Source organism: Emydura macquarii, unplaced genomic scaffold (genome assembly GCF_026122565.2).
Source record: "Emydura macquarii macquarii isolate MOO-44397 ecotype Brisbane River unplaced genomic scaffold, CSIRO-AGI_Emac_v2 contig_2696, whole genome shotgun sequence".
Classification (NCBI taxonomy): Eukaryota; Metazoa; Chordata; order Testudines; family Chelidae; genus Emydura; species Emydura macquarii.
The window spans coordinates 336,611-406,188 of record NW_027132833.1 but is presented as its reverse complement, the minus strand read 5'-3'; the positions used below and the strand labels follow the sequence as shown (position 1 = coordinate 406,188).

Genomic DNA, 69,578 nt, shown 5'->3' with positions numbered 1-69,578 from the left:
TCTCTGGGAAATGACTCTAGGGGAGAAACCCGCCCTAGGCAAAGACTGTAACTTGCATAAGTTAAGCTTTAGACTGAGAAACGCATTTTTTCTCTTTGTTAGTTGCCCTTTCTGGCTTTACTCCATATACGTGGTGTTACTTAGCACTATGGGCCTTTCTTTTTTCTAAATAAAAAGCCAGGACTGTGACTGGAAACCGAGTGTTTGTCAAACCCCAGTTAAATCGATAAATGGCAGCGTATTGTCTCTCTAAAGAAGTAACAAACTGAATACAGTAGAACCTCAGAGTTACGAACACCAGAATTACAAACTGACCAGTTAACCACACACCTCATTGGTAACCAGAAGTACACAATTAGGCATCTGCAGAGAGAGAAAAAAAGTGAATACAGTACAGTACTGTGTTAAATGTAAAATACTTTTAAAAAAAAAAAAGAGAAAGCAGCATTATTCTTCTGCATAGTAGTGTTTCAAAACTGTATTAAGTTAATGTTCAGTTCTAAACTTTTGAAAGAACAACCATAATGTTTTGTTCAAAGTTACGAACATTTCAGAGTTACGAACAACCTCCATTCCTGAGGTGTTCATAACTCTGAGGTTCTACTGTAGTTGCTGGGTGCATTGAGGAGAGAGCTGGGCACTGCAGGGAGACGTCTCTAGGGAGCCCAGGAGTTGGGGTTCAGTGTTTGTTCCCCCCAAGATCAGGACTGAATTGGCTGAGTCCAGAAAGGTTTGCTGGCAGGGCAGACAAACCATACGTCAGGGATGCTGAAATGGGTGACCTGTAAGCCACAGCTCTGGGAAGCCCAGCATATTGTCACATTGGCAGATGGTTTGGGGACAAATTGAGACTGGGCGGGTGTTGGGGTCCCTCTGCAAAAAACAACAGGATGGTAAGAGCCCGAGTGCAGCCTGGAGGCTTGTTGTGTCTGGACACCATCGTAGCATTGTAGGTACCCAGAGCTGTAAGCCAGCGGTGACACCACCCTTCCCTGCTCTGGGTTGAACTCCAAATCTTCACAAGGGGCTAATTGTACTAGCACTGGGAGGGATGAGAAAACATGGTGACGGGTGTGCTTGGAAACTGATAGACAGACGGACTCACTAGGGGCCAGACAAATAGACAGACACACTACTTTCAGACAGACAGGCAGATGGACATGCTACATTCCAGATAGACAGATAGATACATTAGGGTCCAGGCCAGGGTTACCAACTGTCCATAAATTTATGGACAGTCAGTAAAAAATATACAATTTTAACACTGTCAGTAAATCCGTAAATAAATGAGAATGTCCATAAAATTGGGTAGAAATAAAACATTGTATTTTGACATTGATTGTCATCGTTCAGAATCATTTCTTGTATCAAAAAACTATACTGATCATGACTTTATCAATTTCCTATTTTCTATTATTGCACACACTCAAAGAACCTGATTGATCAATTAACAGCAGCTAAAACAATTGCGTAATTCCAAATTCCTGTGTACAGAATATCGCAAGTGAGTACACACTTTTGTGACATTATTGTATTGCTTATGGTATTTTTAGTGATGTCAGTAAAAAGTTTACCGTGTCAGTAAAAATAATCAACGTCAGATCTTCATGTCAGTAAAAACTAAAATGCAAGGTTAGCAACCCTGGTCCATACAGACAAGAAGACAGACATGCTACAGTACTGCCATGTCTCCAGCTAACTGGACATGTTGGCAGGGGACTTGCTCACAGACGTGTGCAGCTCTGAGCCCTCCAGCAGAGGGTGGGATAGGGCCACTCATACCCATGGCTCACTCCTGCTCACATTTATATTCATCAGGCTCCAGAGCCAGCGCAACAGGCAGTTCAGCAGGAAGGATTTGCCCCAACACTGCTCCCCAATAATGGACACCAGGCAGACAGGGGCATCCCCCACCCCACTTTGCTCCAAGCAGTAGCTATGGGCCTCCTCATCCAGGATCAGGCCCCCTTCCTCATCCAGACACACCAGCTGCACCGGGCACCCCAGATCCACCTGAGCTCCCAGACTTTGCTGCAAGGACAGAGTATGGTCAGATCTGGGACCCCACCCAGCCAGGATCCTCTACCCCAAACCAGAGTCCCAGGTCCTATTCCCCACCCCATGAGCCAGCCAGTCCCCCACCCTGCTGCCAGATCAGAGCTGGTGTCCCCTAGAGGGGAAAGGCCCATGACCCAGTCCCACCCCCCAAGCCAGCCAGACCCTGGCCCCCCAGATCAGAACTCGGGCCCTTAGAGGGGAAAGACCCTGTGTCTCATTTCCAGCATCCCCTGGTCTCACCCTCTCTGTCTCTCTCCCCTCCTGTGGTGTGTTTCTGATCTTTTCCACCAGGTTTTTGACGTGTGTCCGGGATAATCCTGTGCTTAGAGCAGGGACAATGGCACTTGGAGCATCGATACATCTGTGATGAGACTTGCCTCAACTGAGCTGTGAGGCAGCCCCAGCAGAAGTTTAAGCAGTGCAATATGAAGGAGAGTTGTATGGTGTTCTCACCATTTTGGTTTTATTTTGTGTGTTTGTTGTGCTATGCTGGTGTGAACGGGATAGATGGTGCAATTTTAGAAAAATGTTGCGGGATGGTACCCCTGCCCACTATCGTGTGGCTGGAGAAAGATGCTTTGGAGTTTAAAATAATGGCTTTCTGTAATTTTGAGGAGCAATTCACAATTAATGTCACCAAAATGAGTACTCTCCGAGAGGAAGCCGGCCCAGACTATTTGATTTATCTACACAGAATTAATTGGACCAGAGAGAAATGGAACACGACACTATTACGGTGTCAAAATCGGTCTGAAGTAATTTACAACAAAGCTGATTTTAGTTACTATTACATGGGGATATTTCATCTGATGAAGGAAAAGACACCTGTTACTGAGCTAAAGGTGTACTATTCAAAATAGGTTTTAGTGAATCCCTCTGCCAGTGTAGTGATGTACATAAACACCTATCAGAGTAATTGTACATTGTGCGCCTAAACCCAAAGAATACAATCTCGGGGACTTGGTGTTAAAAGAAAATTATAGAAGCTAAGTGCTGGAAACCCCAAAGGTACACCTTGTGAAAATACATGTAGGCATACAAAATATTAACATATCTCGCCTACATCACTGTTGTGCACCAGTTGTAACACCCGTAGTACGAGAATGGCTACAGTGGATGGACACCTGGGTAGCACACAATGCTAACACACATGCACGTCCCAAGCGAGATATTGGAGGAGGTATTTTGGGAGGTATAGGAGCATCAGCAGGGGAGCTGAATGCAATTAATGAAGAAGATTTGGTAAATAAGTTAAGCGCCCTAGGCAAGAGCCTTGGAGCCTTATCAGATCCCATAGTACACACACATTCAGACATGGGATATGGAGAAATATTACTTGGAGATATATTGGTACCCTGGGAAATGAATAATGAGAAAGCACTCCTGAGCCTATTGCACCTCACAAAAACCGTAATAAATGCTACCTCCAAAGCTTTAAGTTGCATACAAGCACAGCTTTGGGCTCAAGGAATAGGTCCAGGTATTATTTGACAAGGACTTACAGGAGTCCTACCTGATAAAATAAAGAAATTGATTTGGGATGATGCCACTACCCAAGAAAGGGCCTTAAGCCATTGGTGGAAGATATGAAATTTTACAGTAGATGCCGAAGCTCAAGTGATTATAGCGTATGTAACGATATTGTCTAATGTTTGCGTCATAGACATACACAGAGTAGTCCCCCTAAGCCTCAATGCAAAAACTGGAGTGTTATGGCCTACTGAACACCTGACATGGGGATTGAAAAAAGAAATGAAATTTGATTGGTTAGTTTACAAAGTTGCACACGTGAAGCCATGTTGGGATCAGAATTGGACTATACTTATGAAGACCACTGAGACAATTTACATACCCCTGTAAGAAAGATGAACTGGATGCATGGAATTATCAATATGCCTTGTTACCAAATAGTAGCATTAATTCTACCATTCTGTATATTGAACGAAGTTGTGTTTGTGTACACATGCAATGTACTCAAATTGTAATTAATGGAATTTACAAAAAAAGATGTTAATCCTGCCCAAAATAAATGTAATTGTACTGTTGCTGTATTGGAATTGTGTGATGCAGTTTATGAAGTACCAAAACATATATTTTAGTTATTAGTAGCAGATATTAATGTAGTAGAGCAGGTTCAACCTGTGATATTGGGAGGCAACACTGATTTGGTACAACACATACTAACACACTCAGATATGATAGCCTATTGCTTACCCACATTCAGGGACAATTGAGAATCATAAATTTGATGGTCAAAAATGATGGGACTAAAGCAACCGAAGTCCTAGATGCTGCAAAAGCTGCCACAAGGCACAGTTGGAGAGAAACCCTACTAGGATGATCCCCCACTGCCACTGGGATCTTAAATCTAGCACTGCATCCCATTGTGCTCATGTGTGTGTTTCAGGTAGTCTCTATAATGGCTGCAGCAGGACTCTTTTGGTGGACTAAAAGATCCCTAGAGTGACTCAAGGGACTAAAAGATCCCCCCATACGAATGATATGATGCTCTACGATACCCTGCTGGCAAGAAGACCCTAATCGCTTGGACCCCAGCTGAAGTATCTTGAACGACACTCGGTGTGTGTCAAGGAGTTGTCGTGATAGCCTATTAAGTTATGGCAGCCACCAAGGAGGGGATTGTTGGAGGCCCAGTGCAATTTGAGTTGCTTGACCATTTTGGCTTCAGCAGCCTGAAATCCTCCAGTTGGCAGAGACAAACAGGAATACTGAGTAACTTTGCACATGTCTGTTTCTGCATACCATGGCACATAATAAGATGAAATACAAAACGTGTATGCTTGCAGCTGCACATAGATAATGGTTATGGAAATAATAAGTTATCCTTGAATGGCTGGGGATACATTTTTCCACTACCAAGGGGCATTTCTTTTACCACCCCTCCTATTATCAGATGTTGTTTTGATGACCCCAATTATCATGGTGAGAATGGAATTTTCTCAAGGGTGAGAACCCGATGTAGGTGATAGAATATCTAATAATTCATAGATAAGTAATTAGGTGAAAGTAGGGAATAGAGAGAGATAAAAAGTCATCACCCAAACAAAGAGGCACACTCCATCAATGCCTAATTCCACAGGAGGTGCTGCTGGTCAGACCAGAGGATCCACTGACTCCCAGGTGGGGCCTCTATAGAAAGCTGATCCTGTATACAACCTTCTAAGTGACTTATTATTTCTCCAGGTTTAGTAAGCATGCTATATTGTAGTTAATTTTAGGCTTTGTATTTAACCAGGATATCTATAGAAAACCTTGCACATTAAACCTTATTGATCTCGAAACAGTGCTGTGTCTCACTAGTATCCACACTGATCACTAAGCATCCCGTATCAACACTGCCTCCTGATTCTAGCCCAATGCTGCCTCCTATCTCCAGTCTCTGACCGCAGCCTAACCCTGATCCTGACTCTTGTTTACAGGACCGGCCTTGTGATTCCTCCAACTGCCTCCCGGCGAGTCCTGTCCCTGGTGGGCAGACCTCAGCCCCGCTCTGACTGTGTGACCAAGCCGCCTACGCCCCAGCCCCTTACAGGTTTATAGTCAAACCACACTGAAATTCATTTAACAGAGCCTGAGATAGAGATTCAAATAAAAAGCAAGTGAAAGGATTTGGAAACATGAGGCTACAGGTAAAAGAAAAACAGATGCCGTCTAGAGCAGCGTTTCTCACATGTGGCCACCATGGACGCATGCAGCCACCAGGGGCTTTTCTTGCAGCCGCAGCCTCCTGGGCAGTGATTGGGATGGAGCAAAGCAGCGACCTCTCCCCTGGGGCCTCCAGCAAAAAAAGACAAGAACATGCAAAGCAGCTTGTGTTTCTTTTCCGTTTAGGTCCAGTAAAGAATAGAGACAACTGTACATTGTTTTTATTAATGAGTCTTCAGAAAAATAAATACATAAATAAATTACATGGATTTGGGCATATTTATTTATTTTTCCTAAAATTAATTAAGTATTTTAAGAAAAAGCATCAGAACATCCACCAGCAAGAGTTGGTGGCTGCATTGAGAGGCCACCAAAAAATTTGTTGTGAGAACCCCTGGTCTACAGCCTGTCCTTGCTAACAGGTTCCTTTCCTGTCTGCTGAGGTGTTTCTCACCTACTGGTTGGTTCTCACAGTGCTTGTCCAGTCCAGAGAGTTGAGATCCACTATCCATGAGACCTGCCCTCCACTGGCAGAGTCACTCCTCTGTAATGAGCCGTTTCTTCTCATCTTATCCAATCACAAGCTCTTGTCTCTTAACCCAGGGGGTCCCCACTTCTGGGCACTCCTTTGGGGTTGGTTTGTCTCTGTAAATGGCAAGCCTGCATCTCGTCCAGCCAGCAAACAGAGGCTGACTCCACAGATGATCATTGTTCTGATGTTGATTGGGTCAGCTCCCAGCCTCCCCCTGCCTCAGGTTTCACTCCCAAAAGGTTTGGAATACAACATCCTACCTGGCATCTGGCTCTAACACTGTTTCCCGTACAAACCTCTGACAATAACTGTGATAATCGGCTGGTTCCCAGCTGTGACGCTGGCTGGATGAGGGGGACCATTTATGATATTATTTAACAGCAGTATTTCAAGATTCACTACAATTCATATGAGATAAGCCATGTCAGGTACAGTCAGAGAGGTTATAATTTGCTAAGTAAGGTGATATTATTTATGTGTGTGTGTCATATTTGCATTGGAAGTTATGGATATGTTTGATGTATCTGTATTTCATCTTGCGCTGTGTTTCTGTGCGACACCCCAGACAGGTTGGCAGCAGCACTAAGTCTGCTTAACGGCCCATTAAGGAAAGTACAATGGGCCAGGGAGAGAAGTCCCGGGCTATACCTGATGAGTCACCAGGACATGTAAGAACATGCTCTAGGTCTAGGCTATGGACAGGGGACTTTCTGACTCTGAGGCTTTTCCAAACCATGTGCTGAGAGTTGGTGTTTGCAACAAGCCACACGGCAATCCACTATAAAAAGCTGCTGCACCACCTCCATAGTATCTTCAGTCAGTCTTCATGAATCATGCCTGCTTCCCTACCTCTGGATCAACTCATCTACAACTGAAGCTGTGAAAGAAAGGACTGAGACCCATCCCAGTACTGGATGTACACCCAGAGGGACTGTACAAGCCTGCAAACTCCACAATTCTAATGAAAACCGGATATGTAAAATCATTTGTATGTATTTGATCGCTTTAATCATTTAACATTTCTCTTATAGTTTGTTTCTTTCCTTTTATAATAAACCTTTAGTTTTAGTTACTAAAGGATTGGTGGGCAGCGTGGTATTTTGGGTAAGTTCCAAACTCCTATTTTGGTTATGTGGTAAATCTGGTAATGTGGCTGACCCTTTGGGGTCAGGAGAACCTTTTGATAAAGAGCACAGAGTTTTAAATAACTTATCTCTTTACTGGACCTAGTGGATGATTGGGAACCTGAGATTGAAATGCAATAAGGAGGCTGTGTAGCTTTTGTTTTAGCTTCTTGATAACTAGTGTGGGGAATCAGAAGCAGTGTTTGTGACTGGTTGGGAAGTCTAACTTAAGTGTCACCCACCCATGCTGGGAGAATCTGCTCTCCTTTTGCAGCTTGCCCTGCCCTTGGCATTTTCAGTTGGCTACCCTAGGCAAGGACAGGTCACACCACCATTCGGCAAAGCCCCCACACAACCCCCTTTGGTGAAATATTGAGAAGACGGTCAGACACAAAGATAATATGCCCGTCTGGTCACGTCTGTGCTACCATATTGAATCAAGTTGCACACGGTGTCTAAAATAGCTGAGAGATCCAGGATGCAGGCCATCGTTGACTTGCTGGGCCAATGGATCTCTTTACAATAAGGGTGAAGCTCATCTGAGCATGAGACAGACATTTCTCCAAAGGCTAGTCCCAGGTAGTCGAATGATCTTCCCCAGTATCTAAGGATCATCCCAAACCTCCCCACCTTCCACTCCAAGTGCCACACCCATTTTTAGAGGTTTAAGGTAAAGGCAAGCGTTAGCTGCTAGACAAGGGTTAGTGGTAGGGAGGGAGGTTGGGATGGAGTTAGGGTTAAGGTAGGGATAGAGGGTAGGATTAGAATTAACATTAGCATTTAGGGCTAGTTGAGTTAGGTGGCATTAGGGTTAATGGCCAGATGGGACCACCAGACTGTCTAGTCTGACCTGTATATCACAGGCTCCCAACACCACCCAGTCAACAACCAAAATGAGACCCAAGCATTACAGGCCTCAGGAGACTGAGCTGCCATGTGCCAAGGGGAAAAAACAGGAGGGACTGAGCTGCGCCAATGCCCAAGGCTCAGCAATGGCAGGGAATTGGCCTAAGTGATACATACCCAGTTGGAGGTTAGGGTTTAGGCTTTCCACTGCTGCTGAGATTTGGGCACTCTCATGCCAGGCACCAAGCAGATCCCATTGAGAACCAAAGAGTTAATGTAGGGGAAACTAATGGGTCTTTCCTAAGTGGGTTGGCTGGTACCAAGCAAAGATTCCCTATGGTTCTGGCCTAAGTTGCTGATGGAAAGAAAAAATGACCCGTGTGCTTTCTATCCAGTTTATTACAAGTTAAACAAACAACCAGCAATACAACTCAAGAAAACAGATCACTAAGACCAAACTAGTTCAAACTCTACCCATCTGACTCAGCCATTCTCAAACTGAGGTGAAAATGAGATCAAAGTAGACTAATTAACAGCACCAATATTAAAATCAAGTCATCACTGCAGTCAAATCCCCAAAGACCAGACTGTGAGGCAGTTGCCTACGATCCCCAAGCCCTCTTTGGTTGGAAATCCCCAGGCTCAACTCTTGGCCTTTCACCAGCACCGCAGTGTGGGAGCTGAGCCTTCCCGCAGATTTGGACAGACGGCATCCCAAGCTCAGCATGTATTCACAGGTGTGGAATGGTTTCCTTTTAGGTTCAGACAGTTTTAGAGCCCTCCCTCAGAATAAATAGTGACGCCTATTTCTTATATAGTGCTTCTTCCTCAGTAGATCTCAAAGCCCGTCCCCAGCTATTAATGCATTATTATCCTCATTATATAAATGGGAAACTGAGGCATGGAGAAGGTAAGCAACTTGACCAAGGTCACAGAGGCAGTCCATCGTAGAGCAGGGAACCCAATCCACGTCTTCCTGTGCCCTCACCCCTGGACCAGCCTTCCCATTAAGAGGTGCAGCTAGAGATCCATACCCAAGATGGGAACTCAGGACTGCCATCATAGGAAATAATCCAGGCACCCGCCTGCACCCCCAGGAGATGACCCTGAGACATAACCATTGGCGGGGCATTTCCAAGCGCTTCACGCTGCAGCCGGAATGGCCCTATAATGTCAGAGGAAGGTAGGATGACCAGATAGCAAGTGTGAAACATCGGGACAGGAGATTGGGGGTAATAAGAAAAAGCTCTGAACATCGGGACTGTTCCTAAAAAATCGGGACATCTGGTCACCCTAGAAGAAGGCAGAGAGAGAACTGATGGCTGGAAATTAAAGGCAGACAAATCGGGAATGAGGCACCAGATTTTTCACAGCATGGGTGACTGACCAGTGGGAGAAGCTCCCCGGAAAAGCCGTGGGTTCTCCATCTCTTCTGACTTCTGATGCAAATTGGCTGCCTTTTTGGGAGATGATTTAGTTAGTGCAACACGCGATATTGGGCCCAAAGCAGGGGAAGTGGGTGACATTCTCCAGGCTGGGTGGCACAGCAGGTTGGATGAGATGATCCAAATGTCCCTTCTTAGAACCCTTTGTGGATGACGTGTCTGGGCCTGCTGCAGCCCCATCACCCCATTAGTCACCCCCAAAGCCGGGAAGCGGTTCAAATCAGGGGCTTATCGTCAGACAGATCCTCCATGCCATCCCCCTCCTCCCTTTGGCCGACGGCAGCCTTGGCTCTCTCTGCATCCTTCTGGGCGATGTTCCCACCAACTCCCCCGCCCACCCCTCCACCCACACACACCCCGGCCACAGTGCCTGCCCCAACCCCCACGGCCAGACCAAGTGCCACGGCAGCTTCAGCAGCGATGGCAGCGACAGCAATCCCGGCACCAGCAGCTCCGCCTACTGGTCCCAGCGCAAGTGCCCCCACGCCAACGCCTGCCAAAATGGCAAATTTCTTGAAGCGTTTCCCGTAGATCTCGAGGAATTTCTCAGCCTCCCCCATCAGCTCTGCCTCCAGCTCTGTCAGCAGGGCTTCTTTCTCCGGCGCTGGCTCCCGCATGTCGGTCCGGCACCGCCATAGCAAGTGCTCGCGCCGATCCATGAACTGCTCCACCATCTTGCTTGGCCGCACCTTCAGACAGTCGATCATGTGCCGGGAGTCACCGTCCTGCACTCGCCGGGAGAGGAGACGGCCAAATGTGTTACAAGGGGCCAGCACTACATAGACCCCACCTGGGATAAGGGCCCCCACACACGCCGGGTGCTGCAGAGACCTGGACTGAGATCAGGCCCCCCATCGTGCCAGCCGCTGCACACAAAACTGGCCCAAAAATCTCAGTCTAAACACCCAAAGCCAGGATCATTCTCCCCATTTTATAGATGGGGAAACTGAGGTCCAGAGAGAGACTCAGTAACTTGCACAAGGTCACACCAGGAACTCTGCAGCAGCACTGTGGACAACACCCAGGAGTTCTGACTCCCAGTCCAGCCCATTAACCATCTGGTCCATGATGCCACCACTACTGCAGCTGCCCAGAAGGGGGGGACCAAGAACAACTTCCCCCTGGTGCAGAAGTTTGAGTCCCACATCTCTGCAGCCATCCTGGGAGCCAGAAGTACGAGGTCCCGTTCCCTGTGGTTTACCTGCCTGGGGGCTCAGACCCCATGCCCCAACTCACCTTCTCCTTCAGATAGAGAGCGTGGTCCGTGCGGGCTCTGTCTATGACTCTCTGGTTGTGGAAGGTGATGGCCATCTGCGCAGGGAGGATAAGGCTGGGGTGAGTCACAGTTTGTGGGACCCTGTCTCCACCTAGGGCTGCAGCTTCCATCACAGCAGCCACACGTAATGGAGTGATGCCGTTAGTTGGCATGGAACTACAACTCCCATGAGTCAGCACGGCAGCTCAGTCTAAAGCCAGACACCCAAACTACAAGCCCCATGATGCTCCACAATCATGAACTTCCATGATGCACCACCTCACTTCTCTGTGGTGCACCATGGGATCTCCCATCTGACCAGAGAACTGGCTTATGGGGAGAAAAGGGAGCATGTGGAGCCCAAACTACAATTCCCATGAGACACCGTGGTGGCATTTCCAAATCAAAGTGTTTCAGCTTTTGATATTTCATCAGAAACTCAAATTTCTTTGCATGGGGAAAAAACCCAAACATTTTCAAGTAAGTTGTAACACACGCCTGAGATGCAGCCACCTCTGGGGCGGGTCAACCCCAATAAGACAAAAGTATGATGCAGTTTTGCATAGGATGTGAATTCAGGAGGTAGGACACGCCCCGTGATCAGGTCAGAGGCAGAGAGAGGCAGTACCTGACAGGGAGAGGAGAAGCCGAAGGATTGTTTCTTCATCAGCTCAGAGAATTTCTACAAACAAACCACAAGAAAGCATGATGCAGACTCCACAGGGTTTTAAAAAAACTGTGAATGTGGGGATGGCTCGCTCGCCACTGAGATGCAGCTATCTCTGGGGCGGGGCAGCTGGGGAACAGCCATAAGACATTGGTGTGAAGCAGTTTGGCAGTGGAAACGAAGAACTTCCCTGGATGATTTATGAAGGCTGAGTACAATCATCCAAGCTGGGATTCTGCTAGGATTTAAATACAGCCCTCATTAAAACAAAGATGGCCGAGCTCCCCGCCCTGCTCCCTGCTGCACAGCACCCCCTAGAGCCATTCTGGGGTATCGGGACCACCCTGATGGCCAGGGGAGAGCACCCCCTGCTGACTCCGGATACCAGCTGGCCAGTCCCCACCTTTATCCTGGCAGCGAGCTGTGTCCCGGTGAGCAGCTCCCCACACTGGTCCCTCTGGACGTGCTGACCGGCCGAACCCACCAGGGTGGCAACGTAGTCCCTCAGGCTCTCCCGGAAATCCTCATCCATGTCTGCAAAAGGGAGGAGAGATGGAAATGAATCCGGGGCCAGAATACCCCTCCCCCCCCATCCCATGGCCAGTTCCCTGGCAGAGATGGAGACGCCCCGTTGTGCGGGCTCGGAACCATTGGTCCAGATGTGTTACCTCTCAGGCTTCCTTGGCTCCCTGTCATGATCCGCTTGCCAGGGAAGGGCATCAGGTAACAGCGGGTGCTGCTTCTGCTCAGCTCTTCCAAGGCCTTGGGGTGTTTGCAAGGGGACATCACCGCCAGCATCTGCCGGAGCCAGGGGGAATCAGCAAAGTGAGACATCAATGGTGGGAAAGGACCCGTGTCCTATTCCCCAGCCCTCGAGCCAGCCAGTCCCCCACCCCGGGGCCAGATTGGAGCCAGCGCCCCCTAGAGGGGAACAGCCTCGTGTCCCAATCCCCAGCCCCATCATCACCTGTCGGACGTCTCTCAGATACTCCTTCCCACCGTCAGCTCCAAGGTCCTGGGAGCTGCTCCAATCCCGCACCAGCAGGTCTAGGTGCTGCAGGGAAGACAGGAGGGGAATGGGAGTCACTGGGGGTGGGGGGAGGCTGGGATGGGGAAGCCTAGGGAATGGGTCAGGGGATGCATGGGGCAGGAGCATGTTGTGGAGTGAGAGAGGAGTGTAATGTGGGGAGATGGGGCAGGGCGGGTGATGGGGGTGACGCCGTCTCACCTGAATGGGCTTCAGTCCATAGGCCTCTCCCACCACTTCAGCCACCTGCAGAAACATCTGTGGAGCAAAGAGTGTGGGGCTGAGTCTGGGGCTGGGATTTGTGGGGTGGGGAGGCAGCGTTTGCACAGTAGGGGGTGGAAATCCTGCCTATGAAACAACTTCCCTCCATCCCCCCCACCCCAGCTCCAACCTGGTCTGGGTTTGGTACCTGAGTCCCACTCGACTCCTTTCCTCCCTGTGGTGCAGAGACACCTAGTGGCCAAAGGGCAGAAATGCAAGCCAGAGTTCCCCACTCTGCCCTGCCCTATGCCGGGGGCTCTGTTCCCTCCAGATCCCCCAATGGTAGGAATAGACTAGACAAAGGTGCCAAATACTGAGATGCTACCAGAGTCCTGGCAACACCAGTGTTCCCAGCAAGCGGGGACCCAGTGCAGGGGTGAATTCCGGACCCTACAGCTGCCAGGGGAGCAGCAGTGGAGCTGCAGGAAAGCTGGGCCCTGCTGAGAACGGCCCCAGGACTCCTGGGTTCCATCCCCAGTTTTGGGAGGGGAGTGGGGGCTGGTGTATTAGATCAGGGGGGCTGGGAGCCAGGACTCCTGGGTTCTCTTGCTGACTATGCCTCCGATTCCTCATGTGACCTCAGGCAAGTCACTGAGTCTCTCTGGGCCTCAGTTTCCACAGCAGTAGAATGGGAAGACTACCACACTGGGGCTGTCTGAGCGTGGCGCCGTGTTCTCCCCTCCTCCCCCTTCACCTCCAGATATTCTAGGTCAGGGTCCTTTAGCTGGCTGGAAATATTCAGGATCTGCAAGTAATCAGAAGGATGGGGTTAGACACAGAAACCAGTGCAACCCACTTCCTGCCACGCACCGTCCCCTAGCTCCACCCTGGGACATCGGGACCAGCCCACCTGCCAGGGGAGAATGCCCCCTGATGAGCACTGCCCCAAACCCTGCAGCACAGCCCCCACTAGCGCCCACCTGGTAGGAGCCCAGCAGCATGGAGAGGGCGGAGAGTTTGACGCTGGTCTCCGTGTCTCTGGCGAGGTCCATGGAGCCCTCGGTGTCAACCAGCAGCATGGCCACCTGGGGATGAGCCATAGGCCAGGGTCACGCACCAGCTCCCCGCTCTGTCCCCTGTGTGCCCCAGCACTGAGTGAGACCCAGCCCTGGAGGGGAACCGTGTTCCCTGCCTCCCCGGCCCCCAGTCACAGATCCCCCCAGCCTCTGTCTGCTCTGCTCTGCTCCCCCATTCTGCTGGGGTCACTCATCCCCCGACTCCCATTTCCCCACTTCCTCCTATTCCCTCCCCCCACTCACCTGCCCTCCCTCAGCGGGGACCCAGAAGGGCTGACTCCATGCCCACAGCCCCTTGGTGACACTGTGGGTGCCAACTCGCCATGCAAACCCCTCCAGGGACTCGTCCTCCCGGCCCATCCAGGATCCGTCCTGCACATCCTGCAGGGGGAGGGAGGGAGACACGGGGGAGGGGCAGTTAGTGCAGGGGGCTGGGAGAAGGACGGGGGGCTGTGGGTATTTTATTAGCAGGCAGGCAACATAGGAAGGGGCTTGCTGGAAATGTGATGAACAGACAGACTCAGACTGAGACGGACACAGAGACAAGAGTCAGATGGACACACGGATGAGCTCAGTGAGGTCTAGATAGACAGACTTGGGCTGAGACAGACACACAGACGAGGGTCTAGACGGACACACAGATGAGCTCAATGAGGTCTAGACAGACAGACTTGGGCTGAGACAGACACACAGAGGAGGAGGGGACCAGGGCCACACTCACCAGGTTCCGGAGCCGGCGCAGCAGGTAGTTCAGCAGGAAGGATTTGCCCCGGCGCTGCTCCCCAATGATGGACACCAGGCAGACGGGGGCGTCCCCCACACCACCTTGCTCCAGACAGCGGCTCAGGACCTCCTCGTCCAGGATCAGGCCTCCTTCCTTGTCCAGACGCACCAGCTGCACCGGGCGTCCCGGTTCTGCCTTAGCCCCCGGCCCCTGCTGCAGGGACACAGCAGGGTCAGAGCTGGGATCCCACCCCTGAGCCAGCCAGTCCCTTCTCCCACAGACCAGAGCCCTGTGCACCATTCCTCACCCCCCAAGCTAGCCAGTCCCCGCCCAGGGGCCCCAGTATGGAGTCACCGGCTGTTTGCTCTGTGACTAGTTTCTTATCAGCAGGTCTGAGCCGTGTGTGCCCAGCCCTCCCTTATCAGCTCATGGACCTGACCCTGACTGGGTGCTAAAGGGACACAGGGATCCCATTAGCCAGCCTTCCCTCCCACCCCAGTGCCCCAGCATTGCCCAGCAGCTGTTCCCCAACCACCCTGCCCCAGAAGTGGCTAATCTCAGTGCTGGGCAAGCCATCTCCCTGTGGTGTTATGTGCGGCTGCTCCCCAGCTGCCCCACCCCAGAGGTAGCCGAATCTCTGGACCAGCCACCATTGCACCCACCTCAGGGCTAGCTCTCCATGTTGCTTTTGGTGTCTCTTCATGTGGCAGGTCTCTGATATTCTCCACCAGGCTTTTGATGCGTGTGTCCGGAGTCATCTTGTTCCTGGAGCAGGGAGCCCGGCACTCGGGGCATTGGTACCCCCTGGCCGAGATCTCACTCCAGTGAGCTGAGAGGCAGCCCCGGCAGAAGTTGTGGCCACACTCGATGGAGATGGGGTCATCCAAGACGTCCAGGCAGATGGAGCAGGTGATGTCCTCCCGGAGTCGTTCCACCACCCCCTCTGCAGTCAGCTTTGAGGCAAGCGGTGGGGTCGGCCTGGGAAACACACAGCAGGGGGGCTGGGAGCCAGGACTGCTGGGTTCTAACCCAGTTCTTGGAAAGTGGGGTCCAGTGGTTAGAGCGGGGGGCTGGGAGCCAGGCTGCCTGGGTTCTATCCCCAGCTCTGGGAGAGGAGTGGGGTTGAGTGGTTAGGGCTGGGAACCAGGATGGCTGGGGTCTATCCCCAGCACTGCATCTGAAGTGGGTGGACTTGCACACTTACTGTTTATTATTTGCATTTCCCATGATGCAGCAGGACACGAGCTGGACGCCAGGTGGCTGATCTCCCCGTCCCCTCCTCCTGGGCTAGGGCTAAAGCCAAACTCTGTTGGAGAACTGAGACAACAGGGCATGAATGGATTAAACATCTCCCTGCCATGCTCCAATAGGAGGCTCAGCAGAGGGGGAAACTGAGGCACAGAGCAGGGCTGGGACATGCCTTGTCCTAACCCCACTTCCTCAGCTCCAAATTCCCCAGAGCTCTGCATGTGCACTGGGGAATCCCCTGTCCCCTATCAGCACCCCCGGAAATAAGCCAGCTCTCTCTGACCAGCACCGGCTGCCATAGAGTGCACCACACCCAGAGCCCGGGAGAGAACTCAGAAGTCCCAGCTCCCAGCCCTCCTTACCCCCCCCCCCCCCCATCTAACCACTAGACCCCATTCCCCTCCCAGAGCCAGGGAGAGAACCCAGGAGTCCTGGCTCCCAGCCCCCCTGCTCTAACCACTAGCAAGAAGAGAACCCAGGAGTCCTGGCTCCCAGCCCCCCTGGTTCTAACCCACTAGACCCACTCCTCTTCCTGGACCTGGGAATAGAACCCAGAAGTCCGGGCTTCCTGGGATTACTGCCTTCCAGACACTAGATACCAATAACTTCAGCTTCTGTTTAAAGAGCAATCCCAGTCTCCCACCGTCACACCTGGGGCAAACCATCTGGAAAGGGTGACCCCCTGCAAAGTCCGTCTGCCGGGATGCAAATTCCCCCAGGTTAGTGGGGGATTTTTCAACTCTCGTGATTTTTAAGCCAGATCTCATAATTGGTAGCTGGACCCTGCTCGCTGCCTGACGATCCCCTGGGCAGCCGGGGCAGAGAGGGGCTGAGGCTGCGTTGATATGGCTGGGACCTGGCCACTTCCTGACACCAGCTAGACTGTCAGGAAAGCAAATTAGGAGGTTCCCCGCAGCCGCAACTGGTTTGACTGGTTTTAAGCCAAGCCGGGAGAAACAATGTAAATATCCTGTGGGTTGTCAAAGTGAGGTAACCTAAGCCCCCACCAGCCAAACTGCCCCAGAGGGAGGAATAGACTGGAAGGGGAGATCCTGCCCCCCTGGCGGGGAATAGACTGAAGAAGATGATCTTACCCCCAGGGGGTGGTAAATTACCCTCCACACACCATCCCCATCTGTTACCTGCCCCACAGCTCGCTCTGTCTAAAGGGAATTTTCTCCTGGAGAAACGAAAGTAAAACAGTCGGTGGCTTTTACTTCCTCATGACCAGCAGCTGGGCTCTGACACCGAAGGAGATTGGCTACCAGGGCATGGGAGGGGAAATTGGCTACCACAGGAGAAGCTAGTAATAACTACTGCTAGGAAGCCAGGACTCCTGGGTTCTCTCCCCAGCTCTGAGAGAGGAGTGGGGTCTAGAGGGTAAGCAGCATCAGAGCTCACTGTACACATAAAACCCTCTTATGCACGTTCCCTTCTCCCATGTCCGAGGGGACAAACCCATTCATCTCACATGGAGGAATTAAAGGCTGCAGGCACTGCACGTCTTCAGTATGGAGAAGGGGAGTGAGAACAAAGGTCGCTCTGAAGATGCCAGGGATCAATTGCTCTCCATGTCCACCGAAGGGCAGCCTGGCCCTAGACAGAAGCAGCTTAGTTTGCAGCAAACAGTTGGATATTAGGAAAAGCTTTTCTGACTCACAGGGTCCGTCAGCTCTGAACCAGGCTTCCAAGGGAAGTCGTGGGATCCCCATCATTGGAGGTTGGACAAACACCTGTCCGGGATGGTCGAGGTTTCCTTGGCCCTGCCTCCATGCCAGAGGCTGGACTAGATGCCCTCTCGTGGTCTCTTCCAGCCCGATATTTCTATGCTGCTTTTTGAGATGCTAAAAAGCTCCGTCTCCCACAGCAACTTTTCACTCCAGCGCACAGTTCATTTATGTGGCTCTTCTTCCTTCTTCCCACCCCGCTGGTTCCCTGCAAGCCCCAGTTCACAGCAAAAACCCAATTCCCCAGTGAAAAGCCAGGCCTGATGAGTATTCGTCCTGCTATGGGAAGCATTTGGCCAACTCCCCCGCATTCCACACACAGCACAGCTCCTCCATTCTCCCTGGCATTCACCCCACGCAGCCTGGAGCCCAGGAGCAGAGTTTGCTGTAAAACTGGTTTATGTCTGATCACGAGTCGTGGGGTTCAGCATCTCCCTTCATAATTGCATGTAGAGGGCGCTGTGGAGCTGTAGGACAGGCTAGCTGGAAACCACACCCCCTCAGAGACTGCCCTCCTCCCAGCGATCCAACCCAGTGTCCTGGGGTCTGGACACCCCAGTCCTGCCCCCTAGAGGCATGTTCGGAGCAGCTCCCTGCTCTACGAGTGATGGGATCAGGCTTTCTGCAGACTCAGGCACACGGGCAGTCACTGGTTGATCTCCATCCCTCTCACTTCTGCCTTTCTTACATCCCCAGGCAGAGGGAACGATGGAGGGAGGGAGCAAGGAGGCCCTGATGGAAAGTGGGGAAGGCAGGTCCCAAAGACACCAAGACAGTGCCGAAGAGGCATAAGAAGGGGCTGCTGGCAGAGGGGCTGGTGCTGTGAGTTGTGGGGACAGAGGGACTAGGGTTGGGCGATGAGGCAGATGGTGCTCTTGCCCCCCCACCACAAAGCCCATGTGGCTACCTCCTGGCTTGGGCTGGCTACCACCAGCCCCCCAGCTCACAACCTTGGCCAGAAGCCAGATCCCATACCAGGTCACCTTAGAAGATTCCCCAGCTGTCCCTCCCCAGAGGCAGCTGCATCTCAGTGCTGAGAGAGGGGATCGAGGAGAGCCCCTCTCAGTCCTTCCCATTGACCCCTCAGCATCCATTAACCAACCCCCTATAGCCCTACGCACATGGCCCTACCCACATGCTTTGGCCCCACCCATGGTCTGTAGCCCCACCCTCAGACACACCCATTCCCAGGCCGGTATAATATTATCCCTGTGGCCGACCATCTCTGGCCCCTGCAGTAGTTCCCCAAAGATGGATGTGGGGGGAAGGGGTCTCTGCCAGAAGCCTGGAGCTAGCTACTGTCACGGCTGTTGCAGGATGTTTGGGCCAGGGTTGGTTTTCGAGCCATGTCCTGCGGCAAATGTTGGGTCCAGAACCATTCACACTGAGCACAATCGACAACTGTCAGCCCAGCCCGGCCCGGCCGTCCTGTTCCCAGATGCGTGGCTGACCTGAACCACCCGCCCATCTAAGTGACAGGTGCTATGAAGAGGGTTGAAATAAGGTAAAACAAGTGAAGTTGGATGCCATTTCCATGGAGGCGGCAGATCGGCGAGCATTGCAGCCTGCCCAGAAGACGAGGAACTGGGCACTGGAGTGTACCAAGGTGGGGTGGGCATATCACCAGCCTGCACTGGGAAATAGCCCACAGCAAAGTGGTTCCTGATATGTGTCCCGGGCCAGACCAAACTGGGACACCAGCACTAACATGGCATAATCACAGTGGCTGTGTGGATGTGGGTAATCACAGAGTCATACCGTGTCGCAAGCAAGTACACGTGTCCGTTCTCAAGTATGATGAAAGGTCTAGAAAACATGGCTGATGAAAAAAGACTGAAAAAACTGGGTTTGTTTAGTCTGCAGATGAGACAACTGAGTGGGGATATGGTAACAGTCGTCAAGTATGTAAAAGGTTGTAAGCAGAAGGTGATAAATTATTTTCCTTAGCCACAGAGGGCAGGACAAGAAATAAAGGGCTTAAATTGCAGCTACAGAAATTTAGTTAGACATTAGGTTAGATCAAAAGCAGCCCTTTGTGTGCGACGTGTGCACATAATTCAACCTTCTATTCGCTGGCCCGTCTGAAACATCACATGTGGGGGCGTTATCATTCGGGGTTGATCTGAAATAAACACTTTAAAAAAAAATAAAGTCTGGGGAAAAAATTGTTTCTGATCGAATGAAACTTCTCTTTTAGACAAAAGCTGAATCAGAAAAATCAAAACATTTTGTGCTTTGTGGGGGATTATTTCCCCTCACCCGAACCAATTCGACACCAGCTCCTGAAAGGTTTCCATCAAGCCAAAGCTACATTTAGCAGCCTTCAAACTTTAACCCCGCGCTGTGCTGCGGCTCAGTGGGGAAGGGCTCTCTGCTGCCATCTACTGGGGAAGTGGCGGAAGAGCCGAACTGGACCAGGCCTCATTTGCATCTTGGTTACCCAGCATTCCAAGGGGAACGTTTTAGTCATTTGGGTAAAAAAATCATTGATGTTTTGGGTGCGTGGGAAATGAAATGTGGTTATTCTTGTTGTGGGATGAAAGGGCAACAGGACTGTGCTTCATATGCCTGAGTGAGGGAGATCACTCTAACTGGACCTCAGCCACAGAGCAGTGTGTAGTGGAGGTTGACTAGGCCCTAGAAAGATGACACTAGAGTTTCCCTACATGGGTGGGGTAAGAACCTTTGTATGTAGTTTATTCTAGGATGGAAAAATACAAGTGAATAAGATCACCTTTCTTTACTAAGCACTTACAGGGCTGAAGTTTTTTTAGATGGGGTAGGTAGTCCGTTCGGAAATCGAAGAGACTTAGGACTGGGTCAACTATATTCTCATCTAGAGGGGGTGGAAATGGACCCCCTGGGAGCACCCCCAGATGCTGAAAGTCCACCATCCAAAACCGTGAGTGGGGTGCAACAAAGTGGGGTGCAACAAAGGGGGGAAGCGGTGAGTGGGAAGAGTCTTTGGTGGTGGGTATCATACTTCACAGCAATTGTTGAGGAAACTGAGGCACAGGACTGTTCCTCAAGATCCAGTGGGGTAAGGTGTTTTAATTACTGGTAGTACGTATACATTGTGGACTGATCATTGCAGTGTGTTCCTAAATGAATGCTGCATCCTTTTCCCTCGTAGTCCTCCTTGTTTCAGACATGGGGCTCAGCACTTGTCAGAAGGGAGGTGATCATTAATCGCACTCAGGGAAGATTTTTAGGATTCTCCAAGATTTCTGGGTGGGGTCTCGTTCTGGTGTGTGTGTGTTAATTTCAAGAGGAACCCTCCTAGATAGTCAAACACAGCCCTTTGCACTGCCACAAACCCCCGGCAGGATTCTAGTATCACCACACCACAGTCAAAGCTTCCTACTCACTGTGGAAAATCTGGGGATTGACAGACTGTGCACATGATGAGAACAGGGATCAACTAGTTGTACCAGGGACACTGAAAAAGCAGGTTCCAGGATTATGTGAAAACTCAGGTGATGTTGCCAGATAGTTAGCCAAGCCGAGAGAGAATTTCCATGGGGTGGATGTAAAAATTTGGTGTTAGGAATGTGATGTTTGCCTGAAAAAGGAGGATCCCCTAAAGACAGGCAGAGCCCCGCTGTTTTGTGAGGGCACCGATGGGGTGCATTGCTGCTGACATGCTTCAGACTTTGCCTGAGACTGTATCTGGCAACCAATTCACAAAATGGCCAGAGGGGAAGCCACATAGGAAATCGTGAAGCTACGGCAGTACCTGAGGTCCCAGGGAATGAATCCTTCACCAGATTTGGGCTCCTGGGTGAGCTACTCGCAGATCAAGGGAGAAATGTTTCTACCAGTTGGTGAGATTCTGGGCCTCCACAAAACCCACCCCATCCCAGCGCAGCCCCAATCTGACGGGGTGGCGGAAAGGATCCAAAGGACTTTTGGAGGCTCTGTGACACTCCTGCAGCCTTTTCATTTCTCAGAGGCTATCCAGAGGTAATTGTCCCACTCTCCTCAGCACTGGAGTCCTGGGTCCAGTTCTGGGTGCCGCACTTCAGGAAAGATGTGGACAAATCGGAAAGACTCCAGAGGAGAGCAACAAAGAATGATCAAACATTTAGGAAACTTGGCCTATGAGTAAAGGCTAAAAAAGCAGGTGTCTAGAGAAGACTGAGGGGTGACCTGAGAACAGTCTTCAAATATGGTCAGGACTGTTATAACGAGGACGGGGATCAATTGTTCTTTATGTCCACTGAAGGCAGGATAAGAAGTGATGGGCTTAGCTGACAGCAAGGGCGATATCGGTTAGATATTAGGAAAAACTTTCCAACACTCAGGGTCGTTCGTCTCCGGATCAGGCATCCCAGGGAGGCGGTGGAATCTCCGTCACTGGAGGCTTTTAAGAGCAGGTTGGACAAGAAAGCTTTTGATACGGTCTCCCATGGTATTCTTACCAGCAAGTTACAGAAGAATGAGTTGGATGAATGGAATATAAAATGGACAGAGAGCTGGCTAGATCATCGGGCTCAAGGGATAGTGATCAACAGCTCGATGTCTAGCTGGCAGCCGATCACAAGCGGCGGTCCCAGGGGTCGGTGCTGGGGCCAGTTTTGTTCAACATCTTCATTAATGATCTGGAGGATGGGGTGGATGCACCCTCAGCAAATTTGCAGATGACACTAAGCTGTGGGAGTGGTAGATATGCTGGATGGCAGGGATAGGATACAGAGGGACCTAGACAAATTAGAGGATTTGGCCAAAAGAAATCTGATGAGGTTCAACAAGGACAAATGCAGAGTCCTCCACTTAGGACGGAAGAATCCCATGCACAGCTATAGACTGGGAACCAACAAGCTAGGCAGCAGTTGTGCAGAAAAGGACCTGGGGGTTACAGTGGACAAGAAGCTGGATATGAGTCAACAGTGTGCTCTTGTTGCCAAGAAGGCTAATAACATATTGGGCTGCATTAGCAGGAGCATCGCCAGCAAATCGAGGGAAGTAATAATTCCCCTCTATTCAGCACTGGTGAGGCCACATCTGGAGTATTGTGTCCAGTTTTGGGCCCCCCACTGTAGGAAGGATGTGGACAAATTGGAGAGAGTCCAGTAGAGGGCAACAAAAATATTAGTGGTCTGGAGCACAAGACTTATGAGGAGAGGCTGAGGGAATTGGGCTTGTTTAGTCTGCAGAAGAGAAGAGTGAGGGGGGATTTGATAGCAGCCTTTAACTACCTGAAAGGGGGTTCCAGGGAGGATGGGGCTATGCTGTTCTCAATGACAGCAGATGACAGAACTGGGAGCAATGGTCTCAAGTTGCAGTGGGGGAGGTCTAGGTTAGATATTAGGAAAATGATTTCCCCTAGGAGGGTGGTGAAGCACTGGAATGGGTTTCCTAGGGAGGTGGTGGAATCTTCATCTTTAGAGGTTTTTAAGCTGTGGCTTGACAAAGCCCTGGCTGGGATGATTTAGTTGGGGTAAATCCTGCTTTGAGCAGGGGGTGGGACTAGATACCTCCTGAGGTCCCTTCCAACCTGCATCTTCTATGATTCTCTGTGCTTTTTTCAATTCTAATACATCTTTTTTGAGATAGGGCCATGGCCACCATATATGCAGGCGGTATTCAAGGTACCATGGATTTATATAGTGGCATTATGATATTTTACTGTCTTATCTATCCTTTTCCTTATGGTTCCTAATATTCTTTTAGCTTTTTTGACTGCTGCTGCACATTGAGCAGATGTTTCCAGAGAACTATCCATGATGACGCCAAGATCTCTTGCTAACTTATACCCCATCATTTATATGGGATTACATTTTCCAATGTCCATTTGTTTGCATTTATCAACACTGAATTTCATCTGCCATTTTGTTGCCCAGTCACCCACTTTTGTGAGATCCCTTTATAACTTCTTGATTTATAACTTTATAACTTCTTGATTTAACTGTCTTGAGTCACTTTGTGTCATCTGCAGATTTTGCCACCTCACTGTTTGCCCCTTTTTCCAGTTCATTTATGAACCTGTTGAACAGCAATGGTCACAGTACAGATTCTTGGGGGATCCCACTATTTACCTCTCTCCATTGTGAAAACTGACCGTTGATTCCTACCCTTTGTCTCCTACCTTTTAACCAGTTACTGATCCATGAGAGGACCTTCCCTCTTATCCCGCTTGCTTAAAAGATGGGAAAGAGAGACACTGCTCCCTGCACAGGACTGGCTGGAAAGGCAGGCTTGGGGATTTCTGCCTACTGTTGTTTGCTTCAGGGACAAAGAACTTGTAAATAAACAAGCTGGCACCAAAGGGACCAGACTCATAGCATCAAATTCTCCCCCTAATGGAAGGAAGGACCTGGAATATCAGCTAAGCCGCATAGGCCAAAAAAGGGAGGCAAAGGGAATTTGAAGATCTGCAGCAATTGCTACAGCAAACTGGTAGCAAATTCATCCCTGAGGCTGGAGCAGCTCCAGGGTGACATGGTCCGTGCCGGGAAGGTGGACGAGGAGAGGGCTCTAGCAGAGTGTCCAGGGGTAGGTCCAATCTGAGAGGTGCACAGATCATGTCCGATTTGATGGGGTCCCTGCTGATCCCTGGGTCAGGGGGGCTGTTGTAGGTGGCGCTGCAGACTGCAGTGTCAATCAGCTGGACCTGAACCTCCTGCATGGGGGCAGCAGAGAAATCGGGGGAGGGGGGGGAGGAGAACCGAGTTCCTGGATCCACCCCCCACACACCTGCCATACTCCCTCTGTGCCATCCATTCCTCAGCCCCCCACACCCTCATCCTCTGATCCAGTCCCCCACCCCTACTGCCTCGCCCCCACTCCTTTTCCTCCCACATCCGCCCCTTTCCCAGCTGCCCCTAGCCACGTCTGAATTAAGGAATCGCTCCTCCACCTGCAGCCCTGCTGACTGACACCGGGGGGCAGCATTGACTCACAGCTCCCTAGGGCCGGGCAGCCCGGGAAATCATCGGCTCTGCCTGGGCCAGGTGGTTAAATGCCAGCCGCTTGCCTCTCTGGTGAGCCTGAGAACTTGTGTTTGGCGAAAGTGTCTTGCAGAACGGTCTCCGTCAAGCAATGGAGAATTTGCCGATCTGCCGGGGAGTTGGTGCCACGTTGTCCAGAGTGGCTCCCAACCAGGAGTGCCAACCTCAGGGCAGGCCGGGCAGATCCCCCAAATGGGTGGTGTGTCTGTAATTAGATTTCACCAAATCAGGAACTCCCAGATCACTATCACAGGCTCACCACAGGGTCACGGACAGTCCCCTTTGACTCTTCAGTCTTTCTGGCCACCCAGGCAAACTGGCCATAGTGATAAATGGTCACTGACCCCAAAAATCACACCACAGTCTGGTTGTTCCCACTACCCGGAGACCAGTAACTTACCCCAGATCAGTTGGTGCCCTACATTCTACGCCAAAGACAACACCTGTAGCCAATACTGTAATAAACAACCTAAGGGTTTAGTAACTGGGAAAGAGAAATGAGAGTTATTGACTGGTTAAAGTAAGCAAATATATACACACCAGTGAGTTACCATCTAATCCTAAAAGTGACAGTTCAATTCAAAGTGCCTTTCAGGGCAGACCCACAAGTAAACCCCAGGGGATTTCTGGCTTCAGTTTGGTGTCTCAGGCCCAAGCTGTGAGAATTCAAACAGCAAAGAGACTGAAAATTTTCCTGTGGCTTTGTTTTATTTCCTTCATTGAGCCTCCAAGTCCCAGGGTCATTAACCAATCCTTTGTATTGTGATATTCCTTGATGGCCCATCTGATTGTAATAGTCCTTCTGGGTTCGGGTGGGGATGGGGGTGGGGGAGGGAACACACTCTTCCCATCTGAGTTCACATGTTTTGAACAAACATTTCCAAAGTTATAAAGCAAAACTTTTATACAGAAGAACCTCAGAGTTATGAATGCCTCAGGAATGGAGGTTGTTTGTAACTGAAATTTTCATAACTGAACAAACCATTATGGTTGTTCTTTCAAAAGTTTACTACTGAACATTAACTTAACACAGCTTTGAAATACTATGCAGAAGAAAAATGCTGCTTTTTCTTTATATTTTTAGTAGTTTACATTTAATACAGCACTGTGCTATGTTTGGTTTTTTTCACTCTCTCTCTGCAGCTGCCTGATTGTGTGCTTCTGGTTCCAGAAGAGGTGTGTGGTTGACTGGTCAATTTGTAACGCTGGCGTTCATAACTCTGAGGTTCTGCTGTATTTCCTTATAGCCTGGAAAACAGATGTTAAAACTAAGATTAATTCAGACAGCAGCGTACAAGCACTTCATAGCATCTAAACACTAAATACATTCTTACAGGACTAAAACCCACTGTGGGCAACACTATCCCGTAAGTGACCTGGTCTGATCTCCAGATATGAGTTTGTCAGTTCTTAACTAATGCCTGCAGCGTGGGCAAGTGCTGGCATCTGGCCTGCCAGTGTCACAGTTTGCTCCATTGCTGTTAAAACTGTTAAAACTGGAATTTGTCTGGCTTCCATTTCCAATCGTCGGTTCTTGTTCTGCTTCCTCTGCTGGGTTTTTTCCATATGAACGTTCTTTCATAGTGTCCTGGATTTCCAAAGCCAGAATGCGCCGCAGTGATCATCTGTTTTGTACAACACAGGCCACAGAACGTCCCCACAATAATTCCTTTTGAGCCAGAGCTTGGAACGTCTACACTGGAACACAGCACCTCTCAGTTAGGCAGCTCCCAGGAGAATTTTTGAGATTTCCAACATTTTCCCATCCCAAATCAAGCCCCAAAGTCAAAACCTCAAAAACAGTGGCAAACCGACAAAAATTTTGGTTCGTCTTGATCGCAGTGTCATTTCAAAATGTTGAATGGTTGGGGCTTTTTTAACCATTTTCTGGTTGAAATTAACTAGACTCAAAACAAAATCTTGGTTGGACTCAAAATAAAACAAACCCAAAACTTTGTGGTACAAAAATATCAAAACGAGGACATTTCCACCATTTTGAATCTTGTTTTCCCAAAATATTGCCAAGTCAGACTGGTGGAAATCCGTCCTGTCTCACAACCAGTTTTGGTTTCAATGAAGGCATATGTTTCTGGGGAAAAAAAGAAAATTCCCAACCAGGTCTCCTGGTCAGACCCTTTTTCAAGAAGCTAAATAAATCAAATCCTTTAAATCTCTCTATGTCAAGTGTCTTCTCCAGCCTTTGGTTAATTTTTGCTGCTCTTTTCTACATCCCTCTGCAATTTTCCATCCTCCTTTTACAATGAGCAGCCCAGAATGGGAGGTAGAATCTCAGTTTCCTTCTCACCCATGCTGTCTATCAAAGTAATATTCCCCCTCTGCTCCTCCTCCTGCTTCCCTATTTATCCATCTCAGGATCATAGAATCATAGAATATTAGAGTTGGAAGGGACCTCAGGAGGTTATCTAGTCCAACCCCCTGCTCAAAGCAGGACTAACCTCAGCTATATCATCCCAGCCAGGGCTTTGTCAAGCCTCAGCTTAAAAACCTCTAAGGATGGAGATTCCACCACCTCCCTAGGTAACCCATTCCAGTGCTTCACCACCCTCCTAGTAAAAAACGTTTTCCTAATGTCCAACCTAGACCTACCCAACTGCAACTTGAGACCGTTGCTCCTTGTTCTGTCATCTGCCACCACCGAGAACAGCCTAGCCCCGTCCTCCCTGGAACCCCCTTTCAGGTAGTTAAAGGCCGCTATCAAATCCCCCCTCACTCTTCTCTTTTGCAGACTAAACAAGCCCAGTTCCCTCAGCCTCTCCTCATAAGTCCTGTGCTCCAGCCCCCTAATCATTTATGTTGCCCTCCGTTGGACTCTCTCCAACTTGTCCACATCCTTTTTGTAGTGGGGGGGCCCAAAACTGGACACAATATTCTAAATGCGGCCTCACCAATGCCAAATAGAGGGGAATAATCACTTCCCGTGACCTGCTGGCAATGCCCCTCCTAATGCAGCCCAATATGCTATTAGCCTTCTTGACAACCAGGGCACACTGCTGACTCATATCTAGCTTTTTATCCACTGTTACCCCCAGGTCCTTTTCTGCAGAGCTGCTGCCCAGCTCGTCGGTCCCCAGTCTATAGCTGTGCATGGGATTCTTCCTTCCTAAGTGGAGGACTCTGTACTTATCTTTGTTGAACCTCATTAGATTTCTTTTGGCCCAATCCTCCAGTTTGTTTAGGTCACTCTGTATCCTATCCCTACCTTGCAGGGTATCTACCACTCCCCCCAGCTTAGTGTCGTCCACAAATTTGCTGAGGATCACATTAGTCCTTTTAGTCAGAGCAGGAGCTCATGGTAAGTTGCTAATGTTAAGTCCCCTGTTTGGTAGTTGTGTCCTTGCAGTTGGCTGTATTAAAATGCATTTTGTCTGAATGGGCCCAGGGTTATCTGCCAACCCAGCTCGCTTGGCCTCATCCTTATTTACCATTCCGCCGAGCTTGGTGACAGCCACAAATTTTAGAGATCCAGGCGGGGATTGTTTCAAGATGCTGCGAGAATCCCATGACTCCAGGAGCACGGGGCTTTAGATATGGAGCGATAGCACCTCCACCTAGGAGATGATCTTACCGCCTGAAGAATTTTCTCCCCTGCTGGTGGCCCAGCACAGCTGTTTATCAAGTGAGGAGTTTGGAGGGGCCCGGCAAGCAGATGGGGTGGATTTCATCGGTGAATCGCACTGGATCCGTCAACTGAACTAGGGCGACATCGGCTGAATGCTCCACCTGTCGTGGTTGGGGTGCACAATGATCTGGTGCGTGGAAGATGGGATGGGGAGGGGTTGGAGAGCTGCTTTCCCCCAAGGTTCACACAATAGGCAGACTGAGGGCCACAGCTGGGGAGCAGAGAGAAAACAACGATCAGTGAGAGAAGATGGATTGCAAACATGGGTAAAAATACAGCTGGGTCTGGGGTGGAACAGCTGGAAAAGAACCACACACAGTAACACACAGGGATCGCCTAACACTGAGATGAAGCCACCTCTGGAGCGGGGCAGCTGGAGAAAAACCCTTCCAGTGATGCCACACAGGGACGGCTTGCCTGGCGCTGAGATGCAGCCACGTCAGGTTGGGGCAGCTGGAGAATAGCCGCACTTAACACCACACAGGGATGGCTCTCCCAGCATAGATCTAGGCAGGATGTCTGCCTCTCCAGCAGTCATCCCTCCTCACCCCAGGGGACTCACCTTTCAAAGCAATGAGCTGCCAGCACAACCCATTGGTCTGAGATGAGGGACCTTCTGCAAAAGTGGGAGCAGAGCAAACAGATGCTGACCTGCCAGGGTCACCAGACCCTTGGGCCATTTCCCCCCCAACAATTTGGGCTAAGATCCTGGACTGGTTGCACGCTGCAGGGGAACAGCATTGGCATAGGGTGAGCAGAGAACCCAGGAGTTCTGGCTCCCAGCCCCTGCTGCTCTAACCCACTAGACCCCACTTCCCTCCCAGAACCTGAAATAGATAGGTTGTAGAGTTCAAACATCACCATGTTACAGACAAAGAGAAAAACACCCAAACAGAGCAGTGCTGTCAAGTTAAATGTAAGAACTTCTCAGGCCTGGCAAATAACACTTTCTTCTGTCTATGTAGACTACGGTAATTCAGTCAGAGTCTGTGAAGCACCCAGCATGATGGGGGCCCTGATCTAGGTCAGGATTTGTGCAGCACCTGGCACAGTGCAGGCACTCCTCCTGATCTCACTTTGTTCTAATCTTTCATGTCTACTTTGATGAACAAAATGTTTGTTTCTAAGGAATCGCACACCTCCCCTTGGATCAGTACCAGTTATACACATGCAGATTATGACATCTCTGTCCACTGCTCAGAAAACAGAGGTCTTGCTCCAGAGCAAAATTTCAAGTCCTCACCAAAAACCAGACAGCAACATTATTGACAAAGCAGCCAGAAATATCTCAAGATTTTGATTTCTAAAAAAGAAAAAAAAATCTCCCCACCCCTCCCAGTTCACACACTTTCAGTGGAAAAAGAAGTGGTTGAGTCTAATACTCCGTTTTCCCATTAAAAAAAAAAAGTAAAAGATGCTCAGGCATTTTTCACCTTCTAGAAAATGTCAACTTTTCATAAAAAGAAACAAAAGCTGAAAATTATGGGCCAAAACCTCAAATTTTATTTCCAGCCCACACATAACCTCCCCCAGAAATCAGACACTTTTCAGGAAAACGTCCCCTTGACATTTTAATTTCCTCTCAAATCCCAATTCCACCTCGAATCCCCAATTTCCCATCACCAAAAGCTGATTTCCTATCAAAATTCTAATTCCAAGAAGCCACTTTCCACCCAACAGGCATGTTCTGTGAGCACGTGGTTGGGTTAAAATTCACATGTGTGCAGAATCATCCGCCTCTATCTGACCCAAAAGCCAGGCAACCCCCTGGGCTTTCCCAATTCTTCTCCCAGTTGCTCCAGACAAGACAACTGAATGCAAAGCTATTTCACTGATATTTCTCAGAACAGAAAGACTGAAGCAACTCCAGTGTAATTTTCCCTCTGATTTTCTCATTGGTGCCTTGCAATACTTATTAACTTTCATGGCAGACACACAGAGAAATCAGATAAATACCTAACTATCCTGGCTGGAAGGTAGCAACATAACAGGACTGTATTGCTTAGAATCCAGAACAATAACACACAAGACCCCCAAAACAGAGAGAAACAAAACAGGCTGCTCCTTAAAAAGCAGAGAGATACAACTGAATGAGCCTTATTCTGCAGAAGGGACTCTGCTTGTAGGCTTCTCTACTGAGCTCCCCTAGCCCGCCACCAGCACCAGGAAACCCCCTGAGAATTTAAAGTGATTGATCACAATTTTCACACCCTTTTCAACATAACACAAAAATCACCCCAAGGGGCGCTGTAAAGCCAAGGCGTGCTTCTCACCCCCGCCCCAGTGCTCTGCTGCACTACCTGTGCCAGGGCGGTCCTATCTCTGGAGAAGGTAAGCCAACGCCAGGAGCAATAGCCATTGCGTTGGCACACACTCACCTTGCTCTGGGGTTGTTCCAGCTTGTGCCCACAAACCAGGGCCCCATTCCGGGGCAACTGCAGCACTGATCCCATGATACAGAAGTCCCTGGGTGCCAGCTGGCAAAGGTTTCACTGTTCTCGATAAGCAGCTCCTGTCTTAGCCCCAACAAACTCATAAGAACATGAGAACGGCCATACCGGGTCAGACCAATAGTCCATCTAGCCCAGTGTCCTGTCTTCCAACAGTGGCCAGTGCCAGGTGCTTCAGAGGGAATGGACAGAACAGGGCAATTATCGAGTGATCCGTCCCCTGTAGTCCAATCCCAGCTTCTGGCTCTCGGAGGTTTACGGCAGCCCCGAGCACTGAAGTATTCTAAGGGTACAACGTCAAGAAAGACTGTCCCCATCCTTCTGACCTGTAAGGCTCCATCCACCTCTCACCATAAGCTCCACCCCCAAGATTGCCACATGACCATAAGCAAGGGGAGGCATGTGACCCCTTTACAAACTCTCCATGCTGCTCTCTACCAATCAGAGAGGGTTTCAGCCCCATAGGACGACCCCAAGGATGGGTTTGACCCACCAAGTGTTCCAGGGGCTCGTCTGGCAGAGAGTTGTGTGACTCCTCTAAGCACTCGTCCCTCTACCAGTTGAAGTGGGTTTCATCCCCGTAGGTGGCCCTCCCTGAAGCGAAACACGTACAAATTGGAATAGGTCTAACACAAGAGTCTAGGCTGACACCCCTGATCTCTGCAGTTGGCGGTCAACAGCACAGTCCCCAGAAACCCCATCGCTGTGTGGGAGAAGCTGTCTTCCTTCAAGAGTGTGTTTTTCAGAAACAGTGGAAATGCTGAGAGGAACTGTGGCCTCCTTCCCCACCTCCAGCCCTTGCTTGTGCTCCGAGGGCGCTGGGTCACCTGTGAAGAAAGCGCTATGTCAGCAACAGTTCTGAGGAGGAGGAAGAGGAGGAGGAAAGAGTAGCCACAGGGAACTCTTGGCCCAGCCATTAATGGAGATGCCAGAACTTGAGCCCAAGACCCAAGCAATCGTGAGGCAGACAGACACGCGCCACAGCTTCCTGGCATCCTCCACCATGGAGGAAGGTGACCATGGCTCATTGGAGATACCGTTGGACAAGGTGAACGGAGGAGACATTGGTCAAACAAGTAGGGGATAAGAAGTGGTGGCCAAAGATCAGGTGCAGTGGGGTAGGAACCAACCTGGGGTTGCATAAACCTAAACCTAGGGATCTGGTGGCTGTTCCTTTCCTGAAACACTCTCGATAGCTCAATGACACCTTCAGCAGAGCAAATATGAATCAGGCCCATGTGGTTTTGCTCAACACCAAGACCAAGACCAACAGCGAGCAGGATGAGGATAACAACCGTGTGGACATAAGGAAGGCCCTTGGCACAGAGATAACCGAGCCCGGGCCACTTAGTGAGCGTCAACGAGCAATGCGATCTACTGGGCACATTTCTCTTCATGCCGTCCTAAATTGTGGCCTTTGGGAGAAGCTTTCGGAAGATTGTGAGGGCCATGTTAGAGACACGCCAGCTCCGCGGTATCATGACTGTGTGGACTGGACTTCAGAAGATAGACACTGCAAGCTCTGGGCCTGTGTGCCGACCTGGATCTGGGAAGCTTCTCAAATGCCATTATTACCATAAATTACACAACTCAATGTCTCTGCTTAACCCACGAAAATTTAGCACAGGGTGTCACCTTGGTAAATGCTGTGCAGAGCACTACAGACCCTTACAGTAGTTTAAACAGAATTACCAAACTGTAGGATACCCCCGCTTGGTTTATTATCCTACCGCCTGATCTGCACAAAACATTACAGAAGCCTGCTTAGGAAAAAGATGATTGGTAAGAAATCTAAAGGGATGAAGGCAGAGAATGGTGAGGGAAGAAAACATGTGAGATCAGATATAATAAAACTTGGTATCTATAAAGAAAAATATCTATTGAAAAGACCTTTGTGACCATCTGTGTTTCTGCAACAAGGGCTGTGTGGTCCTTAAATAAGATGAATGGTTTGATTGGGTATGTTGGTTTGTTTCAAGGGCCGTTATGTCTGTTAAATAAAATAGTTGCGAGATCCCGGCTAGTGTGTCTTTAAGAAAAGAGAGATATTCGCAGCAAAAAAGCTGAAATGCCTGCAGTGGAAATGGGGGAATAAAAATAACAAGAGTTTAAAATAAAAGCAAAATTCTCCCACAAAACATGGATGTCTGAGACACCTACTTGAGTTCAACAGAGCTAACTCAACCCCATTGAACATCTCTGGGAATGGCCAGGGTGACTTTATCACCTTCAATGACTCTTTCATGAGAAGCAGCCTAGATGTGACTGTCCAACCCAGTTTCCTTCACCTTCCATCAAGGTTGAAGATATTAGGCTCTGCTTGGGGTTGGAGAAATTCTCAGTAAGTAGGATTGACGGGCGTTCACTCCCCAGAAAAGCAGGCAGTGAGCTCAGATTAATATTAAATTAAATGGAACCTCAGGCATTTCTACAACCCTGTGGGTCAGTTTTAATAAATCTCCAGGAGTCTGTAGAACGCTCTGGGTCAGGCTTTCTAGCCACGCAAAGTCATGAAAAGTTTGAAAATAATATTATTTTAAAAGACAATACCAAGCTAACCCAACACTGAAATGTTGCCTGGTGTCACAAACCTTCCCCATAGTTATAAACTACATTGTAAGAACAAACTCCTCCTTACCCAACATTTCAAAGAGTTGGGTATATGGCGGGTACCGACCATAGTTGTCCTACATCTATTTTGATTTCAAAACAAACCAAATCTTGAAGCACAAAAGAAACATGTTTAAATTGAAGAAACAAAGTCATTCATTGACATCTGCAATGTCCTCAATCAGGAGAGAATATTAAGGATTGTTGTTTATGGTGATTTATTATTTAATGCTCTACGAAGGCCCTGTAGTGCTCTGTTTTTAATGGAAATAAAAATATATTTTAACTAAAAATGAGCCAAAAGCTAATTTTGTGCAGACAATTCAATTTTCACCATCAGATCACAAAAGGGAACCTTTGGGAAGGGGCTGCGTAAATTCCTTCCGCGTCCATTAATTAAGAGCGAGGCTGATCAAATCAACCAGCTACTACAGACACTGATGTTTCTTTGAAACAAAGAAGAAGGTTGGTGTAAAAACCTGAGCTTGATTGGAGACCGTCTTCGTGTAACAGAAACCATCTTGAATAGTTCCAGAGGGGTAGCCATGTTAAGTCTGTATACAGCAAAAACGAGAGTCCTGTAGCACTTTAAAGACTAACAAATTTAATTTCTGCAGGCATAAGCTTTCATGGGCTGTAACCCACTTCGTCAGATGTAAGGAACAGAAATCAGATAGGAGGTGTATCTATACATATACATATATATATATCTTGAATAGACTGGCTACTGTTGGGCTGCAAGTCGAGGTCTGCTGCTTGTTTTCTAACTTGGAATATATATTATATATTCTCACATTTTGTACATGCTGTCCTTCCTGGTAATGATACGTGTTTTTATTGCAGTGTCAGCTGGTTAGTATGGAAACAGTAATTTCAAGTTGTATTTCACCAGGGCAAGAAAAAACCCCATTTTAACTATGGTCGTGCTTAATACTGGTCTTTTTAAAAAAAAAAAAAACCTGGTATTAAACAGGTTGTACAGGGGGTTATGCATCTGGTTATACGTTAACTAAAATTTTGCTTGTTCTTTAACCAACTTTACATGGAGGAAAGCAGAATAACCACGTGCCAGCATCCCTTTCTCCTGGAGTGCAAGGTAAATTGCTGAAACTTGCTTTTAAATGTGCATTTTTAAAATGGGTTTCTTTCAAAAGGTCATTTTGATGCTTAAATTGTTTGTGGTTTAGGAGCATATGCACTGAACTTTTTTTTTTTTTTTCTCATGAGAAAATGTACCCGTGACCTCAGGAAGGAGAGGGGTGGGGTACTTGGTATGTGGTTTTTTTTAAAGTATTTTGTTGCAAACTGCTTGGTTTAAGATGATTCAAAATACTGGGTGCAAAATGTGGTGCGTGCCTGCATGCGCACATGCATGCGTGCGTGTTTTAAAGTGGTTAGAAAAACTGATTTTAATGTTTCAAATGTTTAGGGACATGTGCAAGACATAGATGTGTGGTTTGCTTAACAGTGTTTTGTTGAAATTGCAAACTGTTTAGTTGTGAGCACTTAAAATACTGGGACTTTTGGTTTTTTTTACTCGCTGCAAAATGATTTTGTGTGTGTTTTAAAAGGGGGGTAAAAAGTTAGTTTTAATGCTTAAATTATTTGTGATTTAGGGGCATATGCAATGTGCCCTTTATTTTTTTCCCTGTAGGAAAATGTATGTATGGCCTCAGAAAAGGAGGGGGTATGTAAGTGTGTGGGATTTTTTTTTATAGATATTTTGATGCAAACTGTTTGGTTTTGGATGCTTAAAATACTGGGTTTTTTTACTCTGTGCAAAATGCGGGGTGGGAGTAATTTTTTGCATGCTTTTGCTAATGGGTGCATGAGGAAATATGCTGGTATTAAAAATATATGTCTGTGCTTTAAAGAAATGTGAGTGGCAGAAATAAACCAAATCTGTGGCTGGGGTTGGGTGTGTGGGTATTTTAGTCTGCAATTGATTTTGTAAAGCAAGGACTTTTAATTTAAACAGCCCCAACACAAACCAAAAAAAACCAAACCCCACACACCCTAATCAGCCCTTGATTTTTCAATTTCACACGGCTGTTGCATGTGTCTTGTAATAACGTTCGCCCTGACAGCCCGGTCAATACAAGAGAAACCCGTAGGCCAGAGTGCAGACAAGCCAAAAGAAAAAAAAAAGAGACAGAGGAAACTCTCCAGCATCAACAGTTGGCAGGCAGTTGCAACCTAGTAAATATATTTTGATTAGTTGGGTAGTCGCTTTAACCAGTTTTATTTTGAAGCGAATACGTAGGTGTGAGTCGGTTTTGATGGGAGACGGAGATTAGAGCATTAAGGGTTTGTTTGTGAAAGTTGTAAAAGGTTTATTTGATGCTAAATTGGGACATCCTTTTGCTAATTAAGCCTGTCTGACTCCCCCGACCGTGCCGCAGTCAGAGCTACAGAGACGTGACCAGAAGAACCAAGAATCTGCTGCACCAGTAACAACAGAACCAGCAGGCGAGCGCAGGTGAAGCATCAGGGCAGCCCAAAACTGGGCTCTGTCAAGCCAGAACAAAAGACTCAGGTAAAAACCAGCACAGCAGCAGCACCTTCCTCTCCTCCGCGGTTGGCGCCACAATGAGCCCTGAGAAAACTCTGAGTGAAAACACAAAGGCATGCACACTTTAGGCGTGGTGGTGAATAAAAAAACCTGAGGGCTGCAAAAACACACGGTACCAGGGGTAATGTCATTGCAACAATCTCTCTCTTAAAGGCTGTCTTTTATTAATACCAGTGGTGATGATTTTGGGAACTGGAAGGCGACATTGATGATGGATGTTCTGTCCCATAGTACCGACCCTTTGAGTGGCTCAGAGAGACCGATTAAGCGTATAAAGCCTGTGCTGGCAGTCAAAAATTGGGTTTTTCTAACGAGAGATGGTAGTTGTACCCCAATGGGCCGACGAGTGGGGCTCCCCAGCTGTGCGGACAATGGGGTTCGAACACAAGAGGGTCTGCACTGAGGTGGAGGAGGGCCGGTGCAGGAGGTGGCACCTAGGGGAAACAGGCATTTGTATCTGCAGAGTTCGGGAGATAAACAGCTGCCTGTCGAAACTATGGGCCAGGGTTACTGTAACAAAAAAAAATGTACAAAAGGCTAAAAGAGAAAAATCAAGGTCATGACTGAGAATGAGGAGGTGGGGTCACACAGAGGCTGATTTTGAAATGCCCCCAGTAGCGGGATTCCCGTTCAATCGTGAGGGACCAATGACGTTCAAAGAGTGTCTGATGGATGAGACCCCCCCTCAACAATGGGGTTTCTCACCACAGGAGCTTGAACTTTCCAGTACAGCTAGTTCTCAGAGACTCATAGACTTTAAGGCTAGAAGGGAACATCTTGATCATCTGCTCTGACCTCCTGTGTGTTGAATAGTTCAGCCGTTGGATCTCCGGGGAGATGGGGTTTGCGGAGATACGATACCATGTATTTCCTGTTTTCAATGAAAACCAGAGCACCCCAGGGCCTTTGTACTGTACTAAACAGTAAATGGCCACCCACACTCAGTCATAAGGTTACTGAGCCCTCTCATGACTGAGATGGCAATGGAAGTCTTAGCTTTATTATCAGTTTAAACATAGAAGCATAGAAGATTAGAGCTGGAAGGGACCTCAGGAGGGCATCTAGTTCCAACCCCCTGCTCAGAGCAGGACCAACGAAATCATCCCAGCCAGGCCTTTGTCAAGCTGGGCCTTAAAAACTTGTAAGGATGGAGATTCCACCTCTTCCCTAGGTAACCCATTGCAGTGCTTTACCACCCTCCTAGTGACAAAGTTTTTCTTAATATCCAGCCTACTCATTTCCCACTTCAACTTGAGACTCCTAGTTCTGTCATCTACTACCATTGAGAACAGTCTTCCTCCAGTCCCCCTGGAGCCTCCTTTCAGGTAGTTAAAGGCTGCTATCAAATCCCCCCTCATTCTTCTCTTTTGCAGACTAAACAAGCCTAGTTCCCTCCGTCTCTCCTCATAAGTCTTGTGCTACAGCCCCCTAATCATTTTGTCGCCCTCCGTTGGACTCTCTCCAATTTGTCCACATTCTTTCTGTAGTAGGGGGCCCAAAACTGGACACAATACTCCAAATACGGCCTCACCAGTGCTGAATAGAGGGGAATAATCACTTCCCTCGATCTGCTGGCAATGTTCCTACTAATGCAGCCCAATATGCCGTTAGCCTTCTTGGCAATAAGAGCACACTGCTGACTCATATTCAGCTTCTTATCCACTGTGACCCCCAGAACCATGTTTCTTTTGTGTTTGTTTTTAAATCCAAATGCACGTAGGACAACTATGGTCACCACACGCCTTATACCCACCACTCTGAAATGTTGGATAGGGAGGAGTTTGTTCTTACAGTGTAGTTTATAACTACGGGGAAGGTTTGTGACCCCAGGCAACATTTCAGTGTTGGGTTAGCTTGGTGTTGACTTTTGAAATAATATTATTTTAAAATTTGCAATGACTTTGCGTGGCTAGAAAGCCTGACCCAAAGTGTTCTACGGATTTAATAAACCTCGGGGTTTATTAAAACTGACCCACAGGGTTGTAGAAATGCCTGAGGTTCTATTTCATTTAACGTTAATCTGAGCTCACTGCCCTCTTTTCTGGGGGGTGGTGAACAGCCATCAACTCAAATTACTGAGAATTTTCCAACCCCCAGCAGGGCCTAATATCTTCAACCTTGATGGAAGGTGAAGGAAACTGGGTTGGACAGTCACATCTAGGCCTTCTCTTGAAAGAGTCATTGAAGGTGATAGAGTCACCCAGGCCATTCTCACAGAGGGTGGTTCAACAGGGCTGAGTGAGCTCTGTGGAACTCAAGCAGGTGTTTCAGACATCCATTTTTTGTCGGAGCATCTTCTTGTTTTTATTCCCCAGTTTCTACTGCAAGCATTTCAGCGGTTTTGCTGTGAATACGTCTATTTTCTAACAGACTCAATAGCCAGAATCTCGCGAGCTATTTTATTTAACAGACATACAGCCCTTTGAAACAAACCAACATGCCCCATCAAACCCTTCATCTTATTTAAGGACCACACAGCCCTTGTTGCAGAAACACAGATGGTCACAGCGGCTTTTTTAAATACATATTTTTATTCACAGATACCAAGTTTTATTATATCTGATCTCACATGTTTCTTCCCTCACCATTCTCTGCCTTCATCCCTTTAGATTTCTTACCAATCATCTTTTTCCTAAGCAGGCTTCTGAAATGTTTTGTGCAGATCAGGCAGTCAGTATAATGTCTTAAGCAGGTATCTTTCGATTTGGTAATTCTGTTTAAAACACTGTTAGGGTCTCTAGCGCTTTGCACAGCACTTACCGAGGTGACACCCTGTGCTAAATTTTCGTGGTTTAAGCACAGACATTGAGTTGTGTAATCTATGTCAATTACAGTGTTTGAGAAGCTTCCCAGACCCAGGTTGGCACATAGGCCCAGAGCTTGTACTGTCTGTTCTCTGATGTCCAGTCCACACAGTCATGATGTCGCAGGACTGGCGTGTCTCTAACGTAGCCCTCACAATCTTCCAGAAACTTCTCTCAATGGCCGCGATTCAGGACGGCACGAACAAAAAAGTGCCCAACAGATCACATTGCTCGTTCATGATGTGGCACAGGCTCGGTAAGCCCATACCTTCCTCACGCCCACACGGTTGTCATCCTCATCCCACTCAGTGTTGGTGTTGGTCTTGGTGTTGGACAAAACCTCGTTGACCTGATTCATCTTCGCTCTCCAAGGCATGGCTGGTCATGGCCTCTGTGTCCTCTAGGAAGGCATCATCGAGCTGTCGAGAGTTTCAGGAAAGGAACAGCTGTCAGTCCCCTGGGCTTTAGATTTACACCACCCCACGTCTGCTCCTACCCCCTTGCACCCTGTTCTTGGCCACCACTTCTTAAAATCTGACCAACCTCTTCTCTGTTCACCTTGTCTGATGAGGCCTCCAACGAGCCGCAGTCGCCTTCCTCCATGGGGGTGGATGCCAGGCACGTGTCATGCTAATCAGTCTGCCTCGGAAGCTCTTGGGTCTTGGGATCAGGTTCTGGCATAGCCATCCATGACTGGAGCAAGGAGCTCCCCATGGCTGCCCGCTCCTCCTTAGAACCGTAACACTTTCTTTGTAGGTAGCCCAGTGCCCTTGGAGCACAGACGAATGCTGCAGTCCTCATGGGGGTGGGAAAGGAGGCCCCAGTTCCTCTCAGCATTTCCACCATGTCTGAAAAACACCTTAGTACCTAAGAATGGCCACAGTGGGGTCAGGCCAATGGTCCATCTAGCCCAGTATCCTGCCTCCCAACAGTGGCCGGCACCATTCAGAGAGAATGAACAGAACAGGCCAGTTTTGAGTGATCCATCCCGTCATCCAGTCCTGGCTTTTGGCAGGCAGAGGTTTAGAGGCACCCAAAGCATGGGGTTGCATCCGTGACAATCTTGGCTAATTGCCATTGATGGACCTGTCCTACAGGGACTTATCTAGTTCTTTTTTTGAATCTTGTTATAGTTTTGGCCCTCACCACATCCCCTAGCAATGAGTTCCACAGGTTGACTGTGCATTGTGTGAAGAAGTACTTCCTTTTGTTTGTTTTAAACCTGCTGCCTGTTAATTTCATCCGGTGACCCCTGGTTCTTGTGTTATGGGAAGGGGTAACTAACATTTCCCTATTCACTTTCTCCGCACCATTCATGACTTTATAGACCTCTATCATAGTCCCCCCCTTAGTTGCCTATTTTCTAAGATGAACAATCTAAACCTTTTTAATTTCTCCTCACATGGAAGCTGTTCCATACCCTTGATCATTTTTGTGGCCATTCTCTGAACTTTTTCCAATTGGAAAATATCTTTTTTCAGATGGGCTGACCAGAACTGCACATAGTATTCAAAGTGTGGGCGTAGCATAGATCTATATAGTGGATCTATAAGTTTCCATCTTACTATCTATCCCTGTCCTAACAGTTCCTAACACTGATAACTTTTTTGACTGCTGCTGCACATTGAGCGGATGTTTCCAAAGAACTATCCACAGAGACTCCAAGATCTCTTTCTTGAATGGCAACAGCTAATTTAGACTCCATCATTTTATATGGATAGCTGGGATTATGTTTTCCAATGTGCATTACTTTGCGTTTATCAACACTGAATTTCATATGCCATTTTGTCACCCAGCTTTGTGAGATCTCTTTGTAACTCTTCACAGCCTGCTTTTGACTTAACTATCTTGAGTAGTTTTGTATCATCTACAAATTTTGCCACCTCACTGTTTCCATATCACTTGTGAATATGTTGAACAGCTCTGGTCCCAGTACAGATCTTTAGGGGATCCCTTATTCCTACTCTGCACAAATCCTCGTTTTTGTGTTCTGTGACTGGGTAAATAACACTTCCTCTCCCTACAACTAATACACCACTTTCATGGTATTAATCCATAAAGGGCAGCGTGTGAGGTCTCTACCAAAAACTTGTGACTTATTGAAAATCATAATCACTGCGCAATGTGTGCATGGGTCACATTTAAGGAATAATGTAACTAATATTGAAATTTATGCCTTGATGGTCTTGGAGTGAAAGTTTGTCACTAGGGGATCAGACACCTTGGTGATGGCCCATTCAAGCAGCAGTTATCATCCCTCCCCAGTAAGGGGGTGAAAGAATGCCTGGTTCAGTCGCCTATTTTTCCCCTATCCCAAAAGCAGTCAATGGAAACTATCTAAGGCAACTGCAAACCACCTAAATTACTTGGCAGTGAAAAGGAAGGACTGGGTAGTGAGGGCTTGGTCCCGTCTATGAACAGAGACAGAAGACAGATCCAGTAGATCAGAGGGTAGAGAATGACACACTGAGCAGGTATCTCGAAGAGCAGGGGTGCTGAATAACAATCCTGGGGTCCTGACTCCGGGTTGCTAGCAAACGTTGCAAAAGAGTGAATTTTGGGGTGATGCTCTACTTTGCTAGCTAGGAAATTGATGGGGGTAGGCCCTAGTTTGCATTTTCCAGTTTGTTTTGTATGTGACCATTTGTTCCCATCCCTCATATGCATTTCTAGCTGAATCTCTCTCCTTTCTAGAATAAATTTCCTTTTGTTTTACTCTCACAGCACTTGGGTGCTGTAGGTGAAGGGAGCTAAAGTGAAACTGGTGAACTACAGTCTGCTGGTGCTTTGGGAATGAAGGATCAGGGCTGGACACCAGAGGGAGACACTTGGAAGGGAGTCAGGCCTGGGGTACATTTATATTCAAACAGTGGGGCAGGTCTGGTGCAGAGAGGCCAGCAGGCTGATGATGTGTGCTTGTATCACCACCCCCTCTGGGATCTACTCCTACATCTCAGGCCTCCAGCCATCTTTGTTAGAGGCCCCCACATGTCCCATTCCCTCCTGACTGGGAATTCAGACATGCAGTAGCTTGTGATTCACTGTGTTTATTATCCTGGCAAGTCTTTTCTGTCATCTCTTCAACAGCTACAGCCAGTGCGTGTTTAACCATGCAGATCTTCCACAGCAGCATATCTCAGAAAGCCCCGCGTACAAACACAGGGGTCTCTCATTGCAATATTAACTGGGGAGGGGGACGGAATAAAGGGGGGGTGTCTGGGTCAAGGAGTGGTTGGTGTGCACTGGGAGCCCTGAGGCCAGATGGTCAGGTGCAGAAGCACCACGAGGAGAAGGGCAGTGGGAAAGGTGGCAAAGAGACCGGCACTGCTCAGAGTTTCACGCATCTGACGAAGTGGGTTGCAGCCCATAAAAGCTAATGCCTGCAGAAATTTGTTAGTCTTTAAGGTGCTACAGGACTCTCTTTGTTTTTGCTGTATACAGACTAACACGGCCACCCCACTGCTTGAAGTGAAATTCACCACCTTGAAAGTCACCCCCCCCCCCCCCCGCGCATGTTCTCCTGGATCCACTTGGTGTGTTTGGGTGGTTGCAGACCCCAGTGTAGGCCTGGGACGTAACTCACCCCCATAACATGTAGGCCTGGGACCTAACTCACCCTGAAATTAAACTAGTTTTGACCAGCCTGGGGTGAAACTCTGGGATTTCACAACTGAAACTAAGAAAAAATGCTCTGCTGCTGGTAAAGCACCCCCACCTCAGGAGTGCCCCTAACATGAGTTATAACACCAAGGGCTATAAAGTACAGACACCCAGGCACTGGGAAGTTTAGGGAGGATACAGAAAAACCCAGCAAATGATAAAATAGGTAAGATGGGCTCTGACCAGTGAATTTATGCTGACCACCACAAACAAAGATCATAAATAAATTACAATTTGGGCATAAGAAATAAAATGGAAAAAAAGACTTGAGCAGGGAGGAGAAAACATAGGTGCCAGTGCATGATTGGTTAAATTTTGTTACCTAGAGGTATTGAATAATGTGATAGGTTTGAGTTAAAGGAGGTCGCTCGTTTTACCTATGTAATGTAAATGGAAAACAAAGCTTTTGGGGGAACCATCGCTGGACTGCAGTTCAACATCAAGCTGCTGGAAGTCTTGCCCCTCTGCATGACGGTAAGGTGCAGAGACATCGCCGGCAAGCCCAGACGAACGGATCCCGACTGGCCATTGGGTGAAAGTTTGTCTGTATTCTGAGAGTGGGGAGCATAACAGATTTGCTTGGTGTATATGTTCTGTGTGTTGCTAATAAATAGATGTTTAGAGCACAGCTGTGTAAGGCTCTTTCACTGGGGAAAGATCCTGCAGACCCGTAGATACCCATGTGTACAGGCACCGGGGCAGGTACTTAAATTGACCAGGCTTTCTCTGAGCCCCGTGGGTGTGGGTATGGGTAGGTGCCTGACACCCCAAGCCCTCAGTAGAGAAAGGGTGGGGGTAGCATTGATTGGGTCACGGTTCGGTAGGGTATAGGCGGATACCCTAGATTTTTGCGGGTAACACCAGGGAACCCAAGGAGTCTACTGGTGTGGCTGCGGCTGGAGAACTGGGTCCAGTTCTGGTGCCCACAATTCAGGAGGGACGTTGATCAACAGGGGACAGGCCTTTGGGAACGGGCTCGTCTGGGACACGTGAAATGGGTGGGCCTGTCAGGAGACCCAGAGCCACTAAGCCAGGCCCAGGCCCAGGCCCAGGCCCCGGGGGACGGGAAGGTGTTCTCCCCGCCCCAGCAGGTCTCCCGCCCGGCTGGATCTGCCCCAGGAGCCCCACTCTGGCCAGGGCGGCGCCCGGGCTCGGGCACCAGGGTCCCCACAGTCCTTTGGCTCCCTCCCGCCCCAGCCAGGGGGGTCTTGGCTAGACTCTGGGGAAGAGTCTCTGGCTGGGCCCGCAGATCTCCGGGCGGGAGAGGAGTCTGTGCAGCGCCTGGCGCAACGGGGGAAGGGAGGAACTAGAACCCAGGCGTCCTGGCTGAGTGCTCCCCCATACACTCTGTTGACCTTCCCAACATGGCGGCGGAGCCGGGCCCCGCGAGGGCATCGGACCTTCTCAAGATGGCTGCGGTCACGGCTTCCCTGAACTTCGACCTTTCCAGGAACTCCGCTGTGCGCTTGACCCTCTCAACATGTCGCCCCCCTGCGCTGTGGAGGTCGGAGGCTGACGTGACCGTCCCAACATGGCTGCTCGTTGGCGTTCCGCCCCAGAACTTGGGGAATTTACCTTCCCAGCATGGCCGCTTCCCCTTCCCCCTCCCCCCATTGGTCCTGCCGCTCCGCTGACCTGCCCCTCGCCACACGGCAGCGGCGCCGTCTCTCTCAAGATGGCGGCCAGCGCGGGGCCGCGCGCCGTGCGTGGTGGGTCGCGCGGTGCAGGCTGGGACCGTGGCGGAGCCGGCGGGGGCTGCGGCTGCGTCTGGGCGAGCGGGGAGCGGCCGGGATGGTGAGAGAGAGAGAGAGAGAGAGAGACCCTCCCCTCCCCTCCCCCACCCCATCCCACCCCATCCCTCCTCCGCCGGGACCCCCCCGCCCCGGCCGCTCCTCCCTCTCCCCGCCGGGATTCCCCCAGCCCCGGGACCCGCCCCCCTGAGCAGGGCCCTTCCCAGCTATCCCCGCGGCCCCGAGCCGGAGGAGGGGGGGAACTGAGGCACGGGCGTCTGGGCGGGGCCTGGCGCTGATCCGGGGGCGAAACTGAGGCACAGGAGGCGGGGCTTGGTGTTACGTCGGGGGGGGGGAATTGAGGCACGTGGGCGGGGGGGGGTTGGAAACTGAGGCATGGGGGGGGGGCCTGGCGTTGTCAGGAGAGAAACTGAGGCATGGGGGCGGGGCGGGCCCTGGCGCTGAGTCGCGTGTCCGTGTCTGCCCCTAGGACGTGTTCTTGATGATCCGGCGCCACAAGACAACCATCTTCACCGACGCCAAGGAGTCCAGCACCGTGTATGAGCTGAAGCGCATCGTGGAGGGCATCCTCAAGCGGCCCCCCGAGGAGCAGCGGCTCTACAAGGTGCGGGGCGGGGAGCAGGCTGGGGGCCAGGCAGGGGCCGTCATGGGGCAGGGAGTGGACAGCGGACACCATGCTGGTAGGGCAGGTTGGATGCTGGGTAGTGGACACCGGCTGCAGGGAGAGATAGGTAGGCGGGGGTGCTCTCCTTTGGCAGTTGGTCCCAGTGCACCAGTCATTCCACCCCAGAGGCAGCTGCATCTCGGCACTGAGAGCCATCCCCAGGTGGCGTTATATGCGGCTGTTCCCCAGTTGCCCCGCCCCAGAGGCGGCTGTATCTCGATGTCTCTGGCACCACACTGCTCCACTCTTTCCATTCTCTCCGTCCCAGGATGACCAGTTGCTGGATGACAGCAAGACGCTCGGAGATTGCGGCTTCACCAGCCAGACAGCTCGGCCCCAGGCGCCGGCCACGGTGGGCCTGGCTTTCCGAGCTGGGGGTGAGTGCTTGGGGGGAGAGGCCATGGGGAACCTGGAGGGCTGATCCTGCCTCTCTAACCCTCTTCCCCCCCCCCTTCTCCAGATGACTCCTTCGAGGCTCTCCGCATCGACCCCTTCTCTAGCCCCCCGGAGCTCCCCGATGTCATGAAACCCCAAGACTCCAGCAGCAGCGCGAACGAACAGGCCGTGCAGTGAGAATGGGGGGGGGGACGCGCAGTGACCCCCTGTCTCCCAGGATGTCTCCCCCGACCCCCCAACACACAGCCACATCGCTGTCCCTCCCCCTGCCTGGGATCAAACCCCCTCCGTGAGTCCCCCCCCAAACCCACCTTCTCTTCGCTTTGGAGACAATAAAGGTTTGGCTGGTTTTGTGTTACCCGGCTCTGGCGTCTGACAGTGGGGTTAGAATCATAGAATATTAGAGTTGGGAGGGACCTCAGGAGGTCATCTAGTCCAACCCCCTGCTCAAAGCAGGACTAACCTCAGCTATATCATCCCAACCAGGGCTTTGTCAAGCCTCAGCTTAAAAACCTCTAAGGATGGAGATTCCACCACCTCCCTAGGTAACCCATTCCAGTGCTTCACCACCCTCCTAGTAAAAAACGTTTTCCTAATGTCCAACCTAGACCTCCCTCCCTGCAACTTGAGACCATTGCTCCTTGTTCTGTCATCTGCCACCACCGAGAACAGCCTAGCCCCATCCTCCCTGGAACCCCCTTTCAGGTAGTTAAAGGCCGCTATCAAATCCCCCCTCACTCTTCTCTTTTGCAGACTAAACAAGCCCAGTTCCCTCAGCCTCTCCTCATAAGTCCTGTGCTCCAGCCCCCTAATCATTTTTGTTGCCCTCCGCTGGACTCTCTCCAACTTGTCCACATCCTTTTTGTAGTGGGGGGCCCAAAACTGGACACAATATTCTAAATTCGGCCTCACCAATGCCGAATAGAGGGGAATAATCACTTCCCATGACCTGCTGGCAATGCCCCTCCTAATGCAGCCCAATATGCCATTAGCCTTCTTGACAACCAGGGCACACTGCTGACTCATATCCAGCTTTTTATCCACTGTTACCCCCAGGTCCTTTTCTGCAGAGCTGCTGCCCAGCTTGTCGGTCCCCAGTCTATAGCTGTGCATGGGATTCTTCCTTCCTAAGTGGAGGACTCTGTACTTATCTTTGTTGAACCTCATTAGATTTCTTTTGGCCCAATCCTCCAGTTTGTTTAGGTTACTCTGTATTCTATCCCTACCTTGCAGGGTATCTACCACTCCAGAGATCCCCCATAATACTCTGGGGAGCCCCTAAACTTTGAGTTTTGGAGGGTCCTGGGGTTGCCTTCCTCAAACCTCAAAGTCCAGCAGGATGTCCTACCCCTCTAACCATGCCAGCCCCCCATCTCTTCCACCCTGCTCTTCCGCCTAGTAACCCACTGCACCCCCTCTGAGAGCGGGGTGCCCCCAGTTCCCTTTTATTACCCACAAGACACCTCCCTTCACATTACTGACATTGGGGTGCTCCAGAGCTCCCCCATAACACAGGGCCCTTCGTTCCCATCACTCCAGGGCTCCCCATAACACAGGGCCCCCTGTTCCCATAATTGATATTGGGGTGACTCAAGACTTCCCTATAACACAGGGCCCCCCGTTCCCATCTCTGATATTGGGGTACCCCTGGGCACTCTTGTACCACAGGGAACTTGTGACAATAGAAGATTCTTGTAATTTTTATGACCTCCATGTGTGCCTCAGTTTCCCCAGGAGGGGAACAGTCCTACGTTTGCCCTCAGTCAGACAAACCCCAGGTGATGTCTGCATCTGCCCCAGGTTTGGGGGGGCTCGGAGGGGGTGTCAGGGGAGCCCCAGAGGAGAAAGGAGCCGAGAGTCTGCGGCTGGTGATGGCGACACCTTGTCAGAGCGTGGCGCTGCCCTGGTGGGGCGAAATCACAGCCCAGGCTCTGTTCTGGGGGCAGCCCCAAAAGGGGCAATGGGGTCCTTGTGCACACGCAGCCCTGGGGTTGTGGCAGAAGCCGGAGGGGGGCTGCGAAGGTGGGAGAGTTCCCGGCACCTCTGGGCCACCAGAGGCTGGAGATACAGCTGGGTTAGGACCAGCTCTGTGGGGAGACAAACCTACCTTGATTTCCCCTCACCCCTAAAGCTCAATGGGTCACTACCCCAGCTTAGGGGAACAGGCACCCCAGGCCAGCTGACCCATGGGGGAAGGTGGAACCCCTCACCTCATGGCAGACGATGGGAGGACATCGTGGCAGGACACCACCCCATTTCAAACCCAAAGGTTGCAGGGTGGCAGCTGCCCTTATGGGATCAAACACCCCCGGTCACTGGCTCAGATGCCCCTGCTCAGTTCGGCCTCAAAAGGGGAAGACCCTTGACAAAGGTGGAGTTTGTTGTCGTGTTTTTATGTAACCTGCCTGTGCCTCAGTTTCCCCCAGTGGAGAGGATGACGTTTGCCATCAGCGCAGCAGGAGGCTCTGTCCACACTGCAGCCCTTGCGTTGTTAACCTAAGGCTTGAGCGGCTACGCTCAGCAAGAACCCCGGGCAGGGAGGAGTTAAACCCAGGTCCCAGCCTGGGGCTCCAGCCTTTACGCTGCAGCAGGCATGTGGGAGCCCGACCAGTGTCCCCCAGACTTCTTAGCGCCCCCCAAAACGCAGCCGCTGGAGCGCACATTGGCCTGGGGAATGTTTTCCTTGGGTTCCCAGAGCACCCGTCCAGTGGGCCTGCGTCTACACAGTCCAGGAACCAAACCCTGGCTCCCGCCGTCACTCAGACTCAGCCCCTCTGCCCGTGGAGGAGGCTGGGGCGCCTGGGTTAGTGCCACGTGGGTGGGGATTCGGCTTGAGCCCGGCTCGACCCCTGGGCTTGCGCGGCCGTGTCCCAAGAGTCAGTGGCAGGCGTGTCGCCTGCAGGGCTGAGCCGACTCAACAGGGCCCGACCCAGCTGGGTGGGAGGGGCGGGCCCGAGGAGAAGCTGGGCAGAGCCCCTGGGGGATCAGGTGTGGGGAGACGTGGAGGGCTCTCCCTAAAGGCTATGTTGCTGACCCTGCAGGAAGAGTGGGACACCCTAAGGGTCTGGCATGGCAGAGGGGTTCCTCAAAGGGACTCTTCCAAATGTGGGGCGCATAGCATAGGTCCTGGGGGGGCTGGCAGGCCCCTCTACCCCTCACTGATATTGGGTGCCCCTGTAACACACAGACCTCCCTTCCCATTGCTGATAGGGAGGGTGTCACTGGGCTTCCCCTGTAATGCAGGGGTCCCTCATTAGCAACACTGATATGCGGAGCCCCAGGGGTCCCGTCTACCCCCCCCCCTTAACTCTGATGCGGCGCGCTCTCCACCTGCAGGCAGGGCTGGACCCATCTAAGGGATGAGCCTCCCCCACCCCGCATGTGCACCATCCCCTCTATAGGGTGATTTATGGGGGGCTCGGCCCATCTCAGCGTCCTGGCACCAGCTTGGAGGGGGAGTCATAGGGGCAGCTGCTTGGCTCTGAGCCAGGGAGCGACCCCCAAGCAGGGGGTATGTGAATATGGTCCAAATGGGGTCAAGTGTGATCGCATGGGGTCACAACAAGGGCAGTGTGGGGTCAAGAGGTCATGCCAGGGTCACCATGGGGTCAGGAAGTCGTGCGAGGTCACGAGGGGTCGAACAACTCAATGTAGGGGTCAAGAGGTCACAGGGGGTAACAGCAGGGCCAATGTGGGGGTCAAATGGTCACGTGAGGTCACTGAAGCAGGGGCAGGCCTTCAAACTTGGGCAATGTGGGGCACACGTTCATGGGTGGATTACAATGGGGTGATTACACAGGCCATGAGGATCACAGGGGGGTCACATGAGGTAGCATCAAGGTGGGGGAGGGCAGGGCAAGTGGCTGTGAAGCTGTCACCGTAGGTTCAATGTGGGATCTATGGGACGCAGCGCCGAGGCAAGCTGAGGTCATGGGGCAGCAACTGAGTCAATGTGGGGTCATCTGGGGTAACAAGAGGGGTCAATGTGTGGGGGGGGGGTTCAAAAGTTCCTGGGGGTCAATTCAGGTCACTAAGGGCTGAAGAGCAGACACAAAACGAAGGGGGTGGATGACAAAGGGGCACCACGGAGCCACGTGGGGGAGTCACGCACTCATGGGGCTGTTGCCATCAGAGTCAGTTGGGGGGTGTCAGTGTGGGGTCAAGAGGTCACAGTGGCGGGTGAGAAGGTGGTGGGCCAGCGGTCGTGCCACATGACGAGCGGGGGCAACGTGGGGGTCAGAGGTGCCTAAGGGGGGAGGGGCGGTGGGATGGGGGCAGGGTAGAACAGGCAGCTTCACAAGATCTGTGCTGGCTCCCCCCTTCATTGCCTCTGCTGCGCCCCTCTTGCCCTATAGGAAATCCTGGCCCCACACAGCCCCCAAAACCCAGAGCCCCCCCCATGGATTGATGTCCTGGCCACCAGCCCCTGGGGGGGCAGGAGCCCTGCTAGTCGGCCAGGCCCCCAAGGGCAACCCCCTGCCGGTGATGGGTCCCGCTCAGACACCAGCACCCCCCAGCCATGTCTGTCCCCTGGCGCTAGGCCGAGTCACTCGCCCCGGCTCTGAGCCGTGCTGCCGGGTATTTTAGCAAATCCAGCCCCCCGTCCGGGCACAACAGGGGACCTGCAGACACCCTCCCCTCCCAAACAAGGCACCAACTTCCCAGCTGCCGCCCAGCCGTGGGGGTCGCCCAGAGGGGCAGAGGTTACATCACAGTCCCCTCGGCCCCACTCAGGCCCTCCCCCCCCCCCCCCCCCACTGCCCCTGCCGGGGTTGCCAGCCGGTAGGGTGTTTCTGGAGCGGTTATCTGGGTGAGGGGGACGGGGGTTTCTTGTCTTTCTAGCCCGCCCCCAATCATTGCCTCAATAGCCACTGGTTTGCCAGCTCCTGACAACCACTTACCCCCCTCCCCATCAGGGCCCCCACCACACCCTGCGCTGGCCCAGGAGCTGCGGGCGCCCTTTGGGCAATGCAACAGCCAGAGGGAAACTGAGGCAGGCAGCGGCCTCGTACAAACTTGACGGAACAGCCTCTTTCGTCGCCCCAGGGAACAGCTGATGAGCTCCCCCCCCCCCCCCCAGCAATGGCCAGCCTTGCACTTGCAAATGGAGAGGGGGGGCGGGGGGAGGAAGGTGACACCATGGACCAGTTGGCCCAGCCCAACGGGCAGGAACCCGTGCCTGGGCTGAGGGGGGAGCCCCCGGCATGCTGCAAAACACAGCTGCTCCCTGCCTCCTGCCACCTCCTGGCACAGGGGTCCCACCAAGAGGCTGGGGAAGGGTGTGGGGTGGGGGGGGGGGAACCTGAAACCCGGCCAGGGGCTTGCAGCCTGGGCTCCAATGCAACAGAGAGCCGGGACTGTGGGTCGGGAGGGAGGGGCGCCGGCAAAGCTGGGGGCTTAGCAGGGGGCTGCGGGTTGGGAGTGAGGGGCGCCAGCAGGGCTGGTGGGGGCGGGGGGCTGTTTCTATATTTGCCGGGCTGCGTTTCCGGCCTTCTCGTCACCACGCTGCGGTTCGGTGCAGCCGGCAGCGCCGGGGCGGGGCGGGACCCATTGGGTGCAGTTTCAAATCGGCCGAGTCATGGAAAAGTCTAGAGCCGGGGGAGAGGGAGGGGACAGCTGGGGAGGTGGACGGGGGGGCACTGTTGCGTGATTCTCCAGGCCGCCCTGCGCCCAGTTGTGCCCCCAACGGGTGACTGGGATTGTGTGTCGGGGCCGCGGCAGGATTTTGCCAGGGGGAGGAGGCGGGAGGGGGGCACCTCAGGGCACCAGGCCCCCGAAACCCAGACACTGGGGGAAAAATATCCCCCCCAGCCCTTTCCCCACCCCCCGCCAGCCCCTCCCCCCAACCGTCCGCTGCAGCCCCCGCCAGACCCAGCAGCTCCCGCCCTGCCACCCCCCCCCCCCCCCATCTACAAACCAAGGCCCTGAAAATAGCAGAAGTCGCAGCTCAGCCACATCCTGGCGCTTCGGCAGGCCCCCCCAGGGCCAATTGTACCCATATAAGGGCATAAGCTCCGACCCTGACCCGCTCGCTGCTCAGGGGCCCTGGCCAGATGGGCCACGTCCGGGGGCTCAAGACTCCTGGGTTCTCTCCCCAGCTCTGGGAGGGGAGTGGGGTCTAGTGGTTAGAGCGGGGGGGAGGGGCTGGGAGCCAGGACTCCTGGTTTCTCTCCCCGGCTGGGGGAGGGGAGTGAGGTCTAGGGGTTAGAACAGGGGTGGCTGGGAGCCAGGACTCCTGGGTTCTTCCTGCTGCCATGGGCCCCCTAAACCTGCCCCGCCTTCTCCACCTGCTGAAAAGCTCTTTATCTCCAGGAAGCCATTTGAGTCTCAAGGCGGAAGCCACTTCCTGTCCCAAAGGCCCTGACACAACTTCCTGTCCCATGTGAGGAGCAGCAGTCCCCCCCCCCCCCAACTCTCTGGGCTTTCCAGAAAGCTCCTGCACCCTGCCCCCCAGCGCCGAGATGAAGCCAGCTCTGGGGTGGGGGTGGCTGGGGAACAGCTGCAGAGCGACGCCCCCCCCAACCCCCTCTCCTCAGCTATGGTTCAGTTCTCCCGACTCGAATCAGCCCAGCCCCACCCACCCCCAGAGACAGAAAGAGGAAGCAGGCCCTGGGGGTCGGTGTGGGGGGGAGGCAAGCCTACACTTTTTGGGCCCCATCCCCCCTGAGCTGTGCCAGTGCCCCTCACTCCCAACCTGCAGCCCCCTGCTAACCCCATCCTGGCCCCGCCCCCAGCTCTGCGGGTGCCCCTTACTCCCGGCCCTGCTCTCCCCGCCAATGTTATACATTTTCCACTCACACTAGCACCCGACACGCCACAACCACCCAAATTAAGGTCACACTCTTAACTGAGCATGTTGGGGGGAGGGGAAGAGGAGGTGGGGGGCAGGGAGCCAGCAGGGGTAGATGGGGATGGGGGCTGGGAGGTAGCAAGGGGAGTCTGGGCTCTAGGGGGTGATAAGCCCTTTCTATCTGTCCTCCAGCCAACTCCATTGCTCTCCAGTAAGCCTAGACCAGGCCAGGCCGGTGTGGGGCAGGGGAGGGGGTGGCGGAGTCAGGGCGTTTGGCCATCTGGGGTTTGAGGACACAGGTTATTCTGTATGTGGGGCAGAAACAGCCCACCCACGTAGGGCCAGGGGAGTTGGGGTTGTAGGGCACAGCAAGACTCACCCTCTGCCCCCCTCTGTGTCCAGTGCCCCACAGCACCAGTTCTTAGCACACGAAGCCCAGCTGGGGGAGAGAGTGGAGTGAAGGGGACAGGTCCAGAGTACCCACCCCCCATGTCCTGGGGCAGCCATCAATGCTGACCCCCTCCAGGAGCTAGGGAGAGAACCCAGGAGTCCTGGCTCCCAGCCCCCCTGCTCTAACCCCCTAGACCCCACTCCTCTCCCGGAATCAGGGACCCAGGAGTCCTGACAGAGCAGAAATGGAAAGTGAAAGGAATTTATAGGCCTCTGCCTCTGAATTCAGCCAAAATCCCATGGCAGCTCAGGGCTGGGCTAGCAGAGGCTGTGGGTCGGGAGTGAGGGGCACTGGCGGAGCTGGGGTACGGGGAGAGTCCAGGGCTGGGATCATAGGGGGCTGGGGGTCGGGAGTGAGCGGCACCGGCAGAGCTACCCCAGCTGACTCTCGCCCATCCCTGTAAGGGGCCTGGAGGAACCGGGGGGGCTTGTTCCCCTTCCTGGGACTGAGATCCCCTTTCTCCCACCATGTGGGGCCAGATCTGTTAAGCGCCGCGCTGGGGGGTGACGCTCCACGCTGAGCTGGGCGAAGGGGCTGGAATTTCCACTTTGAGCCGGGGCCCCCCACTTCCTGTGGTTTCAGGGGGAGGGGAGGGTGGCCGATCACATGACCGGTGCGGGATTGGGGAGGGGCATGTAGTGGGAGGGCCCCGGGTCAACCATAAAAAGCCCCATCACCGGCTCCTCGCTCTCTCTCCCCTGCAGGTTGGTGACCGGCGCCCCCTCGGCCCGCCACAGGCACAGGTGGGTTTCTCACTCTATGGCGATGCAAGACTCCTGGGTTCCCTCCCTGGCGGTGGGAGGAGAGTGGGGTCTAGTGGTTAGAGCAGGGAGCCAGGATGCCTGGGTCTATCCCCTCCTCCGCTCCCTGCGTCTCGGTGTCCACAGTTCTGGAGCTGATTGGAGGGGACCGGGGGGGTTGCTGGAGGGTCTGGGGCCCAGTGCACCCCCCAGGAGGGGAAGTTGTTTCTAGGCCACACCGTGGTTTATGCAACAGCAAAATGGCGCTTGCTGCCACTTCCCCTGCTGCAGGGGGTGGGCCTTGTCCCGGGCCCCGATTCTGGAGGGAGGGGTGCAGATTCCCAGGTTCCTCTTCCCCTCCTTCTGGGCCCCCCCCTTCTGAGGTGTCCCCACTGCTAACTCCCTTCTGTCAGCCTCTTCCTTTGGGGGCTTACGCCGCATTCCCTGCAGGGGGCAGCAAGTGGGGGCCAGGCTCATCCTACGTCGTTTCTGTTTCCTTTCCTCGTTCAAGCACAGTCGTCTAATTGCTCAGTCACCCCCAAACACGCGGCACTGGACGGCGCCAGCGGCCGGCTGGAAAACTAGCCGCGATTTGAATGATTCAGTTTGCAATTATTAGACACACCCCAGCAAACTGTTCTCTTCAATTACACGGTGCATCTTCTATTCTGCTCTCTGTGCTTTCGAATAATTAGTCCTTCCAAAATCAGGTATTTGAAGTCCGGAAAGGCCTTTTTGTAATTAGGGACTAAAATTAATGATGGGTCTTAATGGCCTATGATGAGCAATTGAATATTTAGCAATCAGCATTTGCTAATCAGCAATTTAATCAGGATCCCAAGCACTGCGGCGTGACAGAGGGAGTGGAGGCAGTGAATTCCTTGCACCCCATTGTACTTTCCTCACCTGCCAAGGATCGACCTTTGAGCTAATCAAGAGCCATTTGATCATTTTAATTTCAACGATTTAAGCAGAGTTGGGACCTATATTTTAATATTGTAATTAGAGAATTAATAACTTGGTGATCAGAGTAATGGTTTGCTGTTGTTCTCGATAAGTGATCATAGGCTTATAACGATCACCATACATCATTTTGTTGCTAATTATATCAACCTACAGCTAGGGGAGGGAAGTGGGGTCTAGTGGTTAGAGCCCAGGGTGCTGGGAGCCTGGACACCTGGGTTCTCTCCCCGGCTCTGGGAGGGTAGTTGGTCTGGTGGGTTAGAGGCGGGAGCCCAGATGCCTGGGTTCTAACAATCCTACACAAGGTCCCTGAACTGGTCCCCCCTGCGTGTGGCTCCCTGTTGTTTACCCAGCCAGGGAGCGCCGGCAGCGGGTGCTGGCTAAGGGATGAGCTGGGAGGGAGTTGCAGCTGGAGCCTGGCACAGGGCGGTGCCCGTCGGGGGATGACGCGTGGCAGCGATACGGACAGTGGACTCCTCCATAAAGTAGAAAGCACTACTAAACCGCAGCGTCCAGTGTAGTGTTTCCTACTTTATGGATGAGTGTACTGTGAGCAACGGAAGAGAGAGAGACAGCTGCGCCGCAGGGGCTGGGGACCCAGGAATCCAGGCGCCAGGGAGGGTGGGGGAAGGGAACCCCAACAGTCTGGGACGTCAAAGGAAAAAGAGGCTAGGGTTGGGGGACTGGGACCCAGGAGGCCGGGCCCAGGGCGGAGAGTGGGTGGCTTCTGGGAGGAAGATAACCAGGGCTCCAGGTTTGGGGGAGAAATGTGGTGGGTGGTTCCCAGTGCCAGAGGCCGGGGCACTGGAAGGGGACCCAGGAGTCTGGGTTCCATGGCTGGGGTGGGAAGAGTACTCAAGGGACCTGGCTATAGGGGAGGTGACCCAGGCATCCAGGGTCAAAGACGATCCTGGCACCAGGGTGGGAGCATGACCCAGGTATCCTGGCATTGGAGAAGAGCGAGGAGTGAAGAGAAGTCGTGGTATCAGAATGGAGGAATCCAGTATCCAGGATGGGGGAGGGGGGGCAAAGAAGTGCCCCCTGAGATTCCAGGGAGTGCAGCAGCAAGAGAAATGAAGATCCCTGCAGCCCCAGAGCCCTTGCTACCCACTGCCAGCGGGGGATGTGGGCAGGGGAGCTTAAAAATTTTGCTGGGGCACAACAGCTGTAGAAGGTTGTTATCCATACAAACTCAGGGTGGAGTGATGCAGGGACCGTGCCTCAGCCCCCGTGTGTATTCAAATAAAGTACTGTATTGAAAGAGAAAAACTCAATAACCTGCCTCCTGGAATTCATTTGTCGGGCGCTGAGATGCAGCCGCCTCTAGGGTGAGGCAGCTGGGGAAGTGCCGCATAGGAATGCCGCAGAGAAGTTTGCAACACAAAGGGCGAGGAAAAGTCCATTCTAGTGCTGAGAGGGAGTTGAGAGGGGCAGAACAGAAGCCCCTCGTTTGGGCCCGGGCCCAGAGTCCGGGGCTCAGTGACCTCTTCAAAGGGAAACGCTTCATCTTAAAACGGTGTTTAACCGACAGCGCCCCCTAGCACTGCCCTGGGGTATCAGGGCCCCCTACGGAGCTGCCACCCCTCTCCCTGCAGTGCTGTGCACAAACTGTGCCAACCACCTGCCCTCCCCTAGGGAGGGGGACAGCACAGAGGGGCACCAGCAGGGCAGGGTCTGGCCGGGCAGCCCAGGGCTGGGCCTCGGGAGGGGCACCAGCCAAGTAGTAGGGGGAGGGGCCCACTGCTGGACTCACAGGGGGCTGCGGGTTGGGTGTGAGGGGCACCAGCAGAGTAGGGGGAGGGGTGCGAGCCCAGGGTTCAGCTCAGGAGGGACTGCGGGTCAGGAGTGAGGGGCACCAGCAGAGCTGGGTGGGGAAACCCAGGGCAGAGCTAGCAGGTGGTTGGGGGTGGGGTGAGAAAATGGGACTTTCCAGCCCGTACCAACTGTTGAGGGGGCCGGGGCCGGACGTGGTTTGTCCCACCCCCCTGGCAGGGCAGCGCTGCCCCCTTGTGGCTACAGGCGTGGGTGGCTCCAGATGGGGTTTCCAGACCCGGACCCCCTCTCCCCACCACCAAACTCCCCCCTCCGGGCATCCCATAACCCCAGGATCACTGCCTGGGGGGAGCACGAGGGGGGGCCCCCCGCCCCCACAAGGCGCAGGCCCCAGGAAAGGGAGGGGCGCAGGCTCTGCATTTGGTCGTTTATTTCACAGAAAAAGTCTCCTTGCTGTACAGATTAAAAAAAATTAAACGCTTTTAAGAAACGTGAAGAAACTTCTCTGCCCCCGGCCCTGCCCGCCCCCCAATTCAGGGTTTCTCAGCCCGCTCGCCGCTCCCCCGCCGCTTACATTCCAAAGCTGCGCAGGGGCGGCCCTGCTGACAGCGCCCCAAATAGCCCCCCCCCCCCCATGCACCACAGCTCTGGTTGTGGGTCTCCAATGAACCCCATCTCTGCCCCCTCTCAGCATCAGAAGAGGCTCCCCACCGTTTAACTGGAAGCACCTATGCCCCCTTAACGGTGAGTCTAATTTGGGAGGCGGCTCCCAAGAGGGCAGATCTACGCCCTCGAACTGGGGGTGTTGCTGCCGCCGTACCCCCGAAGATCTATGAAGGGATCCCCGTGGGGAGTCTGATGATGCACTCCCCACATTTGAGTGGTGAGGCGAATTCAAACCAACTTCCTCGCCCTCCATGAGAGCAATTTGGGGGTGCTGGGATGGGGGACATGAGCCTGTAAATGTGGGTAAATAAAAGAGGGGGGCTGCACCCCAGAAATGTAGAGGAACCGTGCCACAAAATGGGGGGTTCTGCCACCGAGGCGGGATCTCGTCAGCCGCCCAGCTCCCTGTCCCCTGACTGAGAAACGCCAAAATCAAGCCGGCTTTCCTGCTCCCCCTCCCCAAAGGCCCGCCCCCCACCCCCTCTTTTTTTGTGTTTTCCTCTTTAACCATTTTTTGCCTAAATCAACCCAAACCGCCCCCCTCATCTCAAAACACAGAAGTTTTGTCGGGTTTTTTTTATCGGTAAAACTCACAGAAGAGAAAAAACTGAAACGCTCACATGGGAAAAAACGAGATTCGAGCCACGACGGGGAGGGGCCCCAGCAGCCGAGGGGGCGGGACGTAGTCGCTGACCAATCAGGGGTAGGGGGAAGGAAGGGGAGGAGCCAATGAAAAGGAAGGCGGCTGCTGCCGGAGCCCCCTCCCCCGCTCAAGTGCCGCTGCTGGAGGCTGGGCGGAGCCCACAGGCTATGGAGACCTGCAGGGAAGAGAAAAGGGGCGGGGCTAAGGCGATGCAAGGCGAGGTCTGCCCCCCGGTGGAGAAAGGGGGGAAATGCAGGTCTCAATGGCTCAGCCCCACAGGTCCATCTACCCAGGTATCCCACCTCCTCCCTGCCCCTCCTGATCAGCCCAATGGGCCCATTTACCCCGGTATCCCCCCACCTCCCAGATCAGACCCATGGGCCCTCCAACCCAGTACCCAGTCCCCCTGCCCATCAGCCCTATGGACCCATTTAGCCCGTATCCCACCCCCTCCCTGCTCCCAGGTCAGACCCACACACAGGCCCATACAGCTTGGTCTCAGACCCTCGTACCGGGACGCTCGGCGGTGGGCGACGTGGGGGGGGCTGGGCGTTTCCCGCCTGCGCTTGCGGCCCGGGGAGCGGCTGCTGGTTCGTCGGCTTCTCTGGGAGGGTTTGTCACTGGGGGGGTGGCCGGGTAAGGGGAGGGTCAGTGGGGCCCACAGATTTGACCCCCACCTCAAACCCCACCCCAGCCTGCTCCCCAAGGCCTCAATCCCTTCCCTCCCAGGCCCCCAATTCCCCCCTCCCCAGCCCCCCCCCCCACGTGTCCCCCGGGCCTGAGATGGTCCCTTGGGGGCTTGGGCCCAGCTGTTCCAGCAGACACCTACCTGTGCCGGTCCCGCAGGGCTGGAGGGGCCTCTGGGGGGGAGGGCCTGCGCCGCTCGGCCGGGGAGTAGCTGAGAGAGCGCGAGTCGCGCAGGGAGTCGATCGGCTTCCGGGGGCTCCGGGAGCTGGGGGGGTAATGGGTGGTAGGTGAGACAGCAACTCCAGGATGCCCCCTGCAGAGGGCACCAGCAGCACATGGGGCAGGTTGGGGGAGGGACCTCAGGGTCAGCCCACCATGCTTCTGCCCCCCAGGGAGAACAGGGACCCAGGCCTCCGGGCTGACAACCCCCATCCCCTAGGAGGACGGGGACCCAGGTGTCCGGGCTAGGAACACCTTTCCACACCCCTGTCTCCCAACGTAGGTCAGGACTAGCACTGGAAGAACGGGAACCCAGGCGTCTGGGCCACCTGCTTACCGCCTCTGCTCGGGCGAGGGCTTCTTGGTGGCTGCCTTGAGCTGCAGCTGGGATCCCAGCTTGGGGGAGGACGATGATGAAGAGGAGGAGGAGGAAGAGGAGGAAGACGAGGAGGAGGAGGAGGAGGAAGAGGAAGACGAGGAAGACGAAGAGGATGATGACGATGACGAGCTGCTGCTGGAGCTGCTGGAGCTTCGTGAACGGCGTTTCCGCTTGGCCACCTCCAGGGGGCGCCCCTCGCGGGCCGGCTCCCGCTGCGCCGGGCTCAGGGGGCTGTGGACAGGGGCAAAGTGAGAAAGGGGGATGGACACAGGGGGCACTGGGCTGGGGCGCAAGGAATGGAGTGGGGAGCCCGGAAGGGGGGCGCAACAGGAGTGGGAGGGGCCAGAAGGGGGGCGCCCCACCACAGGGAGTGGGAGAGAAGGCGGGGGTGCTATGGGGAATAGGGGCCCCACAAGGGGCGCCCAGCCATGGGGAGCAGGGGGGCCACAAGGGGGAAGCCCCACCGTGGGGAGCAGGGGGAGGCTGAAGAGGGTGCCCTGGGCAGCGGGGGGCCACAGGGGGGCACCCTGGGGAGCGGGGGGGGAAGAAAGGGGGCTCACTCTTTCTGCGCCATCTCCACGTCAGGCCCCTTGCTCCCTGGTGAGGGGTGGCTGGACTCGGAGGAGCTGGAACTGGAGTCGGAGGACGAGGAGTCGGACGAGGAGGAGGAGGACGACGAGGAGGAGGACGAAGATGTGGAGGAGGTGGACGAGCTTCTCTTCTCTTTGGAGGGCGTGCGGGGCGGTGGGGGCAGCGACGCCAGTGGCTTGAGGGCTCCACTCCGGGCCTTGTCTGGCAGCTCCCCGGACTCCTCCAGGACTGGCGGCTCCGCTTTGAGCTTGGGTCCTTCCCCGCCTTCCTCCTTGGGAGCCAGCACCGGGAGCGGGGCAGGCGCGGGGCTGGGCATCTTGTGGGAGGAGGAGGAGGAGGAAGAGGAAGAGGAGGAGGAAGACCTGACCTTCTCTGGCGCCTTGGCCAGGGGGAGGCGGCCAGCAGGGGGGGAGCCCTCAGGGGCTGCAGGGTAAGAGTTCAGGGTCCAGGCAGGCGCCGGACCTCCGTTCCTCACCACCCCGAGAGGCCCCTCCAGCCGCGGGGAGAGGATCTTGGGGGCAGGAGAATGGGCCTTCCTAGCTTTGGGAGACACCTCGTCAGGCGCAGGCGGGGAGTGGGACCGGCTACGCTGGACGGGTGCCACCACCACAGGCGGCATCTTCTCGGCTCTGGCTTTGCCTGGCGTCATCTTCTCAGCCACTCCAACTTTGGGGTATTTCTCCAGCACCGGCGGTGAGCGGGATCTCCTCCCAGCTCGTTTCGGCGAGCCCGAGGCTGAGCGGGTCCTGGACGGCGATGCCTTCGACCGGCCGTGGTAGGAAGAAGCTGGGGTGCGGGAGACATCCAGTTTCGGCGGTGAGCGGGAGCGCAGCTGCCGGGAGGCACCGCGGTGGGGGGAAGACCCGGCTCGCTCACGGCGGGGTGGCGTGCGGGATCTGCCACGGCGGGGAGAGGATGGCGAGCGCTCCCGGCGGTGGGAGAAGCGTGAGGTGGATCTCGAGCGGCTCCTGCCTGGTGACGAGGCGGATCGCTCCCGCCGCAGGGAGCTTCTGGATTTGCCTCGTCTGGAAATGGACCGGGACCGGGTTCTCCTGGGTGACGACCTGGATCTTCCTCGCCGCAGGGAAGATCTCGACTTCCCCCTTCTAGAGGGGGAGCTGGACCGGCCACGCCTTGTCACCCCCTTAGGTCTCTCTGGAGATGACCCAGAGTGGCTGCTTCTGGGAGACGCCCCCAGCTTCTCTCGAGGTCTCGGAGAGGAGCCAGACCTGCCACGCCTTGGAGGGGATCTGGATTTCTCTCGAAGTCTTAAGGACGAGCTGGAAATGCTGTACCTTGCCGGAGACCTGGATTTCTCTCTAGATCTCAGAGATGAGCCGGAACTGCCATACCTAGCAGGAGAAAGGGATTTCTCTCGAGGCCTGGGTGGTGAGACAGATCTGCTGCGTCTTGGGGGCGATTGGGATTTCTCTCGAGGCCTAGGGGGCGATCGGGATTTCTCTCGAGGCCTGGGCGGTGAGACAGATCTGCTGCGTCTTGGGGGCGATCGGGATTTCTCTCGAGGCCTGGGGGGCGATCGGGATTTCTCTCGAGGCCTGGGCGGTGAGACAGATCTGCTGCGTCTTGGTGGTGATCGGGATTTCTCTCGAGGCCTGGGGGGCGATCGGGATTTCTCTCGAGGCCTGGGGGGAGAGACAGATCTCCGTCTTGGTGGTGATCGGGATTTCTCTCGAGGCCTGGGGGGCGATCGCGAAAACTCTCGAGGCCTGGGGGGCGATCGGGATTTCTCTCGAGGCCTGGGGGGCGTGGCAGACCCACTCCGTCTTGGGGGCGATCGGGATATCTCTCGAGGCCTGGGGGGCGATCGGGATTTCTCTCGAGGCCTGGGGGCGATCGGGATTTCTCTCGAGGCCTGGGGGGCGAGGCAGACCCACTCCGTCTTGGGGGTGATCGGGATTTCTCTCGAGGCCTGGGGGGCGATCGGGATTTCTCTTGAGGCCTGGGGGGCGATCGCGATTTCTCTCGAGGCCTGGGGGGTGAGGCAGACCCACTCCGTCTTGGGGGCGATCGGGATTTCTCTGGAGGCCTGGGGGGCGATCGGGATTTCTCTCGAGGCCTGGGGGGCGAGGCAGACCCACTCCGTCTTGGGGGCGATCGGGATTTCTCTCGAGGCCTGGGGGGCGATCGGGATTTCTCTCGAGGCCTGGGGGCGAGGCAGACCCACTCCGTCTTGGGGGCGATCGGGATTTCTCTCGAGGCCTGGGGGGCGATCGGGATTTCTCTCGAGGCCGGGGGGGCGAGGCAGACCCACTCTCTCTTGGAGGCGACCGGGATTTCTCTCGAGGCCTGGGCGGCGACCGGGATTTCTCTCGAGGCCTGGGCGGCGACCGGGATTTCTCTCGAGGCCTGGGCGGCGACTCAGACCTGCTGCGTCTCGGGGGTGATTGGGATACTTCTGCCCGGTCTGGAGAAGACTCTGAGCTGCTCGGAGGTGTTCTGGATTTCTCTCTGGTGCCAGGGGACAATCCCGATCTGCTCCTTCTTGGGGACATTCTATATTTATCTTTTGCCTCAGGAGAAGACGTTGGCTTGACCTGACTTGCTGAAATCCTTGCTAGCTCTTTAACTTCTGGAGAAGCCACGGGCCTGCTGTGTTTTGAAATTGCTCCAAGTTTGCATCCTGACCCTGGAGAAGATCCAGATCGGCTGCGTCTTGGGGGCGAGCTGGATTTCCCTTTCAGCATCAACAACGATCCAGATCCACTCAGCAAGAGAGGCGATCTGGATTTTGCCTGCTCTGCAGAGGGCCCTCTCACGGGTGGTGATGGGGGTTTCTTTATCACTTCTGGAGAGGCTGTGGATCGGGTTCGCCATGGCTGGGGAGATCTGGATTTTTCTTTCACCCCTGGAGAGGCACCAGGTTTAACACATACTGAAGGCGATCTGGATTTCTTTTTCGGTTCTGGAGAGGATCCGGACTGGCTTTGTCTTGGGAGTGGGGATGACCTGGGTTTTTCATTTAGTTCTGGAGAGGATCCAGACCTGACTCTCGCAGGTGGTGATCTGGATTTCTTTGTCAGTTCTGGAGAGGATCCAGACTTGCCCCTTGTGGGAGGTGATCTGGATTTCTTCATCGGTTCTGGAGCGGACCCAGACTGGCTGCATCTTGGAGGCAAAATAGATTTCTCTTCCATCACTGGAGAAGACCCGGTACCACTGTGTCTTGGAGAGGTCTTAGATAGCTTCTTCAGTTCTGGAGATCCAGATCTGCTTCTGCCTGGCGATCTGGATTTCCCTTCCACTGCTGGTGAAGATCCAGACCTATTTTGCCTTAGAGGAGAACTGGGTTTCTTCTTCAACTCAGGAGAGGAGCCAGACCTGCCTCTCACAGGGGGTGATATGGATTTCTTTTTCAGTTCTGGAGAGGATCCAGATCTGCTTCGTCTTGGGGGCGATCTAGACTTCTCTCTCACTGCTGGAGAGGATCCAGATCTGCTACGTCTTGGGGGCGATCTAGACTTCTCTCTCACAGCTGGAGAGGATCCAGATCTGCTACGTCTCGGGGGTGATCTAGATTTCTCTTTCACCGCTGCAGATGATCCAGATCGGTCTCTCACATGTGGTGATCTAGACTTTTTCTTCAGCATGGGAGAGGACCCAGACCTCCTTCGTCTTGGAGGCGACCTAGATTTCCTCTTTACCACTGAGGATCCAGACCTGCTTCGTCTCAAGGGCGATCTAGATTTCTTCTTTACCACTGGCGAGGACCCAGACCTGCTTCGTCTCGGTGACGATCTGGATTTCTTTCTCACCAGTGGAGAAGATCCAGATCTCCTTCGTCTTGGCGGCGATCTGGATTTCTTCATTTCTGGAGATGATCTAGACCTGCTTCTTCTAGTTGGTGATCTGGATTTCTTTTTGAGTGCCGGAGACAGTCCAGACCTCCTCCTCCTCCTCCTGGGTGGAGTTCTGGATTTCTTCTTTAAAGCTGGAGAAGACCCTGACCGACTCCTCCGAGGGGATGATCTGGATTTCTTTTTTGGCCGAGGGGACGAGCCAGAGCGGCTCCTCCTGAGCGATGATCTGGATTTCTTCTGTGGCCGAGGAGTTGATGTGGAGCGGCTGCGTCTTGACACTTTTCTGGATTTCTGCTTCACTTCTGGTGATGAGTCTGATCGGCTTCGCCGAAGAGGCAGCCTGGATTTCTTCCTCCGCTCGGCCGATGACCCGGCGCGGCACCCCCGGACTGAAATCAGTGATTTCTCCTGCCTGGGAGAGGACCCTGACCGGCCACGCCGGGGCGGGGTCCTCGACCGGGACCGGCCTCGCCGGGGCGGGGTCCTCGACCGGGACCGGCCTCGCCGGGGCGGGGTCCTCGACCGGGACCGGCCTCGCCGGGGCGGGGTCCTCGACCGGGACCGGCCACGCCGGGGGGGGGTCCTCGACCGGGACCGGCCTCGCCGGGGGGGGGTCCTCGACCGGGACCGGCCTCGCCGGGGCGGGGTCCTCGACCGGGACCGGCCTCGCCGGGGCGGGGTCCTCGACCGGGACCGGCCTCGCCGGGGCGGGGTCCTCGACCGACCCCGCCTCGCCGTGTTCCTGCTCCTAGACCAACCAGGCCTCTGGGGTGTCCTGGAGCGGGACCACCCTCGTCGTTGGGGGCTACGAGATCTCCCTCTCCTCTGGGGTGTGCGGGATTTGCCCCACCTGGGGGGAGTGCGGGAACGGGACCGTCCCCATCTCTGAGGGCTCCGGGACCTGGCTCTCCACTGGGGGCTGCGGGATCGGGACCGGCCCCGTCTTGGAGGCGTGCGGGAGCGGGCCCCCCGGCGGGGCGGGGTACGGGAACGCCCTGCCCGGCGGGGTGGGGTGCGGGAACGCCCCCTGCGGGAAGGGGGCGTCCGGGAACGTGATTTGGCGTCTCTTTTGGAGAGAGAGCGGGTTTTGGCGCTCTTCACGGGGGTGCTGGATCGCTCCCGCCGGGACAAGCCCTTGGGAGTAGCTTTGACAGGCTGGGTGGACTCTGGGGAAGAACTGGAGCGGCCCCGGCGCTGGGAGGCCCTCGATTTCTCCTGCCTGCTCGGAGCCGGCTTGTCTCGTTCAGGAGAAGAAGAGGAGGAGTCTTCGTCACTCTCGCAGCCTGAGCAGGACGGCCGAAGGGAGGAGGCCTTCCGGGTCATGGCCGGTGCTGGGAGGGCAGCCGTGGGGGATGGGCTCTTGGGGTGATCAGCCACCAACTTTTTGGGGGGCGGGGAGGAGGAACGGTGGGACTTGGTCTCCTTGGAGGCTGGGCGCCTGTGGCCAGATGAGGCCCTCCCCTGGACCAGCTCGGGGGACGGAGAGCGGCGCAGGGGGCGAGGCTCGTGCTCCGAGGTCAAGGTGGGGGTAGATCTGCGTTCTGGGTGCTGGGGGTGATCCTTGTCCTTCTGCTTCCCCTCAGAGGGGGGCGACAGGGAGGAGGAACGCTGGTGGGGGGACCGCCGGGATGATGGCTTCTGCAGGGAGGAGGAGAGAGAGCTGCTACAATGTGGAGTTCAAGACACACCCCCAGCACCACCCACTCGAACCACTAGCCCCCACTCCTCTCCCAGAGCCTGAATAGAACCCAGGAGTCCTGGTTCCCAGCCCTCCTGCTCTAACCAGTAGACCCCATTCTCCTCCCATAACCAAGGACAGAACCCAGGAGTCCTGGTTCCCAGCTCCCCCACTCACCTCTCGCTTATCTCGACTCTCACGGGGGCTACTGCTCTGCGCGCCGCGGCCACGCTCGGGAGAAGCAGAGTGATCTCTCTTGGGGGCATCCTTCGGGGGGCCCTCAGGATCGGCTCTCCTCCGCGGCAGTGCCGGGGGGGTCACACTGTGACGGGAGGCCCGTTTCTGGGCGGTGACACTCCGAGACCTGGGGTGAAGCAAAAGGGAAGGGTCAGAAACCAACAATATTAGCAACGCCCCCGAAGCACTACCAAGCCCTTCGGGGCGGGACTCCCTGCACCCGCGCCACCCTCCCTAGCCATGCCAGCAGGGGGCGTACCTGCTCCGCGAGCTGTCTGAGGATGAGGAAGAGTCTGGAGAGGAAGAGCGATCTCTTCGGCCTTTCTGGGACGCAGACTCGCTGGTGGATCTGAGAGCATGCAGTCGGTTAGGGGGAACAATACCTGTGTTGGCGGGTGGCCAGCATGGGAACTGCGCAGCGTTTGGAGTGCAGGCTGGGGAAAGGCAGGATCGGGTGGCATGGGGGGTGTAGGCCGGAGGAGGGGGGATTCAGGGTGCGCAGGCCAGAGTGGGGGGAGATCCAGTGGCAGGGGGAGGCGCGGACAGGGGTGGGGGGATCCGGTGGCACTGACGGGGGGGGCGAAGGGGCCGGAGGAATCTGATGTGGGGTGTGGACGGGGGAGGAATTCGGTGACATGTGGGGCACATGAGGGGACTAGCAGCAGTGTGGGGGGGCACAGGGCGGAGACAGGGAGAAATCAGGCAGCGTGGGGGGCACAGGGCTGGGGGGACTGGCTGCGGCGTGGGGGGAGGGGGCACACAGGATTCGTACCTCTTCCGCTTCTTCTCCTTGGCTTTGTGTTTGCTCTTGGGAGTGGGAGACCTGAGTAGGTGACAGGAACAGTGGAACACAGATGAGCCCCACCCTGGTCCGCGCCCATCCCACAGCGCCCGCCCCATCCGCCTGCGGGCAGAGGCCAGCACTGCCCCTTTCAGTAAGAAACCCAATGCAACCACTCACCTGTGTTTCCTCTTCTTAGAGGCCGACTCAGACCTGGACAGAGAACAGAGACCACGGGGTCACCAGAGCCACGTCGCCCCACTGTGTGCCAGTCACCCCCCACTAACAGACCCCGGGGCCCGCTCCCCACCCCGTCCCCGCCCTGGGGTCGGATCGGAGCCAGCGTCCCCAGAGGAGAGAGGTCCTGTGTCCCATTCCCTGAACCTGCAAGCCAGTCCGTCCCTTACCTGTGTTTCTTTTTCTTTGAGCTCTTTTTCCTCTCCCTTCGAGAAGGGGATCTGCTCTCTGACCTGCAGGGAGCACAGCTGGAGTCAGATGCTGTCCCAGGGTACCAGAGAGACCCAGGAGTCCTGCCTCCCAGCACCCACTCTAACCCCCCTCCCCACCCAGAGCTATGAGAGAACCCAGGAGTCCGGGTACTCACCTGCCTCTGTCTTTCTTCTTTTTCTTCTTCTTCTGCTTGGGGGATGGAGAGCGGGAGCTGCTGGACTCACGGACCAGGCTGGGGACAAACAGAGCATGCATAAAGGGTTCATCTGGGTCCAGCCTCAGCCTCGCTTCAACCCCTGTGACCTGGGGCGACAGGCCTAGAGCTTGTGCCCTGTGGTATGCGATCCCACCGCTCGAGGCCAGGCCTGCAACTCAGGCCAGACGGAGGGAGAGCTGCCGTCCACCCTGGCAGGGGACAGCACCACATGCACGTGACCCCCAATGCCCCACCCCGCCCCAGCCGCTACCTGTACTGCTTCTGCTGCTCCTGCTGCTTGGCAGCGGCAGCCGCCGCCTCCTTAGCCCTGCGGTTGGGGTCGAAGGAGCTGCCATCCACGTAGTTCTCGCTGATGCCGAAAGCCGCCCTCAGCCGCTCATTCTTCTTTTCGTTGGCCTCGGCCAGCTGGTGGGTCTCAGTGATCCTGGGGGGGGGAGGGGAAGAGAGAGCGGTAGGACTGGGGGCAAAGCTGGCAGCAGCAGAGGGAGGCGAGCTGCGGGGTGAGCCTCACTGTGGGGGGCCCTCTGGGGATACTCACGCTGGCTTCTGCTCAGTCTGCTGCTCCCCTTCCTTGCCCAGTGCCACGTCCTTCTCCAGGAGCATGAGGCGGAAGGTGGCCACCTTCTCCTGAATCTCGCCTTCGGCGTAGCTGGGAAAAAGGAATTGGGGGAATTAGAGGGCGCCAGGGGAGTTAGGGGGCACCTGAGTGAGGCTGCACCAGTGACCCACTTTTCCCTTCCCCGGCAGCTCCTAAACCAAACTCAGCTTGGTCCCGGAGACAATGTGAAAATCCCCAATTTCGGGGGCCTCCCCATCCCACACAGACTGCAACATCCTAGCTCTGTTCATCCCCCCAACCCCAATGGGTGACCCCCCGATGATTCCCACCTCCCATCCCCTCCCCGACGTGTGACTCCCCATCTCCACCCCCCAACCTGTGACCCAGCGCACCTCCCACCACGTACCCCTGTTCCTCCATGAGCTCGGCCAGCTCCAGGCATTTCAGCTCCACCTTGCGCTTGCGCTCATGGTCCAGGATCTCCTGGTTGGGCTTCTTGACCAGAGACGACTCCAGCTTCCTGAGCTCCTCCTCCGACTTGTAGTCGGTTCGCTCTTTCTTGTGCCGCACGGCCGACAGGTTGCGCTGGACGTAGCCGTTGGTGCCGCTACCCCGGGGAGTGGGGAGCCCTATCCCATTGTACATGGCGCCGCCAGGCTAGCACCGCCCGTGCCTGCAAGACCTGCGAGAGAGAGGCGACGTCAGAACCCAGGAGTCCAGGATCCTGGCCCCCTGGCGATAACCCACTGGACCCCACTCGCCTCCCAGGGAACCAGGCGTCCCTGGGCCCTCACAAAGGTGCCCTTTGCCCGCCGGCACATGCAACAAAACAGCGAGCTCCAACACGAGTGGTTTTGGGTAACTGAGCGGCCCCCGAGACGCACGTTAGCATGTACAAGAGGGAGGCCCCCAGGGAGCCTGCGGGGGGCGGGGGACCGGCATCCAGGGGTGCGCAGAGGGGGGCCGGGCAGGGGGAAGGGATGGGGCCAAAGAGTGCTCTGTGGCAGGGAGAGGCGGGGGGGTGACAGAAGCGGGGTTACAGAGCACAGGGGGCCGTGTGGGGAGGGAGGGGGTCCCCAGACGGGGGGCTGGGGCTCCTGCAACGCAACCGCCATCCTTATCCCCTCCCTGCCCCCGCCCCCAACCCAACACCCCTTCCCTGCCCCCCCGCTGCCCCCACACTTTGCCCCCCCCCACGGGCCACCTCAACCCCCCCGCCCCCGCTGCCCCCACACTTGCCCCTCTGCTCCCGCCACCCCCTTCCCCCACACGGGCCCCCTCCCCCTCACCTCACCCCGCACCAACCGCCCCCTCGGCCGGCCCCGCGCCCCGTCTGCGCCACTCACCGAGCCAGGCCGCTCGCTCGCTCCGCGCCGCCGCCTCGGCCTGCGCCTGACTCGGAGCCAGCAGCTCCCCCCGGCCCCCACCAACGCCGCCTGCCGCGGGGCACCACGGGAAATGGAGTCCGCCGGGCCGCGCCGCGCCGCGCGGGGCCGTGGGGATGCCGAGCGCGGGAAACTACAGTTCCCGGCGTGCTCCGCGCGCGGCGAGCCAGCGGCCGCCATTTTGAGCGCTCCGCCGTTGGGCCGCGGGACATGCCGGGAGGTGTAGTCCGCCTCATCCGGGAAGGCCGCATCAGGCAATGGGGTGAGTGTGGACCTAGCGGGACTACGTCTCCCATGAGACTTCGCGGCAGGCGCACAGTCTGCTGGGATGTCTACTACGCAGCTCAGGGCAAAGGGCAAAGGGCGGCTGGGCCTGCCGGGACTATGGTTCCCATGAGGCGCCGTGGCAGCCGCACAGCCCGCTGGGATACCTATCAGCCTGCTGAAGGCGGGGAAAGGGGAATGCGGGAATACCGCTCCCAGCATGCCCCGCGCGCGCCGCGCCGGCCGCCGCCATTTTGTTCGTTTGAGGGTGGGGTTGCGGGGCATGCCGGGAGGCAGAGTGCGGCCAAGTGAGCCCGGCCGTGACCCGACTGCCGCTCCCATGAGTCCCGCGGCGGGCCGCAAGGCCTGCTGGGAGATCCCTTGGACGGACGAGGGCAAGCCGGGCCCGTGGGGACTACATCTCCCGGCGTGCACCGCGCCGCCCGCCGCCATTTTGATCGCTGGGTGACTGGGCGGTCCCCGGCTCACAAAGCCTATCGGGAAATGTAGTCTGGCTGAAGGGGGGGTGCGGCCCAAGGTGGACAACAACTCCCATGGTGCACTGAGGCAGCTACGGTTCCCGTCCCACAGTGCAACAGCGCTAGCTTGGAAACGTGATCTCGTTGCTTGCTCGTCCCCCCGCCTTTCCCCTACCCCGCCCGCGGTCTGTTATTGTGGGGTCTCAGGGAGACGGGTCTGTTATTGTAGGGTCTCACCAGCAATGGTCAGTTATCCTAGGGCTCCGGGTGTTGGATTGTTATTTTAGGGACTCACACTCAATGGACTGTTATCCTAGGGCTGTGTGTTGCTAGGCTGTTATTGTAGGGTCTCACACACACTGGTCTGTTATTGTAGGGTTTCCTAGGGGTGCCTGCACTGTGTCATTGTAGGGTCCGACCAGCACTGTTCTGTTACAATAGGGCTCACACATACTGATCTGTTATCATAGGGTTGCATGCTTTGGGCTGTTATTGTAGGGTCACTGCTAAGCCCAGCCTTTCTTTAGTCCCAGAACTGGCTTTTCCAGGCTCCCGGTGAATCATGCGCCCTGACCCCTCTTGGAGACCCATCCCAGGGGAAGTTGTGGGCCCTGTAGCACAAGCACCTCTTGGAAATAAAAATGCATTGAGTCTATGCCGGGGAACACTATATTTCCCAGCCTGCCCTGGGCTACAGCCTGCTGCATTGTGCGTG

General features: G+C 53.9%; 3 protein-coding genes across 4 annotated transcripts; 1 reads left to right on the top strand and 2 right to left on the bottom strand.

Annotated features, from left to right (window-relative positions):
• Positions 1-8,513: 8,513 nt before the first annotated feature.
• LOC137164781 (RING finger protein 112-like) lies at positions 8,514-17,048 on the bottom strand. 2 transcript variants are annotated; one of them, XM_067565728.1, is made up of 14 exons: positions 17,012-17,048; positions 15,826-15,938; positions 15,284-15,599; positions 14,619-14,834; positions 14,141-14,278; positions 13,802-13,906; positions 13,576-13,626; positions 12,822-12,878; positions 12,561-12,647; positions 12,262-12,391; positions 11,997-12,127; positions 11,555-11,608; positions 10,908-10,982; positions 8,514-10,396 (listed from the first exon to the last, which is right to left on the bottom strand). In XM_067565728.1, exons 2-14 carry the CDS (start codon positions 15,846-15,848, stop codon positions 9,887-9,889), a joined length of 1,893 nt encoding a protein of 630 aa, XP_067421829.1. In that variant the 5' UTR covers positions 15,849-15,938; positions 17,012-17,048; the 3' UTR covers positions 8,514-9,886. The 2 variants fall into 2 exon arrangements, with proteins under 2 accessions (XP_067421829.1, XP_067421830.1); XM_067565729.1 differs by lacking the exon at positions 14,141-14,278.
• Positions 17,049-43,866: 26,818 nt separating this feature from the next.
• Positions 43,867-45,451, top strand: ELOB (elongin B). Its single transcript, XM_067565727.1, has 4 exons — positions 43,867-44,076; positions 44,503-44,637; positions 44,966-45,074; positions 45,158-45,451. Exons 1-4 carry the CDS (start codon positions 43,867-43,869, stop codon positions 45,268-45,270), a joined length of 567 nt encoding a protein of 188 aa, XP_067421828.1. The 3' UTR covers positions 45,271-45,451.
• Positions 45,452-56,362: 10,911 nt separating this feature from the next.
• On the bottom strand, positions 56,363-68,203 carry SRRM2 (serine/arginine repetitive matrix 2). The gene is given in 16 exon segments (XM_067565709.1): positions 56,363-57,294; positions 57,632-57,739; positions 57,949-58,071; positions 58,363-58,635; positions 58,965-61,510; positions 61,512-64,451; positions 64,669-64,855; positions 64,988-65,077; positions 65,501-65,551; positions 65,690-65,722; positions 65,917-65,979; positions 66,114-66,191; positions 66,427-66,600; positions 66,715-66,825; positions 67,142-67,417; positions 68,082-68,203. Coding segments are annotated over 15 exon segments (7,026 nt in total). The 5' UTR covers positions 67,381-67,417; positions 68,082-68,203; the 3' UTR covers positions 56,363-57,284.
• Positions 68,204-69,578: the final 1,375 nt, after the last annotated feature.

What these genes read in the sequence shown, in the direction of transcription:
- LOC137164781 (XM_067565728.1), bottom strand. Translation starts at nt 15,848, where the DNA reads ATGGGAAATGCAAATAATAAACA. An exon ending in GGAAATGCAAATAATAAACA is followed by an intron (nt 15,600 to 15,825) that starts GTAAGTGTGCAA and finishes TGTGTTTCCCAG; the next exon opens with GCCGACCCCACCGCTTGCCT. An exon ending in CTGACCTAGAATATCTGGAG is followed by an intron (nt 12,879 to 13,575) that starts GTGAAGGGGGAG and finishes TTTGCTCCACAG; the next exon opens with ATGTTTCTGCAGGTGGCTGA.
- ELOB (XM_067565727.1), top strand. Translation starts at nt 43,867, where the DNA reads ATGGCCGCTTCCCCTTCCCCCTCCCCCCATTGGTCCTGCCGCTCCGCT. An exon ending in AGGAGCAGCGGCTCTACAAG is followed by an intron (nt 44,638 to 44,965) that starts GTGCGGGGCGGG and finishes TCTCCGTCCCAG; the next exon opens with GATGACCAGTTGCTGGATGA. An exon ending in CCTGGCTTTCCGAGCTGGGG is followed by an intron (nt 45,075 to 45,157) that starts GTGAGTGCTTGG and finishes CCCCTTCTCCAG; the next exon opens with ATGACTCCTTCGAGGCTCTC.